The sequence below is a fragment of the Siphateles boraxobius genome, unplaced genomic scaffold (genome assembly GCF_051911475.1).
Source record: "Siphateles boraxobius isolate OS27281-9 unplaced genomic scaffold, OSU_SipBor_1 130, whole genome shotgun sequence".
In the NCBI taxonomy this organism is placed as follows: Eukaryota; Metazoa; Chordata; class Actinopteri; order Cypriniformes; family Leuciscidae; genus Siphateles; species Siphateles boraxobius.
This window is the reverse complement of record NW_027508734.1, coordinates 47,982,449-48,054,537: the sequence shown is the minus strand read 5'-3', so window position 1 is coordinate 48,054,537 and position 72,089 is coordinate 47,982,449. Positions and strand designations below refer to the sequence as shown.

Here is a 72,089-nt window from a genome sequence, read left to right as displayed (position 1 = left end):
TCATTTCAGAAGCAAAAATAAACTAATCAATCACTAAAACCCATGAATCAAAGTCCTTTGAGTCCGAAAAACAAAAGAAAATTGTAAACATCTTACCAGTTGATAGGCCTAGTTTCAAAACAGGATACTTGCGGATCACGTTCACATAACGTTAGGAAAAAACTGAGAACAAGGAAACACAGCGTTGCAAAACACAAGACAAACGTACAATAATTAAGTATTCGCATCTCAAATGACACATTAATCTAACTTCTCGACATTTATAGAACAGATCAACACTCATAAATCACTCATTGACATTGTCAACTCATGATACAATAAGCATCGTTACACGTGGTAGCTTTAGCTAACTAGCTCAGCTCGCGCTGTGAGTGCGGCCTACTCATATCAAATCAATTCTGAAATTGACATATCTATATCTTTCATGTCTTTTTATATTCAGATTTAATAATTTAAAAAAATCACTCACCAAAACCAAATTCAATACAGATTTCCACTTCCCTTTTCTCTCTACGACAACACACCAGCCTGACGCATCCAAAGTTTCCAAGTGCACTCACTCACAGTTCCCGTTCGATTATGATTTTGTGAAAGAAGTTTGTGGAGAAATACTCCGTGTGCCGCTGCCTGTATGACCTGTTCTCATCTGATTCCGTCTGTTGAATGCTGACTGACGACGGCGCCGACGCGAACTGTGGGCGGGCCTAATGAATATGCCGCTATTGTTGGTTCTCAGGCATAGACTAGAGGATGACACGGGAGTGGATTTTCACTCCTGTTCCGTCCCACTCCCATAGAAAGAAATCTTGTCCCGTCCCACAAAGTTTAAAAAATAATCCCATCCCATCCCGCTCCTGGTAAATTGACTCCCAATCCCATCCCGCTCCTGTTTAAACTGACTCCCGCTCCTGTACCGCTCCCATATACGGCAATTTTCGCTTGATGAACGAAGCGATGCTTGCCTGATTCTTTCCCGCATTTGCCTTGCAAGTGTGCTTCTTCAAACCGCTCGTCCCTGAATCACTTGCGTACTTGACTAAGACTAAGCATGTCTTACAAGCAGCGTACATTGTGCTATCTCGTCACATTCTACTCTCATAAACTTAATTAATATTTCAGACTTTCCGACCAGTTCTGTGAACTTAATAGACATGTCATTACTTCTGACTTTGCGCTGTAAATCATTTTTTGCCACATCGACTTCTCCGCGGCTGTTAGCTCCCTCCATCACTGCTCTTTGAATTTCGGCGGTAAGCCGTGACAAAAAGCACTGATGGCTTCTGGGACGGCTGGGTCGTGTAGTTATTTTTTAATTGCGTTACATTGAAGGCGTATTAAAAGGAAACTACAAAATGATGCATTTACTTTTTTCTTTTTTTGTCGTCTTTGCTATTGGTTGATTCCCGCTCCCGTCTGCTCCCGTTAACCATTTATCCTGTACCGTCCAAATCCCGTGATTGATAGCAAAGATGACTCCCATCCTGCAGGAATCCCACGGGAATCCCGTGACCCGTGGGATTCCCGAAAAAATTTCAGCCTCTAGCATAGACATCATATAGGTAGACGCCCTATCGACCGCTACTGCCTATTGGCAAGGACGAGAATTGGAGCCGCCATCTTAAACCGGTCACCCGCTCCGCTCAGTGTAATCTGAATGGCAGGTGAAATGAGCTGTCAGCGCATTAAATTAATCATATCTCACTGAATACTGAACTGATTTTCACGCGTTTTTTTTTTGCTGCAAAGGTCATTCATGTAGCTATGATACAGGACACATGGTTCGGTGTATTTTAATATCCATAGTAGGCTTAACAGTAATATAATATTCTGATATAAGATATAAAGTGACCAGACACATTATGTGTGATGAAGGATATAATGTATTTTATAAATCACACACTATAAATATAATAAAGAAGCAGAAACAGATAGTTGCAGTAAAGTAAGATATTTTAATAAGTTGAAGAAACAATTTATGATTTGTGACACGCACATATACACACGAACAGACACACAAACAAACACGAACAGACACACACACACACTCTCTCTCTCTCTTTCTCTCTCTCTCTCTCTCTCTCTCTCTCTCTCTCTCTCTCTCTCTCTCTCTCTCTCACACACACACACACACCGACACACAGAACGCAGCCACCGAATCCACAGAACGCAGCCACCTGTAATAAAAATTGAGAAGAAGATTTTCAACGTGTTTGCATCAGAAATTTGTAAAAATTAAATTCGGACAACATTAAGCCTATACCTTTTTTATTGTATGTGGATGTGGGAGGGGAAAATGTCGAGACTAAAGCCCTATTCGGGTAAACTTTACAAGGGTAGATGGAGTAAGTTAATAATGTAATTTTACCACAGGACTTCTGTAATATCAATAGCCAAATCGCGTGTGATAAGATATAGGTTATCAATAACACTAGAAGTTGGAGGGCTAACTCAATTTGCGCATCGCTGTCATGCGTGTATTACATTGCTTCCTGATATCTTGTGCGCAAACACAAATAACCTATACAACAGGGCAGTTGAATGCTTATCTGATAACCTAGAAGCTCTTGCAATTATTACTTTAACAGTTAACGTTACCCCACCTCTCCATGCCGGGTGAACACCGTCTGATGCAGTAAGTTAAACAGCATTTCGCAACGATTTCAGTACAGTAATAGCAAATATCCTTGCTCCTTCTCGATTATCTGGTAATATTCTATTCACAAAATACAACCAATAGTACAGTAATGTTAAGACTTACTTGTGAAAAGCCCTATTTTCGATGGTCCGGCGATTAGAACAGGAAAATGCTCCACAATGCTCTGGCATCTTATCTGCTGCCACGCAACGAAACTAGGAGTATGACCGGTTCAAGATGGCGGCCGCATTTCTCGGTGCTCAGCGGCCAATAGGGCATCTAGTCTCTATATGATATCTATGTTCTCAGGGCTGTCAGTCACTGCAGCACAATCAGTGATTGGATGAATCGCGTTTCTTTGTAGAACACTTTAATTCTTGATATTTCTTAACTTTTTCCAACTCTCAAGTCATTTACTGATGGCCTGGGTTACCCGGGTTACAACTGTATTTCTAAAACAATGGTTCTAGCTTAGATTATTGCAGTTGTTTGGTCGAGTGCATATAGACAAAAAATGTAAAGGGTGAAAGATTGTCTCTGCTTTGTTTTATAAGAAATATTTCTGTGTCTAGAATTTCCTGTACTCTCAATTTTTGTATAGTAGTGCTAGTCATGATTTTAACAGCAGGCATGCATAAAAGGCTTTTTTTTTTTTTCGAAAACCACTGCAAAACATCGGACTGTATCAATCATCTAGGGAGGCAAGATGGCGCCTTTGTTTGGCCTGGCCGTTGCTGCCTCTCATTTATGTCGTTTTTATTTGTTTGTGTATGTCTCTTTTATGGTCACATTAACCCTGCCTTTAAACCACTGTGTCACCGTTGTTCTGACATACGATCGTGTCACCCTGATGAACATTGGAGTGTATATGGAAGGACTCAGTAACAGCTTGGAGAGTTACAGTCAAACTTTTCCACCCCCGCTGGTGTGCGTACCCAGCCTATTTTATTACCGATTTTTGTTTCGGGGTCGTGGAAATCCAAAGAAGAGACGAAGGAAAAGGGGTTGCAGAGCTGGCGTTCGGGTCGCGATGAGGCTGTCTTCGGCGATGGGGGTGCCCGGGCTCCTCTGCGGGCGGCGGCCGCGGTGGCTGTTGCCGGTTTTTCCTCGGGATGTAGGTGCCGGGGGCGCTCTGTCGCAGGGTCGCCTTCGGCGCGTCCTGCCCGTTGGACAGGATCCCCTTTGGTTACCACCGGCCGGCGGTGGACTTGCAGTTGGGAAACTGCAGTTTGTGTCCGACCTGCCTGACCAGCGATTGGCCCGACGACACCGCTGGAAATCACGTGACTGTACTAGGTGTTTACGGCCACTACAACCTGCTATTAAGGACACTGGTCTGCCATCATCGCTCCGTTTAGCGCTGCTAAATGCTCGTTCCATCACAAACAAGGCGCATGCCATCAACGATCTTATCTTCACGGAAAAGATGGATTTTATGTTCCTCACAGAAACATGGCAAAAGGAAAAGGAAGCCATACACTTAAATGAGCTCTGCCCTGCAGGTTGCTCAGTGATTGGGACGCCTCGAACGGCTCGCCGAGGTGGCGGCCTTGCTGTCGTGTATCGAGACAGTTTTTTATGCAGAGGAATCCACTGTGAATCATTTTCCTCGTTTGAGTCACAGATGATTAAGGTCGGTTCTGTTAACATATTTTATTGTGTGTTAATTTACCGTCCTCCTGGCCCTGCAGGTATCTTCCTCACTGATTTTACTGATTTATTAACCTCTATAATCAAGCTGGAGAAAGTTTTAATTATTGGAGATTTTAATCTTCATATTGATGATATGTCATGTATTGCAGCTACAGATCTCCTATCTATTACTGACTCTTTTAACTTTACGCAATATGTCTCTGGCCCTACTCACTTAAAGGGGCACACCCTGGACCTTGTTTTTTCATTTGGTCTTGAGATAGTAAATGTGAGTGTGGAGGATGTCCATGTGAGTGACCATAGTTGTGTTTTCTTTAACTTAAACTTACCACGGGACCCCCCGCCTCTGAGAATTAAGGCTCAGAGGAGAGTTTTTAACCAGGATGTTGCTGGGAAGTTTTCGACTTTGTTTGATCCATGCCAGCTAAGAGGTTGTAGTGATGTAAATGTGTATGTGGAGACTTTTAACAGCCAATGTTCAACAATTCTGGATGAAGTGGCGCCTATGAAATCAAACATTGTGTCTGTTAAAAAGCCCTGCCCGTGGATAAATTCATCTATTCAGAGTCTTAGAAGTAAACGTCGGAAAATAGAGCGCTTATGGAAAACAACTAAACTTGAAGTTCACAGGCTCTATCTTAGGGTATTAACCGCATCTCTAAATGAACTTCTGAAGAATGCTAGAACTAACTACTTCTCTCAGCTAATATCCTCTAACAAGAAAAATCCCAAATTCTTATTTGATTCTATTAACTCTATTGTTTCTCCATCTGTTTCTCCAATTGCGTTGCTCACTCTGTCAAATAGTAATGTATTCCTTGACTTCTTTGTTGAGAAAATTAAGGATATCAGAGCTAGCATTTTACCTCCTCCTGCATACAAGGCCTGTACTTTGGCTCTTTCCTATCCGTGTTTCTCTTTTAAACTTGTGTCACTATTCGATGTTACTACTCTACTAGATAAGCTAAAGCCCTCTTATGGCCAGAGTCATGTTCTCCCAACTATGCTGTTTAAGCAGGTTTTTGATAGTATTGGGCCCTGTGTTGTTGAAACGATCAATACTTCTCTTTCAACTGGGGTGGTTCCTGACTTTTTTAAACATGCTATTGTTGAACCAGTTCTTAAAAAGCCCAATTTAGACCCACTGCAACCCTCGAATTATAGGCCTATATCTAAACTCCCTTTCATGGCAAAGATTCTAGAGAAAGTGGTAGCTGAGCAGCTTACTATTTTCTTAGAGATACATGATATTTTTGATATATATCAGTCAGGTTTTCGTAAAAAACAATCTACGGAAACTGCACTGGCGAAAGTTTCAAGTGATATTTTAATGTCTGCTGATTCTGGGAAGCATACAGTATTAGTTTTGTTGGACCTTACATCTGCTTTTGACACTATTGATCACAATATTATGCTTAATAAACTCCAGCCTCTATTAGGGATATCCGGATCAGCTCTGAAATGGTTTTCATCATACCTTACTGGTAGAAGTTTTAGTGTTTACATAAATCAGAAAATGTCCAATACTGCAGGTTTATCGAGTGGTGTTCCTCAGGGTTCTGTCCTGGGACAGATTCTTTTCCTTTTGTATATACTCCCTCTAGGACAGATTATAAGCCAGTTTCAGGATGTCTCATATCACTTGTATGCAGATGACATTCAGTTATACTGTTCCTTCAAGCCTACAGAGTTATTTAAACTATCATCTTTAATGAATTGTCTGAGTAGGATCAAGCAGTGGCTAAATGACAACTTTTTAATGTTGAATTCAGCCAAGACTGAAACTTTAATTATTGCCCCTGAGCAGAGCATCCCACAGATAAAGCAACTCATTGGTGCCCTAGGTTCGTCAGTTCAGCCCAGTCTCAGGAGCTTAGGTGTTGTTTTTGATGCGGCCATGTCTCTGGAGAAACATTCGAAACTTCTTATTAAAAACTGTTTCTTTCAATTAAGGAACATTGCTAAGATAAGAGCCTTGGTGTCAAAAGCTGAGTTGGAAATGATCATCCATGCTTTTGTCTCGTCTCGCTTAGACTATTGTAACAGTCTTTTTATTTGTCTTAATAAGAAGGATTTGTCTCGTCTCCAGACTGTTCAAAATTCTGCTGCTAGGCTTTTAACCCACACGAGTAAAAGGGCACATATTACTCCAGTTTTATCTTCACTTCATTGGCTACCAGTGAAATTTAGAATACACTTTAAAATTTTGGTCTTAACTTTTAGAGCCCTACAAGGACAGGCACCCCCATACATCTCCGACCTGATACAGCTGCGTACATCCTCACGTAGTCTGAGATCAACAGGCCAGAGACTATTAGTTGTCCCCCTTACACATTTTAAAACAAGGGGGGACCGTTCATTCCAAGTTGTTGCACCCAGGTTGTGGAACGCTTTGCCTCTTTCCATACGCGTTTTGGATTGTGTGGAAAAATGTAAAAGTCAGCTGAAAACTCTGCTTTTTAAAGAGGCTTTTAACTAGTTTGTAGGGTGGTTAGGCTGGTCTAATGTGTACGTTTTTTTTTTTTTTTGTGATTCAATGTATTTATGAGAGTTGTTAAGGTTTTCTTTTGTTGTGAAGCACTTTGTGATCTTCATCTGAGAAAAGTGCTATACAAATAAATTTTACTTACTTACTTATAATGTAAAGAAGAATGAAACTAGGGAAGGATTTACCATTGATATTACACATTTTGGCAAGAGGCACTCTACACAAGGAAAATGAGTTTTAAAAAATATTTTAAGGAACATTTAATGGCACTATAAAGTAAATTGTTGATTTTGATATTTGGAATGAATGTTATAGGTTCATTGACTTAACTTTTGATTAAATGTAGTATTTGTATTTAATTGTTGGGACCTCAGGAAGAGAAGCCTCTGCCTCTGTACTGGCTAATGGGGATCCAAATAAATAAATAAATAAATAATCTTAGATCATAGGAAAGACCATTTACAGCCAATACAGGCAATTTATAAAGGAACAATATATTTTTTAAGTTTTTTTTGACAGCTATAGCAGCTTGACCTGCCTGATCTCCACCACTTTTATTAGTAGTCCTCAAAGTGTGTCCATATACATGTCTCAAATTTGTTGTAAATATCTAATTTTGTTTTGAAGTTGAGACACTTATATTTATGAGAGCATTAAAATGATGCATGGCTGATATAGATTGGATTTTTCTTCAGTTCCTATCATAATTTTGACAATTGGGCATTATTGTTTATCTATTTACTTATGTTTTCAAATTGCCTGTTTTTTTTTTTTGTCTCAATCGGACTAATGGTCTTCGAAGATAACAGTAATTTTTTTTAAGCTCTAAATGACACGTTACAAAACCAAAAGGCATAACCTGGCATGTTTGGTATTGTTGGACTCGGCAAGGATTCAGGAGTATAAGGAGGTCACTCCCGTGAAAGAACGTTGGCTTGAAAAGTCTCAGGCTCCTTCAGGGCATTATGCTGATGACGTATACTGAGTTTTTTGAGATACACCAATGTTCTCATAGACTATCAAGGTACCCTGGACAAAGACACTGCGGCCATCTTTCATTAGACTAACGTTTGGATGCGGTTATAACCATTGTCATGATTTTTTTCCTTGTTATAGCGCCACCAAGTGGCCAATCGTCGAAATTTTTTCATGTGACCTCAAATTGAGCTCATGAACATGTGGCCCAAGTTTAGTGAAAATATCTCTTTCCGTTCACAAGATATAGCCGTTTTAGTAAAAGTGGCTCTGGTCCCATCAAACATTTTGGTTCCCCTTAGTGACCGACAATTGAAATTTAGAATTTTTTTATTGATTATTGACCGTCAGATTCCAGAGAATATTTCTGCAGTGGTTTGGTTCTGATCAGGCCAAAAACCTAAGAGTTGTGCGCAAAAGTAGGTTTTACACAAAAACGCGATTTACTCAAAATTGGAGCATGAAGGGCAAGCCAATCCGAGGCATGCGTCTTGTCCGGCTTGAGCCAAGGATTCCAACGATGTAAGACACTTGAGCCTACGCCTAACGGTTGAGGAGTTATGAGCCGTTTCGTACTTTTGGCCGCTGTAGCGCCACCTATGGGCCAATCGGGGCGTGCCTTGGTGACGTTGTAGGCGGTGTGAGTACTACCAGCCCCCAAAGTTTCAAAGCTCTACGACTTACGGTTCGTTCTGCCCGATCAGTTTTATATCTGAATGTTGCATCATGGGAAAATTAACAATAACAATAGGGTTTCAGCACTGAAGTGCTTGAACCCCTAATAAGGGCCTAAAAAAGGGCCACAAAAAGGCCTCTAAAAAAAAAACATAGGTTCTAGGCACTTGCCGCTTGCGCTGCCTTGCTCCAAAAACTTTATCAAGCCTTTTAACATGTGCCTCGGAGAGGAAAAAGTAAGTTTTTTGCCCTTTTAGCTCATTTATCATGGAAATGTGTTGAATTTTTTTTTTACCTTTTAAACTGTGACACCTCCACTGATGGCCCGATCTCCATAAAAGTTTTGCCTGCTTCTTTAGAATAATATGGCGCACGTGCTCAGCTCATTTGGTGAAGTTCTGAGCAGAGCAGACCATTTTTCAGTCATTTAAATGTCATTTTGCATAGGATATTATAGAGCATTTTTCACCTTTATAGCAGTTAAAGCGCCACCGATGGCCCGATGTCCATAAAAGTTTCCAAGCCTCTTTAGGATCAGGTGACGGATGTGCTCGCCCGGTTTTGTGAGGTTGTATGCAAATCAGGCAGGAAGAGGGCCGCTTTTAGCCATTTCATGGGATTTGCTATAGAAAAACATCATTTTGACACCTTTTTAACAGTTATAGCGCCACCAAGTGGCCAGTCGCCGCGTCCTTTTTCAGGCGACCACAGAATGAGCTCCTACACAGGTGCGCTGAGTTTGGTGAAAATATCTCGTTCCGTTCACGAGTTATAGCCAATTTAGTAAAAGGGGCTCCTCCCACTTGGAACGTTTTGGCGGCCCTTAGGCACCGTGAACTCAAATGTCCACTTTTTTTGGATAATTATTGACATTCAGACTCCATAGAATCTTGCTGCACTGGTTTGGTTCTGGCCGGGTCAAAAACCTAGGACTAGTTCGCAAAAGTAGGTTTTTGGAAAAACCCAAAATACCTGAAAATGTACCCAGGGTGACGAGCCAATCCGAGGCATGCATCTTGTCCGGCTTGAGCCAAGGATTCCAACGATGTAAGACACTTGAGCCTACGCCTAACGGTTGAGGAGTTATGAACCGTTTCGTACTTTTGGCCGCTGTAGCGCCACCTATGGGCCAATCGGGGTGTGCCTTGGTGACGTTGTAGGCGGTGTGAGTACTACCAGCCCCCAAAGTTTCAAAGCTCTACGACTTACGGTTCGTTCTGCCCGATCAGTTTTATGTCTGAATGTTGCATCATGGGAAAATTAACAATAACAATAGGGTTTCAGCACTGAAGTGCTTGAACCCCTAATAATAATAAAAATCAGCACAAATACAATAGGTTTTCAGCACTTCGTGCTTGAACACCTAATTATTAAGTCTTACTTACAGGTTGTGGCCCAGCAACTGCTGCCTCTGGTTTTAAAGTTGGAACTGCTTCATGTTTTAGTATCAGTTTCTTGTTGAATCCGGCATTGAATTTGTGGAGATTCTGGAAGCTGTCTTCCGTAAAATGTGCAGCACATAGAGCTAAATTAATAAAATAAATTTTAGCCATTGTTGACGAACTACAGCGGCCGTAGGAAGCCCGAACACAGAAGACCTGACAGCTGGGTGAAAATAACACACTTTCGACGGCATGGCTACTGCTCTCCACTATTACTCTTTCTCTTCGACAAATCCGCATAAATATGGCCATGCCCCCTTTTTTTGCATATTCCGGAGGGAGGGTTGATGTAAATGTATGGGTTAGTTACGTATAAAACCCGGGAAGTATCTTGTTGTAGTCCCATTCGAGTCGTTTTTGTAGGCATTAAACTTCCTGATTTTTAAAAGACGATATCTCTGCTTACGTTGAACTTTCAGCACAGCAACTTTGCAGATACTGTTCATGCACCAACAGCAACATTACACACTATTTAAAATGAAAAAAGTGAAATCGCAATCAACCACCCCTTTAAAAAATGGTGCCGTATGTATAATTGTGTTACCTTTGACCACACATAGATGTCTTTGGCTGTGGAATGATTTCTCAGCTTGTCCAAAACTCTGTCCACAAACACTGTGGTTACTGTGCTTTAACTACAAATACCACAGTAAATCTACAGTTAGTAGGTGTTGTTGTGGTAACCATTGTTTAACTACATATCAAATGGTGGAGCGACAGTTACTGGTATGGTAATGGTAAAAACATTGTAAATGTGTGGAATTTTTACATGATCTCTTTCCCACCTGTAAGGAACCTAGCTTTTTGGAAATATTAATAATCAATAATATCTTGTTATTATTAATTATAAATATTTGGGTCAGTTAATTGGATTAACTTGATGTGGCTGAATTAATATTACAATCAATTAATCAGTTCTTCCAACGAACTCTTTTGATTATTAATTTATTCTAAGAAAAGGGTATCTTCCATGGCCACCGAAGAATAATTATTTCTTCGCCTGTACAGTACTTTGAGCCAGTAGCAAAAACCGTGATCGTAAAGTGACTTGTATTGCAAACAAAACAGAACCAAATACATATTATGTACAAGTTTTATTAACTAAATATAGATATTTATATGAATATAAATAAACTAAACAACATACACAAATGAATACATAAATAGGTTCGTGATAGGATGAAATTGGAAACCGGAAGAGGGTCTATGAGAAGAACCATCAGAATTTCATTTTCACATTTCATTGAATTGAATACTTGCATTTGTAATGGGAACAATTCTTGAAGTTGTTGAAAATTGAAGTCGTTGATGGTTCCGGCAGTGTCAAGTGGAAGTTGGTTGAGCGTTCTCTTTCTCCAGGAACGCATGGCTGGTTTGGGCAAGGCCTGGGACTCTGTTGAGGCCACGCCGAGCACCCAGGAGAAGTGAGGAAGTCGGAAGGATGGGTGATTGGAGTCGTTGTTGGTTGGAGTCTTTGTTCCAAAACTCTTGAGATTGTCCTTGGTTCTTTGTGAGAGAGTCATCTCTCTCCTGCCTGAGCCCATATCTGGTTGGAATCGAGGCCTGCTGGGCCCTGGGGCCCCCGTGGAGGGGGAGGGGGCTCCCCAGTATCACCAGAACAGTGTTGCGGCTGGATGAAAGAACTAAGAGAGGGAGGTCACATGTGGACTGTCTCTAATAAGGCCTGGAGAAGATCCTCCCCTAAGGGTTGAACTCGACCAATCAGAAAGGGGACATGTCTGAGAGGGAAAGTGGCTCTTAGTTGATTTACGGATCTTTGTCCCATAATATGATTGTACCTTCATTAATGCTAAAATAGCTATAACACATCCACACCGCATTCTAGAAGAAGGTGATGTACATCGAAGTGTGAGTCATTAAATGAGGATTAATTAGTTAGGAGGCATGATACAGGTGAGGTTACATTGATCGTTAGTTGGTTGTATACCAGGATACATACCATATATACCTAATAGTACACGAGACAGTAAACCATTTACACTGTTTCTTTCAAAGTTTTATGCATGTTCATTTATAGATCAGTTAGTCTATGATTAATGCAGCAAAGTCTGTTTTAAAGAGGGTTTCTGTTTCATAGTCTCTCTCTTGAGTATGTGGCCACATTCCTCGGAGGTCGTAAAATCTCCTTATCATGCCCTGTAACCTGACACTGTTTCTGCCCTTGTGTTTGTTCATTTGGGCTGTGTGAGGAGTTTCATAAACCTTTGTATATAATGAATAATTAGTATCTGATTGGTCCATACCCTACACACCATAGGCACATTTTAAATGAATACCACAATACAAAAGTCATTCAGTCAAAGGCAGTGAGTAATTTTCAGGAGGGCAGGGGCGGATATACAGGGGGGCAAGGGGGGCAGGTGCCCCCCCACTCTAGAGCCTTGCCCCCCCAGCTGCCCCCCTAACTTTGATGATCCAAAAACTGTACTTTTAATAACAACTCGCAAGCTTTCTCAAAACAGTGAACTAAACAATACATTTACCAAAATTGAACAATTTAATTTTTATTAAAGCCCCTCCCCCCTACCCCTCAAATACTTAGTACGTCCCTGATTCAAACGTGCAGAGCGGCCTTCGCTCAGTCTGGCTCACACACACACACACAAACAGCGAGTCTGCTGCGGTGCGGTGGCCCTGCAACCCGACTGGAGAGACTGAGCTGCCCCAGAGCCTCTGAAGGTGAAGTGAGTTTCCCCAGGTGTAGTTAAACACACGTTTAACTTAGTTGCATTTTTAATGAATGCAGTGTATGCTAAAGACGATCCAGCATCAGCAAAAACAGCGAGTCTATTACGTCAGCCAAAATCAGCGGTCAAATCGCTCCCTCGTGATTTGTAAGAGCACTCTTCCCTTTGATTAGCCTATTTTAGATTTTTGTAAAGACATACAGCTTAATAAAAAATATAAATTGTTTGTATCAATAACGTTTACTGATGGTCGCCGTTACGTTACAACACACAATACAGTGCCACTTAGGAGATCGATCATTTGATTAGCTAAGCAAATCCAATTCCTCTCAGATATCACAGCAATGAAACCAGGTTACAACTGGGGAAATAACAAATACAATTAGGATTATTATATTAAGTAGTCTAAACATAACTGGTGTGTGTGCATGTGATAAATCTTTCTGATTTTATATTTGTTATATAGGCTATTATTGGCTACATGGACCTACAGTGTAATGTAATACAAGGTAGGGGTGGAACCATAGATATCATATAGAGACTAGATGCCCTATTGGCCGCTGTGGCGCAAGAAATGCGGCCGCCATATTAAGCAGGTCATACTCCTATTTGCGTTGCATAGCAGCAGTAGATTTCAGAGCACTGTGCAGTATATTCCTGCTCAAATCGGCGGACCATCACTCGGGGATTACTTTACACAAGTAAGATTTAACATTTAACATTACCGTACTATTATTTGTATTTTGTGAACAAAATATTCAATGTGTCCTGTATCGTAGCTACGTGTATGACCTTTGCAGCAAAAAAAAACGCGTGAAAATCAGTTCGGTATTCAGTGAGATATGATTAATTAAATGCGCTGGCAGCTCATTGCACCTGCCAAACAGATTACACTGAGCGGAGCGGGTGACCGGTTTAAGATGGCGGCCCGACGGCTCGTCCGCGCCAATAGGCAGTAGCGGTCGATAGGGCGTCTATCTATATGATGTCTATGGGTGGAACGGTACATGTAGCCTATTCGTATTGAACCGAATGGGTATACAGGCGTCACGGTTCGGTGCACGAATTTAATAAATAAAACTCTAAATAGCGATAAAATTAGCATTTGGTCTGAACGCAGCATATTGAACAGACTGCGATGTCAATATTGCAATGCTGAACTGTGTGTGTACGCGCGCGAGAGAACGAGAGGCGCGGGCGCGATCGAACTGTGTGTGTGCGTGTGCGTGTGTGTGTGAGAGAGAGAGAGAGAGAGAGAGAGAGAGAGAGAGAGAGAGAGAGAGAGAGAGAGAGAGAGAGAGAGAGAGAGAGAGAGAGAGCGGGCGCGATCGAACTGTGTGTGTGTGTGTGTGTGTGTGTGAGTGAGAGAGAGAGAGAGAGAGAGAGAGAGAGAGAGAGAGAGAGAGAGAGAGGCGCGGGCGTGATCGAACAGTGGAAACAAAAACATACTCCGTAAACATAATTCAAACTGAAAAGTGTTCACATATATTTGTGTACACTCGCAATAAAACACAACATTGTGCTTTTGTCACACTCTCCTGTCAAACTGTAACCTACAACTGTCACCCAACCAAAATCGCACGCACACACACACACACACACACACACACACACACACACACACACACACACACACACACACACACACAGTTTTATTTTTAAATTACACATTCTACATTGATTAAAAAAAGAAAATCAAATGTGGTTTTTAATGGTAGCCTAGTATTATTTTATACAGAAATCAATTATTTATAATTCAGATGAGAATAAAGTTAGGGTTAATTAAAATTAAGAAAAACAAATATATTGATCTGAAATATGGCAAATTAATTTTAAATTCATTCAAACATACCAAACATATCGCAAGGTCTTTGTCTTTTTATTAATTTAATTAATAAACTAATTAAATTATATAAAACTATTGTCGGTGCACTACAAATAAACTGGTTCTATGCCTTTATTAATAAAACTTATTTAAAAAATACAAGGCTTAAGACATTTATAAAAATGCCTGCTGCATTTTTGTTTTGCTTTTCACTCCATTGTACCGAAATCGTACCGAACCGTGATGTCTGAACCGAGGTATGAACCGAACAGTGACTTCTTTGTACCGTTCCACCCCTAATACAAGGATAACCAGAGGTTTTCACATATTGACTTTTGCAGGCAAGAGTAGTTGAAGAAAGTAGCTGGACCCTAACCATTAAGGCTAAAAGACCTCTTGCCACCCCTTTGCCCCCCCATGTAAAATTTTCTAAATCCGCCACTGCAGGGGGGGGGGGTTAACGTTAATGAAAATTTCATTTCATTTCATTTAAAAACTAACGGATCTAATAAACTAATACACATCCAATTCGCTCCAAACTGTTTAAGTTCACGTAGGACATAACAGACTGGGTTATGTGAATACTCCAAAAGACGTGCATGATTGAAATAATTATATTTGTGTATTTGACATAATGTGTACTTGAACATTCAAGCACAATGTTCAAGCCTCTGGCTAGCTTAGTTGGGGACACTTAATATTCAACAATATTATTGATCTTGAATGCACTGACTATATTTGATGATAACTGAACTGAGCTGGACGATGATGTCACTGTTTTCCGCAGAGCTGCTTTATAGTCGAATTCTTCACAACGGAACTGAATCAACACTTGAACAGTAATGCATTTAGGGGTAAACTAAATCAACCAGGCTCCATAAGAAGGAATAACTGTACGTTCACACCGCCGCCGACTTGAGCGTCAAAGAAGCTCTGGCCGCTCTGTCAAGGACGCTTGTCAAAAAGCACGGGGAAGCTCGTTGACGCTTTGGACGCTCTGACGTAGCAGGGAGAAGAGAAGTGTCACAACATGAAATGTAATAAACAGAAAAAACAAGCAATACATTGAAAAAACCTTTTATAATGACAGCATTTGTATAACTGTTTTGGTCACATTTGGTCGGGGAAAAAAATAATAATTACCTATTATTATTATTATTATTATTATTTGCATTAGGCTATTATTTGCATTAGTGCAATTGGTCAAATCGTTGTCACCGTGAGCAAATGAATTGCATTCCCATGCCTTGTTCTTTTGTAACTGGTCCCTGTAAGCAAACAACGTCATATCATATATGATAGAAAAACCCAGCAACAGCGATTATCAGCTTCTCCTCCATTTTCTCGGAACTAATGTTTTGGTAGGAACGAAAGTTCACATCGTATGTTTCTCCGGAATCAGCCAGAGTGGAGGACGTCTTTATTCTGATTGGTTTCTGGCGTTTTGCCGCTGCTTGCCGCTGAACCGCGTCATAGCTCATTACCATAAAGTTGAGCTTCTTTCAACTTTCTGATTGACGCTCAAAACGCGACGCCGAGGGATTTGACGCTCCTTGCAGCTGAGAGAAGCCAGCTTCCATTGAAAATGAATGACTTCCGGCCGCTTTGGAAGCTCAAGTCGGCGGCGGTGTGAACGCACCTTAACTGTACGTTCACACCGCTGCCGACTTGAGCTTCCAAAGTGGCCGGAAGTCATTCATTTTCAATGGAAGCTGGCTTCTTCTCTCAGCTGCAAGGAGCGTCAAATCCCTCGGCGTCGCGTTTTGAGCGTCAATCAGAAAGTTGAAAGAAGCTCAACTTTATGGTAATGAGCTATGACGCGGTTCAGCGGCAAAACGCCAGAAACCAATCAGAATAAAGACGTCCTTCACTTTGGCTGATTCCGGAGAAACATGTGAACTTTCGTTCCTACCAAAACATTAGTTCCGAGAAAATGGAGGAGAAGCTGATAAATCCAAATCGCTGTTGCTGGGTTTCCTATCATATATGATATGACGTTGTTTGCTTACAGGGACCAGTTAAAAAAGAACGATCGGAGGCATGGGATAAAATAGCAGCACCAAACACAACAACTTCGCGATTTTCCATAATGATCCAGTGATACACATTTTAGAAAGAGCGCAACTTTTATCTGAAATATTTACGAACGCTCGTTTTAAGCGGGAATGCAATTCATTTGCTCGTCCTTGACTGAGCGGCCAGAGCTTCTTTGACCCTCAAGACTTTGGCGGTGTGAACGTATAGTAAGAAAGCACAATTACGGTGGCATATGATTTGTGTGTGATTTTCATTTGATTTGGGGTATTTTCATATGAATAAAACGGAGTCGTATCCTCAAAAAAACTTGATGAGAAAATAATCCATATTTCAAAAAAATAAAACAATGAAAATATTACAACAACAAAAAAACATACAAATTTGTGATTTATACAACACTGCCAAACAGGGACAACCACAGTCCCCCTTGACTAACATCAACTAATGGCTTGTGTCATGACTTCACATGCGAGTGGGCACATATGTAATTCACTGTTATCTACTTACCAAATTCAGTTCATGATTTATCATAAACTTACTGTCAAATACACATGTACTAGTACAACTAGTATTCAGCCCAGTTAAGGAATGTTGTGTGGCTTTTCAAGACACAGAATGTAGGTATCATCACGGCCTGTCTTGTAAGTAATCCCAGCAAACGTTCCCCTGACTTTATAGTTCATGTATCCTATTTAATATCCAGGGAAATTATATTAAGAACACTTAATATTTTTGATCTGCCTGCTTTGACAACATGGTATAAGAATTGAACTGAGCTGGACTTTTTTTATCCAGATAATTAATGATTTTTACAACGGAAATTAATCAATGCTGAACTTACTTAAACTGGACAATGACTTTCTTCCAGAGCTGCTGTATAGCCAAAACAATCTTTGTTGCATTAATTTCCTGTTATCACGCAAAGCTGCTTTAGAACAATCTGTATTGTAAAAAGCGCTATATAAATAGAGGTGACTTGACTTTAGTTAATTTTTGGGAACCGATTCCTTAGGAACTGTTATAAGTCAAATAGATTTAGTTTGATGGGAAAGAAAATGTTTCAATCCGTTTTGTGATATTCTAAGATAAATTATTAGTGGATTTAGTATTTTCTATGTTTGATAAGGAGGATCAGTGAAAATAATGACAACTAATCCTGTGCCTTTCAGTAATGTTTATGGAGAAGCTGCTGACGTCAATAGTTTAAATTGACAATTATAAATTGTTTACATTTATTTGAAAGTCAAAATATTTATTTTTCCTTCTTACGAAATTTACCCCTACATGATAATGAAAGTATTAATTATCAAACAAATTTATGCGTGAAGGTCACAAGGTTTTACTTAAACTTTTGTTAGACCAAATGGCCAAGTTTCTAGAACAAAAGAGGGTCTTCTCTGTCGTATCTGTCCTCGAACAATGCAGCTTTTGTCAGTTTTCCAAACCCGTTGAGATTAAGCAGGTATGGAACTCAGCCGATCAGGTGCCATTGATTAGTTTTACAACTTCTTAAAGGGATAGTTCACCCAAAACTTCTGAAGTGAAGCAATGCGTTCGTATAATAAAAATATCCATATATAAAACTTTATCAACTAAAATAACTAGCTTCCGGCAGACGGCTGTACGCATCGATTTAAGCCAAAAGAGTAACCCTATGAACTTGACGCACGACGTAATGACGGCAGTTGACGCCTAAAGTTTTAAATATGGATAATTTTCTTACACGAACGCATGGAATGTGGTGCTCTGCTGATTTTGTGGGGCTATGTTTATTGCTATTCCTATATTTTCCCCCTCTCACATTGGTTTTGTCCCTGTCCCAGAAAGCCAAGTTCTTGCACCAGAGCACAGCTAGTAATGGAGGTGTTGTTTTGTGTTTGCATGTGACTAGCTGTGCTCTGGTGCAAGAATTTGGCTTTCTGGGACAGGGACAAAACGAATTATGGGGGTAACTGGTTGGGGATTTTGGTTTTGATCATCTTGCGTCTTGGTTGCTTTTAATTGACAGGGATTTGACACACTAGTAAGTAAATAATCTGTGTAGCTGAATCGAGCATAGTTTGAGACAGTACAAGTGAGGAGGCTCCTTGATGTGGTGGGTCGCGGCTATCTGGAGGGTGATAAAGATGGCCGTAAGTTCTGCATATTGTGATAAGGGAGGGCCCATTAGGAACTGGATCAATGACAACCCCTGCCCACCATAACAGAGTCCAGACTCCTGGCTTCCTGAGTCCCGAGATTCTTCCAAAACACCAATGCTTTCAGAAATACATTTTATTTATTTTTAAAAAAGCCAATATGCAAACATTATATTGATTGATTTTGAGATGTATGTTACCCTGCTTGTTTCATTCAGAAAGGATGCCACACTACATTTGCATACATACATTCTTTACACTAGACTCCAAACCAGCTATGTAAACAACTTAAAATGTCTCATGCAAATAACAAAAAAGTATGTCAAGCATATAAAAATGTCTCATGCAAACAAAACAAAAAAGTCTGTCAAGCATATAAAAATAATAATGGCGGATATGACAGACATGTTCATTATGAAATGAAATTCCAACACGAAACTCATTCATTAACATTCTAATAATAACATAATAGGTCTGAACAACACCAAACATAACAGAAACATTTTACAATTCATTGACAAAGTCATTTAAAATAGCTTTTCACTTTTTTATTGTTGTTGTTTTATTATTGCTCATACTGTTAGTCATCAAAGCGGATGTGCTTGCTAGCTTCCTTGGTCCGAGCAATGATGATTTTCTCAGCTTTAGAAATGAGCTATGAAATACAACAAATATTATGTGATGCTGATGAAATAAGACAGTAATTTAATTTTCACTTAAAATCTAATTTAGCTCAGTGACAGTGCCTTTATTTTTACTGTAAAAGGCTGTAGTAGTAGTAGTTTGTTACCTTTTCTGTTCCACGCTTTTTTTCTCTAGGACTGTTCAGCTTTGCTTGTCGGTCCACCAAAATCTTCTGCCAGTACCTCTGCTCATGATCACCTTTTTATCCATCAATAGAGAATTTATTTTTACCTCATCTTGGAAAATGATGGTTTTCACGCAAGCACTGTTCACACACAAAACATCAAGCTTTCAAGCATCAAGCTTGAAGAAAATAATCCTTCTAACCTGAGAGTAGTTCAAGGTTCCAGTTGTATTTCTTCTGAAATTCTGATTGGGCTGTGATGACTGTCAGTGCATCTTCAGGGCTCTTGAAGCGAACATGACCCTCCGCATCTCCATCAAGAATGTCAACATAAGCCACAGCAGACAGCTCAGACAGCAAATCCTGCACATATGAAAAGAAACAACTCTTAAAAATGACATTACTTGTTCCCTGTCGAGTTTGATTCTCCTTTCTCAGAGAAATACTTAAGTCCTATTGAATAGCGCAAATAGCCAAAATGGCGTTCAAGACCGTGAACTGGAGGCAGTTCTTCCCGCTATATAAGGAGACACTGAAAAGTCATTGCCTAAGAAACTTTCTCCTTCAGACAGCTGTCTTTAAGAAGCCATTTTCCCATCCCGCATGAGGTAGTGGTGTAAGACTTAAGAAATTAGATAAATGCCAGGCAGTCTACTTGAGGAACGACCACTCCCTGATGAGACAAATTACCTTTCTGGAAATTAACATTTGACCTCTCTCTTGTGAAACTAGCGACATCATTCGAGACACAATATCATCTAAGCCACCTATTCTTAATAGGTGCCCCCTGGAGGGCCGCAAAAAAAATTACGTTTTTCACCTGTGGGCCGCGGGACCAAAATAGTTATCAATTGAAGACACCAGAATGACCACTGTTATCCATGAGACAGTTACGGCCGCTTCACACCGCAAGTGTCAGCGGCACGTGAGCAGCGCGTATTTTTTTCGGCTTGCATGTTAATCAATGAGTGCATTCACACTGCGAGCAGGAGCAGCGCGTGAGCGTCAAGCAGGAGCGTCACGTGAGCAGCAGTGAAACGGGGGATTCGGCGCCGAGTCTATTTTTGCTGCGCTGCTCACGCCAGGGGCGGATCTACTGGGGGGCAAGGGGGGGCAGGTGCCCCCCCACTCTAGAGCCTTGCCCCCCCAGCTGCCCCCCTAACTTTGATGATCCAAATAATGTACTTGTAAAATCAACTCGCAAGCTTCTCAAAACAGTGAACTAAACGATACATTTACCAAAATTAAACAATTAAATTTTTATTAAAGCCCCTCCCCCTCAAATACTTAGTACGTCCCTGATTCAAACGTGCAGAGCGGCGTTCGCTCATTCTGGCTCTCACACACACACACACAGCGAGTCTGCTGCGGTGCGGTGGCCCTGCAACCCGACTGGAGAGACTGAGCTGCCCCAGAGCCTCTGAAGGTGAAGTGAGTTTCCCCAGGTGTAGTTTAACACACGTTTAACAGTTACATTTTTAATGAATGCAGTGTATGCTAAAGACGACCCAGCATCAGCAAAAACAGCGAGTCTATTACGTTAGCCAAAATCAGCGGTCAAATCGCTCCCTCGTGATTTGTAAGAGCACTCTTCCCTTTGATTAGCCTAATTTTGATTTTTGTAAAGACAAGAACAGCTTACTAAAAAATATAAATTGTTTGTATCAAAAACATACGTTTACTGATGGTCGCCGTTATGTTACAACACACAATACAGTGCCAGTTAGGAGATCGATCATTTGATTAGCTAGGCAAATCCAATTCCTCTCAGATATCACAGCAATGAAACCAGGTTACAACTGGGGAAATAACAAATAGCCTACAATTAGGATTATTATATTAAGTAGTCTAAACATAACTGGTGTGTGTGCATGTGATACATCTTTCTGATTTTATATTTGTTATAGGCTATTATTAGCTACATGGACCTACAGTGTAATGTAATACAAGGTAGGGGTGGAACGGTACATGTACTCGTATTGAACCGAATCGGTTCGGTGCACGAATTTACACGTAGAATACACGGTATAAAAATAAATAAAACTCTAAATAGCGATAAAATTCGCCCAATTGGCGTTTGGTCTGAACGCAGCATATTGAACAGACTGCGGGGTCAATATTGCAATGCTGAACTGTGTGTGTACGCGCGCGAGAGAGAGGGAGAGGCGCGGGCGCGATCGAACTGTGTGTGTGCGTGTGTGGGCGCGATCGAACTGTGTGTGTGCGTGAGAGAGAGAGAGAGAGAGAGAGAGAGAGAGAGAGAGAGAGAGAGAGAGAGAGAGAGAGAGAGAGAGAGAGAGAGAGAGAGAGAGAGAGAGAGAGAGAGAGAGAGAGCGCGGGCGCGATGAACAGTGGAAACAAAAACATACTCCGTAAACATATAATTCAAACTGCAAAGTGTTTGCATATATTTGTGTACACTCGCAATAAAACACAACATTGTGATTTTCTCACACTCTCTTGTCAAACTGTAACATTCACCCAACCAAAATAGCACGCAGCAGAACACACACACACACACACACACACACACACACACAGTAGTACTTTTAAATTACACATTCTACATTGATTAAAAAAAGAAAATCAAATGTGGTTTTTAATGGTAGCCTAGTATTATTTTATACGGAAATCAATTATTTATAATTTAGATGAGAATAAAGATAGGGTTAATTAAAATTAAGGAAAACAAATATATTGATCTGAAATATGGCAAATTAATTTTAAATTCATTCAAACATACCAAACATATCGCAAGGTCTTTGTCTTTTTATTAAGCTGGAGCCTAACCATTAAGGCTAAAAGTCCTTGGAACCAATTATTGTACTTTGTTTTTTTATATTTTCATTTTGCTTGTTATAATTTTACTTTTTAAAAGATGCACGGTTTTGTTTTGTTTGAACATTGCACTGGGCTTATTCCTGTTGTGAATTAAAAACCTTTGTAGTGTGTAAGGGCATGATTAAACAATAATACTTTGTTTTTGTGTTTGTTTTGTTAAAGCAATTCACATATAGGGATTCCCACCGTCTGCCCCTGCCACCCTGCCAAGACCTCTTGCCACCCCTTTGCCCACCCATGTAAAATTTTCTAGATCCGCCACTGGCTCACGCTCCATTAAAGTGAAAGCACACTTTTGATGGACAAAATAAATTTGATTTCACACAAAAAGTGCCCAAAATGCACAGAATAAGCATGTCTAGTGAGTTTTAACAAGAACTAGAGTAGGCAAAAAAGGCAAGGAATATAGGCAAATTCAGTTTGGGTGAAAGTATGGTGTGTTATAAAAAACTAAAAAACCTAAAGTAAAATAGCCAGAAAATATTATATAAAAACTTTCTTTTAGTTTATGAAATACACAGACAGCTACATAGGCTAGCACAACCCAAATCAAACCCGAGTGTGCGGTTTTGTGTGTGTGTGTGTGTGTGCTTTATCTGCGGAGTTTGCATTCTTGTAAACCTATTGAAAATATGCTATGACTGAAACGACAAGATTGGAGCTGTTTTCTTGGTTGTTTTGTTGTTTACTGACATTTATATGGTTTACCAACTTCTAAAATCAAATGTATAGTTGTCTTTGTAAATAATTGTTCGCTTATATGTAGCTTTGGAGCCGCTACTGTGACACTGTACAAACACTTCCAGTGTGAATACTCTCGCGTGTCTGCAGCTGCAGTGACGATGTAGTTACGCTGACGCGCTGCTCAAGCGCCGCTCACGCTTGCGGTGTGAAACAGCCGTTACAATGCACCATCCCACCACTAGTGGCAGTAATGCCAACACTGGAGGCTACTCTGAGAGTGAGCCTTTCCCCCATTCCACCCAGGCTGGATCTGATAATATCTGTGAAGCAGGCCCAAGTGTCTCATTAAGAGGGGAACATAAATAGGGAGTTGTAGCTTGTTCAAATTGGACTGTTGTGATTGTTATTGTTCATTTATAACAGATATGAAGAGCAACTTTAGGTTCTACCATGCAAAAATGTAGACTGCTGAAACAATTATCAAATTATTTTGCAGATTATAAAGCTATATTTTTTCATTTATTTCATTTCATTATTTAAATTTTAATTTACAACTTATTTAAAATTAAAAATTTTGTACTATTTTTGCTAAACATTACAAAAGCAGAATAATTTGGCCAGGGAAAGAGGGAAGATATTTTAAAGTGCTCAAAGAAAAGAAATTTGTTCAAAAGTAAAATGTGAAATTGTGGGGTTTGACCTAATAATTGATGTGGAGATTCATTTACTCTGAATCATACTCGTATGCTTACGCTGTGGGATTCATTGGCACAAGGGTGTATTTATCCCAAAGGAATACTACCTCAGGGATGACAAGATTCAAGGGATATTATGTAAGAGTATGGCAATCGGAAGATGAGAATGAATATTGTGAGACTAAACTAGGAACGGGAAATTGTGTGGTGTATTTATTTTTCTGCAGAAAAGACAAACAAAGAAATTAATATTAATATCCGCTACAGAGTTAATAGTTACACTTGAGCGCTGGATGATTCATTTGTTTGGCCGTCAAATAAATTGATTCTTTCAAAATTTCCATAAAAATGAATTAATATTTCCTTTTGAGCTAAATCGACCTGTTTCCAGAAATGTTCGATGTATGCAAGATAACAAGTTAAAATAATTTATCACTATACCTTGATGCACCTCTTGCTTGGCAGGGGCTGGTTATAGCTAATCTTGACAATGACTCCACTCACAAACTTGGGGCCAGAAGAGGGCTCTTTCTTAGTTGTATCCTTACAAGCTTTGGGAAGAAAATAAATGGGTAAATAAATGGCAAGATTTATTCACAGAAAAGATGTACCAACAAAATTAACTTACAAACATTGTTTTTATCTTTAGTCCGTGCGGTGTCACATTCCACTGACTTCAGGTTCATCTGAGAGACTGACTGCTTCAGATGGGCCATGCAGTGCTTCTGCAGTGTCAGGTACTCCTGCTTCAGATCCAACCACTCTTTCCTGACAGTTGAACAGGGGGCACAGATCCCTCATGAGCATGCAGATAACAGTTTGACTAAATCCACTTTGTCGTCTCACTCAATAGACAATTTTTTAATGAATCTTGATGAGAATCAAAAAAAAAAAAAGGAAGACACATTGTTGCTTACTTTGAGAGGACTCTAAGCGGGATGACCTCTTCCCCTATTTTCAATCTATCCTTGAGCTTCTTCTTTCTCTTCCTCTTGGCTTTCAAAACAGAATCATCTTTCTTCTCATAGTCGAACTGTTCTTCGTTCTTGCTCTCAGATGATAAATCTATGCAGCAAAAGAACATGAATTACTATAAGTAACAAGAGTGAGCGATGTGAGCGAAGTGAGTGGTGTGACGCTTCGCTAAATATTACGCTCTATGCCAACACGCTCCGCTCAATTGCTCATGTCCCAAGCAAGCACTCCACTCATGTATCGCTCATTCTCACCAGTAAAATGAATTTCGCTCAAATCCCGCTCCAACATAAAAAGACGTACAGTACAGAGAAATTTAGTTTAATGAATATCTAGAATAAATGTCTTAAAGTAGGCCTATAGATGGTTATGCTGTGTGGCTTTAATGCAATATATTGTAAAAAGTGGTATAAACAAACATGATTCTACCGGGGTGCCAAATTGCAGAGCTTGTGCAAATATATCCACATATGAACAGATCTTTATGAACAGTTTGAAAAGTTTCTTAACTGCTGTTTTCTCACCACTGTTATTTTTGTAGTGCGTTTATTTTGTTATTGAGAGTAAAGCGCGCACCACATATTAATCCAAATGTCGCTCTCAGCCCTGTAAGCGGTGTCGGGATGTTCATCAAAACTTATTTTTACCCCCAAGCAAAGAACGAAAAATACCGAAAATATACCCGAATATAAGACGACCCTGAATATAAGACGACCCCCCCCCCCATTTTCCAGACTTATTTTTGGGGGGGAAAAAGACATTTTTGTGGAAAAAAATCTGGTTTTCAACAGAAAATAATTTTATTTGAAAATTCTAATGATGATTCATTGGAAAAAACATTTTAATACGATTCATTAAATATTTGGATTAATTTGTCACAAAATAAAGTGCACTCTATCAATGAGTTGAATGAATGACTGACAAAAATGAATAACCTTTTCACAAAACTGCAATAATTACGTAGGCCTATGTATGTATGTACCAGTAATTGTGGTACTGTGATTAAAAACAGATGGTTATTTTCTATCAATCTTCAAACACTTATGACATTAAAGTCTTGAAACAAACCAAACTGTGGGGTTGCAATAAGAACAGCAGTGCAAATGGGCCTTTATGCTGCACATTAAATTAGGCCTATTCCTCACACAGATACCCTGCCTCGCTATGCTCACTCTTGCTGTCATCACTATCATGATGCTCCACGAGCCCCTCCCACAGAATGTCATCCTAGCTCCCATCAAGGGCATTTGATATGCAAAATTTCATGAATGATGCTCTCCTGGCTTATGGCATCCCATGCATAGAGGATCCAAGTACAGAGCAGATGCACGGCTGGCTTCTTAAGTTTTCCAGTAGGCGTCAGGGAGTGATCGCCTGACAGGAGCCACTCAGTGTACCTCTTGCGCAGATTATCCTTGAATGGCTTGTTGACGACTACATCCAATACCTGTAGCTGGCTTGTCATCCCCCCCGGTATGATCACTAGATCGCCGTTCATTTTCCGCAAAAGAGTTTTGACGGGCTACGTCAAGTGTCCGCAGAATGCATCCAAAACGAGCATATTTCTCTTCTTATGAAGCGCACCGCAGCGCCTGCCCCAAACTACCTTGAGCCAGTACACTACCAGGTCAGTGTCCATCCAGCCCTTTTCCTGGGCACGTACGATAATGCCAGCTGGCATTGTCTCCTTTGGCATAGTCTTGCATTTCAAAATCACATATGGGGGGAGTTTGGTCCCATCAGTGAGACACGCCAACATTACAGTGATTAGTTTTTTTTCATTTCCAGTAGATCGCACAATAACTGATTTTTCCCCTTTCTTGGCAACAGTGACAGATGTTGGCATTAGGGGTGGCACGATCCGCTTTTTTTGCCTCCGATACCGATTCCGATACCTGGGACTCAGTATTGGCCGATACCGATCCGATCCAATACTAAAATAATAATTAAAAAAACAGTGCCAAATTACCTAATAAACTGTATCTGTATGCCTCACTGTGGGGAAGAGACTGGGATTATTCTTTTGTTAAAGGCATCAAAGCTTGACTTAAACATTATTTTCCTTACTTTGTAAAACAATAGAGACAAAATATATACTATATAATTAAAATACATTTATTTTAAAATTTTAAGCGCAACTTTTTAATGAATCAGCAACATATGATACATAGATTGGACAGAACAACTAAGGCTATCAATAAACTGCCATTGCGCAAAAGTATTGTAATATGAAAGGCTCCAATTCAGAGCGTCACGAAACCTTATGCGCATCCCGTGTGCAGAATGATGCGCTCGAAGCAACATGGAGTCAAAGCGCGCAGCGCATCGCATTGAAAAGTTCAAAGCACAAAAGTAAGATATACATATATTTCTTTATTTATTCATTAGTTTGAGCCTTTTAACAGTTTTAAATTTCAGTTAATGTGCGTGTGAAGAGCAATTATATCGCTCTCTACTCCAGTGTTGTGATCACTGAGGAGTTCTGTTGTGATCTAACAGACACCCGGTTGAAAGTAACATGTGAAACTCCAACACGTTAAAGTCCTTTTATGCAAACCATAGACCTTTATCTACAGATCTACAGTATAATAATAGGAACATTGACTCATCTTGGAGAGAGTTTCATCGTGTTGACTGTTTTACCCGAGCACGACGCGCTGTTTGAGTGCTGAGAATGACTGACAGCCGCAGCGGAGGGAAGCACTTAGGTGAAGCTTAATTTAACGATTTAAATCTGTACCTCACATTAAACTATATGTAATGGCTTCAGAAATCTTGGAATACAGTACACGAAAACATTATAGTGCTTTATAATGTTTTTGTGCCTTTTGTGTTGTATAACAATAACATACGTAGGCTATACAATATCGGATTTGGATGGTCTCGTCTGGCGATACCCGATCCGGCAAATATTGCTAGTATCGGAGCAATACCGATACTGAGAATCGGATCGGCGCACCCCTAGTTGGCATGTCAAAAAACACTGGTGTTTGGTCAGCATTCCCTATCTGATCCAAGGGGTATGAGTGAGTTTTCCTAAGTTTAAGTACATATCGCTGAAAAGACAGCAACTTCTCCTCGAAGTCTGAGGGTAGGCGCTGGGCCAAACTTGTTCTACAACAGTGTCAGCCCTTTGCACCGCATCTTGTGTACACCACCCACTGCTAGCTTTGAATTCATTTGTCGGTATGTTCAGCTCCTTGGCTATCTCCAGAGCCCTCAGCCGAACGATTTCTCTTGTGATTGGCATCGCATCCAAACGTTTTTCTATCACATATTCATAGATTCTATCATCAAGTTCTGCAAATTTGCCACTTTGAGGTCCACGGAAAGCTTTCCTTTGGCTGTTGGTATTATTTAATCGTTCTTTTTGTGCTCGCCACCTTCGAACGTTGCATTCTGTGACTCCAAACTTTTTGCCAGCTTTGCAATTATTAGATGATTCCACCTCATTCACGACCATAAGTTTAAAGTTGGTAGTTTAAAGTCATAGCCGTTTCGAACGTGTTGGTTAATTTGACCAACTTTTGAAGCGCTTTTCTCAAGATGATCTCTTAACCACTCCATGGCGGCACTTTACTGTTTATTTAATTCATAACACTGTCACTAAGTAGCCTATCGTGTTGGCGGCCTCTACTGTTTCTCCCTGCTTTCTCCCTTTCCCCCCGTGATTTTGTCTATATCGCGAATATAAGACGACCCCCCATTTTTCAGCCTATTTTTAGGACAAAAACCTCGTCTTATATTCGGGTATATACGGTAACTTTGTTGAATAGGGTTGGGCGGTAATACGGTAATAATGTATACCATGGGGTCTTAAAATAGCAATGGTATCAGTTTCGATACGGTCAACAACAAAAAAATTATTTAAAAAATGCAATGCACTTATATAGGAGACATGGATTAAATATAATTTATTTAATGCCTAAAAAAGCTTATGTGTGGTGACAGTGTGGAGGAGAAAGAGAGGGAGGGTGAAAAATGGCAAGTCGCTCACCGAGTGACCTGGTCTCGAAGAAGAACACGACTTCTGCAGTTTGGCAGTATTTCGGGTTGCGACCTAATGAGAAGGGACGGTGTAGGCACTAGGGATGGGCATTTCAAGCAAAAATAATATTCGAAGATCGCCTGGTATTATTTGATTATTATTCGAAAATCGCACCCCTCCACCACATGCACGCACACATGCATGTATAGGAGGCTACACACTTAAATATAAGTTTTAAAAAAACATACGCTTCAAATTTATTTTTAATAATATTATATTAATTATGTAGGCTAATTCGTATGAAGTGTGCATTTCTCTATAGGCGCGTTCACTGCGAAGATGGCGTCAACATCGGCAACTGTATCTTTGCAGCCAGAAAACACTAGTTTATTATAGGGGCTATGTGTAGGTTTTTACTTTAAAAAATCTTTAAGATAGAGTTTTCATTTGTACATTTATGAGCCAACCGTATTGTAATAGAAATAATGACACCACGGTTGTGACTGTCCACCACGGTTGTCTCTATCAGCCTGTAGGCTCAATTGTGTGTGGAGGAGTCGGGTCCGAATTGGTGCTAAAATTCACAAAATGTGACGTCATGCGCGTTCTCGTCTACTTGGGCTTACATCCGTACGACAGCGGCAATCGCTAGCAGTAGTGTTTCAAATGTACTCTGCGGACGGAAAGAGACCAGCCTCCAGCACAATCCAGACACCCACAGAAACTCCTTGTAAGTAAAAAAAAGAAAAAAAGAAAAAAGAGCCTTATCTAGTGCGGCCAACGAGCGTGCGCACTGAGAACGAGCATGAGACTGGCTGCAGTTTCTCTAACGGCCACTGTTGTCAGTAACGGTTAGAAATTTCAGAACTTCCGCCATGCTCCTTTAATAAACAATTAAAATGTATCATGCTGCATAAACATTACTTTTGCCAGTTCTTTGTGGCAAGCTTTATGCAAGCGCTTGATATGCGGAATACAGGCATTACGATATACGTTATTACGATAACGCTCATTATGGTTTAGTATTTTCTCCCATATTTAAGTAATTTAATTAATGTAAATATGTGATTAGACTAATGGCTTAAATGAACAACTACTAGTCAACTAGAAAAAAAAACTTTAGTCGTGCACGGGCAGCCCAATTTATTTCACATATTTCCTAACCAGCGCGTCACTGCGGGCGTGCTGAGCGAGCGGCGCTGTGTGGACTGAGCGAGAGAAGCACACTCTTCAGAAAGGCGATCTCTCTGCAGGACAATGCTCCTCCACATGAGATTCCTTTGAAACATACATGGCAAATAGCTCAATTCTCGACTTTCACGTTTTCTGGGGACAGTCCCTGTTATTGGTGCAGTGTTAATTTTCACAGACGAAAACGAGACGATAACTAAATAAAAACTAGTTTTGAATGACAAAAACTACAACGAAAATCTATTGACATTTTTGTCAAAGAATAAAAACTAGACAAAAATGTTAGAGAGTGACGATTTGGGAATCGATCCAGTCAGAACTGATGTCGCGTTTTTTTATATTGTAATGTGCTGATCTAACCAGCGGCACACGGGTTGGTATGCGCTGCATGTCTCATAAAACGTTAAAAAATGTAAACGTCTGGGAGAACGAGTAGAGCAGACATATAGATCTGAATAAGAGTGACGACGAAAAAAAGAGCTCTATTCAGTACGATTTTCTGTGCGCACACACCCGACCCGAAGCGTGCTCACATATGCTCACATATGTGAGCTTTGAGCTCTCTTCAGTGTCTGAATGGACAAACACACACAACATTATGTCAAAATGTCAGTTTTGGAGAGTATTCACGTAAACTATGTTGGTTATGTCTTAAACAGTTTTAAGTGTATCGGATGTGCATCAGTGCAATTGGATCCGCATGTCATTGGACATGACCCAATGTCTTAGTGACAGTGGGTAATAAACCTAATGCGGTCTGTGTCCTTAATATTGATCAAGCAACAAAAGAAAAAGAGAAAAGTATTCACTGCTCATTAATAGCTTTAATAAGGATTCATTATATTTTATTCATACAAATAAATGTCTGCTGCTTGAAAGAATAAAGAATGATGTATGCAAGTAGTTATAAAGAATGCATATATCATCAATTGAAAAGAAGACTGTTCTACTTTAGGAACAGTGGTTTTATTTAATTTTAAGATATTTTTTAAGTCACAGTAGTTAAATTTGTATCTATATTGCATGTTCAAACTTTAAAATCATTCATATTAACAGGTTAATAGATGTTTTCTCCGGAAGTATGTGGGTTTGGAAATTTTAGAGAAATTCTAAATTAATGCATTACAATTGAACTAAACCCATTATATTTTAGTCATCTGAATTGTTTTAGCTTTAGTCTAGTTTTAGTCGACGAAATACAATAAGATTTTAGTAGACTAAATCTACAGTAGATTTAGTCAACTAAAATCTTATTGTATTTTCGTTAGGGGGGCTGAGGCAAATCAATTAATTTTCTTCTTCTCTACAGAAACAAGGAAGCTCTGGCTATGCAACAAAACAGAAAAGAAAATTTCTTCCTGAATGGAAAAAGAGCTATTCGTTCATGGAATATGATGAACCTGCACAACTGATGTACTGCAAAACATGCATGGGTAACACCCTGTTCCATGGGGTAACTGGACAGAAAGTCAGAGTGAGGAGCATCAAAGAGCATGCAGCCATGATTGCACACAAATCAGCTGATGATGCCCTACAAGCAAGAGCTCACCCAGAAAGAGGAGCACTGGTGGAAGCTTCTGACAGAATGGATGCAGCAATACAGGAAAAGATGGTGAAACTCTTCAACATAGCCTACTTCATTGCCAAAGAGGAGGCGGACTTCACCATGTTCCCCAAGCTGGTGGCTCTTCATCACACCAACGGCCTGGACCTCAGCAATACATATAGCAATGACCAGGCATGCTGCATGTTCATCACAGCCATCGGTATGACTTTCATTGAGGAGCTTCAGGAAAAGTTGCGGTCAGCCAGGTTCTTTTCTATAATGTCTGACTCTTCAGTTGACCGATCAGTGAAGGACTAGGAGCTAATCTATTGCGTCTACCTCCAGAATGGAAAACCAGTGAACCAGCTTATCCAGATTGTTGCCCTGGACCATGCCCATAGCCAGGGCATTTTGGATGCCATTCTGGCTGGACTGTTGAAGGTCGGAGTGGGTGAGGAGGACCTGAAAAAACATCTGGTTGGCTTTGGGTGTGATAGTGCTGCTGTTATGCTGGGTGTGAACAATGGAGTGACCGCCAGACTTCAGCATTTGTACCTGTCCCTTGTCTCAATTTGGTGTGTGGCTCATGGTCTAGAGCTAGCTGCTCTAGACTGTGTCAAACAGGTTCCTCAGCTGCAAGACATTTAGCAAACACTACGTGCCATCCACAAGCACTACACCTGCTCTGCGAAGGCCTCACGGGAGCTTCAGGAGAGCAGCAAGGCGATGGAGATCTCCATTGTGAGGCCAGGCAACGCTGAAGGTACTCGCTGGCTACCACACGTCACATGCATTGGAGGCATTGATGAGGAACTACAGGCCCATCTTGGTACACTTTGAGAACCATGCCAGTGACCCTAATGTCAGGGAAGCAAGTGCAGCCATGAAGGGGAGAGCAAAGCTTGTGCAGCACACCCTGAAATAGTACAATATGCTGCTATTCATCCACCTCATGCTGGATGTCTTGAAGAACTGAAGCACCTCAGCCTCCTGTTCCAGCAAGAAGGCCTCACGTTGCAGATGGTCTTGGATGGACTGCAGACAACATCCCTGGCTCTCGTGGCCATGTAGGTGAGAATTTATTTTAGATTTGGCATTATTAGGTGCTAAATGTCGGGTGGAAAACCTTATTTGTCATTTTATACAAATTTTATAATTACATAATTCTATTTAATATTGTCACAGCTCAACATTTGTATGTTTCCTTTAAGTAATTAAAATGTTCTTTACCTCTTTTCTTCTTTTTAAACTGTAGACAAACCCAGGCCCAAGGCTATACCAGTTCATGGATGAGGTTGGGGCTGGAAGTACCTTGCAGGGTGTCCAGATCAGCAGGACCAATGCTGATGACGACAACTTCAAAAACCTCAAGCTTCGCCTCACCAACAGCGTTTCAAAAGTCTGGAGACCAGCATTCTGAAGGCAACCTCCACACTCTTTGACCTGTCCAACTGGCCAGAAGACACTACTGATCTGGCAACATTTGGCACAGCTGAGATGAATGCCTTCATGGAGCATTTCCATCCCATACTTGAGACAAGTGAGGACTTTGAATCCGTGGCGGCAGCTAGGAGAGAGTGGCTTGACCTTAAGATTCTTGTTTGAATCGGCTGATTCAGGGTGCCATTGGAAGGGATGGCCAGTTTCAGCACATGCAGGTGGTAGCAGAGATCAGCATTGTCCTCCTCATGAGCTCCTCTTGCTGTGAGCGTAGCTTCTCCAGCATGAAGAGGGTCAAGTCAGACTGGAGGTCCTGCCTGTCCAATGAGATGCTCAACAGCCTCCTTCAAATATCTGTTCATGGCCCTCCTGCACAACACAATGACTCTGTGAAAGCAGTGACCAAGTGGTGGAGTAGTGGCTTCAGGGCACGAAGACCTCAGTACAAAGACTGAGACGGAGACACAGAATTTCCCCCAAATTGTTCTAGAGAAGTCATATTACACTTTTTAAAGCCCTTTCTCTTAACACGTTTTCAGATGATCAGCTATGACACATTACCACTTTGGGATATGTAGATTTAACTCCTGTTATTTTTTATTAAATCTGTTGTTTACCTGTTTAACTATTTTGAATGCAGCTAAATAAATATAATAATATAAATCAAAACATTCATCAATAATATAAATTGACATGCACTTTAGGACGGTTCAAATTGTTTTCAGGACGGTTCCAGGACGGAGGTGAAAAAAGTTAGTCTGGAGCCCTGATATATATGTATATAGAAAGCTTGAAATGTCTACTTTTAAACAAAACAATTAAAAATGACAAGAAATGGGCTACTCTCTGCTTATGTAGGGTAATTCGTATGAAGTGTGCATTTCTCTCTATAGGCGCGTTCACTACTGCGAAGATGGCGAGTCAGCATCGTCAACTTTATCTTTGCAGCCGACACTGACAGAAAACACTAGTTTATTAATAAATAATTCAAATGTTTCTTGCATAATAATTACTTTTGCTGGTTCTTTGTGGCAAGCTTTATGAGTGCGTTGAGATGCGGAATAGGCAATACATTACAAAAACGCTCATTATGTGATTGGAAATCAGGGTTATTCCACCAAATATTGATTTCTGAACAGAGTTAAAACGTTAGTATTGTGTTGTTTTAAAAATGTACATAAACTAGGAAGAAATGTTGTCAGTAGTTTGTAGAATAAATAAAAATGTTTAATTTTACTCAAAAGGATACATATAAATAATAAATCCAAATATCAGGACCGGAGACATGCATAGTCCAGTAGCATATCATTTTAGACAAGTTGGTCATAATGTCAGTGCTTTACAATACATCGGTATAGAGAAGGTACCGTAATTCCTCAAATAAAAACCGGTATTCAAATAAACGCCGGGGGCGTTGTCAACATGGACAAATAAAGGCCGGTCTCAAATTAAGGCCTGGGGAAAAATAATGTGGATAGGGACCGTACGTGCCTTTCATATAATGTGCGTTCAAGTTCATCGTTATATACAGGTGCCGATAGATGGCAGTGGCTACATTGGATGTAACACGGGTCTCATTTAGTGCTGGTGACGAACTTTTCAACAACGTTATTAAAAACGAACTTGAGGATCATGACACCCAGACGAAAATTTGATTTAAAATTTAAAGAAACAGTTTTAAATTATGCGGAGGAAAACTCGGGTGAAAAAGCTGCAAAACATTTCGGCATTGACCCCAGGAGAATCCGACACTGGAAGAAACAGAAGGATGAGCTGACAAGATTAGCCGATAAGAGCAGAGCACGGCTGGCTGGAGGTGGGAGGAAAAAAGTTAGCCTGGAGCTAGAAACAAAACTGCCAGAATGGATCTACTCCATGCGGGACAAACACAACCGAGTATTGAGAAAAATGATACAAAAAGCATTGGAGATCTACAATTCTGTGAGTGATGGAGGAGATTTGTTTGGGGCTGGCAGGGGTTGGCTACAAAGATTTCTACAGCCCAATGGTTTCGCACTTCGACGTCGCACCACCATGGCCCAGAAAGACCCAGATCTATTAACTGAGAAACTGGTTTCATATGTTGACTACGTTAGCAAGGCTGTCAGTTCTAAAAAGATTTTAGTGAAGGACATCATTGCCATAGACGAGACTGCAGTTTGGTTTGACATGGTGTCTCCCACTACTGTTGACACACGAGGAGCAAAGAGTGTGGCCCTAAAATCCACAGGACACGAGAAAAGCCATCTTACCGTTGTCCTCGCTGGCAAGGCCGACGGAACCAAACTGAAGCCTTATATCGTTTTTAAAGGGGCTATTCGTGAAGTGAAGGCGATGCAGCAGCAGATCTCCAGCGCAGTAATCGCCACTTCTGTGAATGGCTGGATGAATGACACCCTCACAGCGGATTGGCTGAAGTCTGTGGTAGGAAAATTCAACTTCACCTCACGGCTGCTGGCGTGGGACTCATACCGCTACCACATCAGTGGCACACCAAAGAGGAACTAAAATGTGGCTACAATATCACAACAGCGGTGATCCCGGGAGGCTGCACTAAATATATCCAAGCCCCCGATGTGATGTGGAACCAACCCTTCAAGGCGAGCCTGCACGATGCCTACGATCAGTGGATGGCAGGGGATGCAGATAAGGAGTACACAGCCGGAGGTAACTTAAAAGCCCCCGCCCGACGCCTGCTTGTGGCCTGGGTGGTCGCCGCCTGGGACAAACTGGACGTGGATATGATAAAAAAGTCTTTCAAAGTGTGTGGACTGTCTGTGAAAACTGACGGGAGCGAAGATGACCTCATCCTCTGCTTCAGGGAGGGACAGCCTTGCGCCGCTGGACGGGATGTGCTCAGTCAGATCCGACAGCAGGGCCAGGAGAACCGGCGCAAAGCACCTCAGGAGGATGAATATGAAGATGAACTTTTTAACAATGAACTTGTAGTTCTTGATGATGTTGAGGATGGTGATTTTGAGGAGGAGGACTGACCACCAAATAATATTACATGTAATTAAACCGTTTCATTTATCAAGGTAAGCTGCGACGATGTTATTTAAGCAATTTTGTTCAGATTTTGCTTGCAGCTGAATGTTCTTAGATACCGGCAGTTAACTGTGCTGTCAGGAATGTATTTTAATGTTATGGTATCCGAAGTAGCATTACTTCAGATTTGTTCTTTTTATGTTTTGACACTGGATGCCATGATGTGACAAATGCTTACTACACACACTTGTAATTTAGCATACCTTTATGTGTAGCTCTGAGGAAACATAGATCATGCTGGTTATAGCTACCGTCTATAACGTTAATCAGATAGGCTACTGGTGTTCTGCAAACCAGCAATGTGTTTTACATAGGTACCGTATGCTCTTATTGTAATCTACCAGCAATACTGTCGTAAGTTACCTGTATTTGAAATAAACACCCGGTACATTTACAGGGTTCAAACTGAAATAATGGTGGTGGTGTTTGATTACCGTAATTCTGACCCAAATTGCTTTGTCGCCCTCCTGGCTGTATATGGTGATATTTTTTGCAAACGTTTCTTTAAAAAAAATACACTGGACAGAGATCATTCATCGCTTTTAATTTAAAACGGTTTATTTAAAACAATTATTTATCAAACAGATGGAATTAGAAATAAAGGCCTGCCTCTAATAAAAGCCTGCTTCAAATAAAAGCCTGGTACCATTTGCAGTTCGGGTAAATAAAGGCCCCGGCTTTTATTTGAGGAATTACGGTAAAAAAGAAAGAGGTGGTGATAATGAGAAGAAATTTTTACAATGGCAATGTTTTTGGATTTATACCTTATATACTTTGTCAATATCAGGACTGAATTTTTTTTGTATGTCTATCTCTACTATTGTTATTTTGTTGTCCTACACCTGAGCCCAGTTAGGATGTTTGTGATGTGTACAACCTTTTTGTATGTTTAATATTTTTTTGGAACCTGTGATATTTTTTTCAGGATTCATTGATGAATAAAAAGTTAGAAAGAACAGCATTTATTCAAAATAAAATACACATTCAAAATTTTTACTAACAATTTAAATCTTTACTATTTTTTTAGATTATTAACTTAATACATCCTTTCTGAATAACAGTATTAATTTTTCAAAAAAAGAAAGAAAAAAAATTACTGACTCCAAACTGAACAGTAGTGTATATTGTTACAAAAGATTTATATTTCAAATAAATGCTGTTCTTTTTTAACCTTTTATTCATCAAAGAATCCTGACAAAAATTATCACAGGTTATAAAAAAAAATATTAAGCAGCACAACTCTTTCCAACATTGATAATAAATCAGCATATTAGAATGATTTCTGAAGGATCATTTAACACTGAAGAAATGGCTGATGAAAATACAGCTTTGCATCACAGAAATGAATTATATTTTAAAAGTATATTAAAATAGAAAACCAATATTTTAAATTGTAATATTTCACAATATTACTGTTTTTTTCTGTATTTTTGATCCAATAAATGCAGGCATGGTGAGCATAAGAGACTTCTTTCAAAAACATTAAAAATAGTAATGTTTCCAAATGTTTGACTGCAACTGTGTGTGTGTGTGTATATGTATATGCAGTGGTTAAATTGGGCCAGGGCTCTCCGGGGCTCAGCCTCAGCACATAAGCCTGCTCGTTTGTGTCCTGATGATGTGCCTGTTTGCAGTCAGTTGCCTATACTGGAAATTATGTCACATAAAATTTGATGAAAGTGATGCTTTTGAAAACATATTTCTGACAATAAATGAAAGATTTTTGAAATGGCATGTCTATTTTGTCTCGGTGGAGCTGAGATGAGAACAATCGGAACACGGCCGTATTCTTGTTCAGCTGTTTAATCTCGTTGTCAGTCGACCATGATCGCGAACCGCTCACGCATGCGCATCTAGGTGACACGGATAAATGTACGCAGCAATGTTCCTGGGAGATCTGTAGTTGCGCGGGATGTGGAAGCGCGCAAAAGTTCCAGAAATGTACAAAAAGTGCCCTGGCCTTGAATGAGTAAGGAAAATAAGACTAAATCAATAATAAATAATCAAGACTAGGTTGACCGTGTGATGATTTTTCTCAGGAGATCTTTTGAGCATTTTACTTCAGACACCGGATTATCAGCAAACTGCGAAGAGAACTGCTAGCTGGCTACTCAAAATAAACTAGCAATCTATTCAGTCAGCATATTTGTATTTGATCTGTGTGAATTACAGAAATATAAGACTTGCTAGACCTACTTTTAGCTACCAAGCAACCTTTCCACAAGAATAGATTGATTTTATTTTTGTGACTTGTGCATACCTTGATGTGAAATGATGCTGTGTGTGTGTGTGTGTGTGTGTGTGTGTGTGTGTGTGTGTGTGTGTGTGTGTGTGTGTGTGTGTGTGTGTGTGTGTGTGTGTGTGTGTGTGTGTGTGTGTGTGTGTGTGTTGTAGTAGTAGTAGTAGTAACGAGAGAGAATGGGAGAAGGACGTGTGTGTGAGGTGGACCTGTTCACCACAGACCCAAATCTTCTCAGCTGTTGCTACTGTCATACTGTATGCTGCACTGTCTCTTCATGTGCACATTATGTTTAGCACATTGTATGGGTCACTATACATCATAACAAGGTAATACAATGTTTAATCAAGTGATGACTGATTAACAGTAATGTAAATGCTAAATGTCCTAATACCTGTTGATACTACAACAATGCAAAGTATATGCTCTTAAAGGGTAACTAAACCCTAAACCAACTTTTTTTAGTTAATGATCTGTAAGACTGGGGCTTTATTATTGCTGTTCATTGATTCAAGTAATTTTTTTTGACATTTGGGTTAAGTGTTTTAATCCTACAATATATGGTGTAAAAACGTCTGAGTGCTGCCCTCTTCAAGTTGAACGGTGACTACTGCAGTTGAATTTTCCTATTGGATGTTGCGGTGGTTCGTGACGTAAGCAACCACCAGTTAACCACACCCTTGCCTAAAGAAAGACATGTCTCAGGTGCACGCCCCCCCCCCCCCCCCCCTCCGCTGGGCTCTGCCCACTTTTCCAGCATTTTTCAAATATTGCCAGTGGGTGGAGTCAGACTCTGACCAGGGGTTTAGTTACCCTTTAACCTTGCAGTTTTTCACATATCATGTAATACTCAATTTCTCCATTTCTTTGCACAAAACTCTCCAGAAAGTGCCACTTAATGGGTTTTTTTTTTATTCCCAAGGGGGGCATACCCCCGGACCCCCCTAGGGAGAGCCCCCCCACATAATAACCCCTGTGTATATGTATCTATCTATCTATCTATCTATCTATAAATAAAAGGAATAAATACGCAAAATATATTTTACTTAAATAATTAACAGATTAAAGGAGAACTCCGGGCAATTTTTAAGTTAATCTTGATCGTTAGACCTTTGTGAGTACTGACTATAGAAAAAAAAAACGAACCGGATTGGTGCTTGCTACGCGGAGCTGCGACCGCGAATGCCCAGAGCTCCCACTCAGCTAAAACGGCAGCTATGGGGGCATGGACATAAAGAGCGTTTTTGAGCCTCTTAACAGACACAAAATGCAATTAAAATGTCTGTCCAACATGAACAGGGACCCTACATGTGAACAAGATGCGTTTAGCAACTTAGCCATTGTTTCAACTCACCTAAATAGTCTTTTAGACGGCAAGCTGTAGTCTCGTACTGAAGTCCCGTGCTGTAGCCGGAAAAGGTAAACAATATCCAGGTGGGAGGAGCGTTGATCATGTGCGACGAGTTATGATCAGAGTTGCTTACAAGTGAAGAAGAAATGGTTCGTGTTTGTGCCTTTCCGAATTGTGGCAACCGAATGCGAAAATATAAGAGCTTAAATTTTCATCGTCTTCCTTTCCATGACCTCGAGATTCTGCAGTTGTGGCTAGTTGTACTTCAACTTGATATGCAAACTCCCGTAGAAGTACTACGCGCTAAAGATTACCGCATTTGCAGTGAACACTTTGACAAGGATGACTACACACACTCAACACAGCGGGGCCGTTTGAAGAAAAATGCCATTCCATGTACGAAGACTCGTCGCACATGATCAACGCTCCTCCCACCTGGACATTGTTGACCTTTTCCGGCTACAGCACGGGACTGCAGCGCGAGACTACAGCTTGCAGTCTAAAATACTATTTAGGTGAGTTGAAACAATGGCTAAGTTGCTAAACGCATCTTGTTCACATGTAAGGTCCCTGTTCATGTTGGACAGACATTTTAATTGCATTTTGTGTCTGTTAATAGGCTCAAAAACGCTCTTTATGTCCATGCCCCCATAGCTGCCGTTTTAGCTGGGTGGGAGCTCTGGGCATTCGCGGTCGCAGCTCCGCGTAGCAATCACCAATCCGGTTCGTTTTTTTTTCTATAGTCAGTACTCACATTGCTCTAACGATCAAGATTAACTTAAAAATTGCCCGGAGTTCTCCTTTAACTAAATTAAAGGAAAAACAGTGCAACAAGTTGCATATGCTGGGTTTCGGTTCATTTTTGTGGTGTGCTGCAAAAACAAGCCCACGGAAAGGAAACATGAAAGAATGCCTAGCGCACATTAACATATCAGTTATAGCATTGCTAACTTAACATCACAGCCTGTTTATAATCAAAATAAACTAGTCAACCAAACATTTAAAAAGTTACACTACTCAATTTAAATAGTCTGTTAGCTATACGTATAGCGTTTAAAATGTTTGTAAACATTTCTCTTTATTTACTGTTGTACATTCTTTCTGAATGTAATAAAATGCGACTTGTCTGTCCTCTCAAAAACTTAGTTTCAGATATGTGTAGCATATTTTCCACAATGCAATAAAAAATCTAAATATCTTGAAAACAGTTTAACCGATAGTTTTAGTTGCTCAAAAGTTGTACTTTCAGTTAACGGTTAAACGGTTAATTATGAGAATCCCTATGGGCTAGTCAAATGTGAATAATATATTCCATATGCAAAAAGAGTCCAATAACATGGAGAACACAGGGAGATAAAGCAACTATTATTGGTATAACTGGTCATGTTATATCACCATAACCCCATGAGGTGACCCCCTCCAAAAAAATAAAACCGCTTTTTATAAGCTATTGATATGACTAAAGCTTTTCAAAAGTACTTCAATTTTTTTGTGGAAAAAAAAATTATTAACAGAAAAAAGTTACTGAGTGCATATGTAATTCTCTCAAATAAACCAAAACATCTACCTTTCATCTCTCCCTCCTTGTTTTCCTCTTCTACTTTTCTCATTTTGGACGGCATCTGTCCTTCTCCAGTTGATGCCTCAAAACTAGAGGATCTTCGTCTTTTCTTCTCAGTTTTCTTACTTGCTGTGCTCGTCAGTATTACAGGGTTTTCCGTTTTAGATTCATCTGCTGATTGTTTCTTCGGGTCGTTTGTATTCGCAGTCTCCAACGCTCCTCTCTCCATCTTATTTACTGCTATTTTTTGAACAGCACTGTTTTTAAACTCACTTCGAGACCTTTTTTTTCTCTTCTTTATCTTGCCATCCTCTTCATCATCTAAAAGTAAAAAATAATGTGTGTTGCTAATATCTGGATCACTTAGATTGTGATGGCAGAAAGACACCAACTGTTCTCTTTCATTTTATGCTGTAATCTTGAGGATTACATATTCACAGTACATAAGGCATAGCAATGTGCTACCTTGTGTGTCCTGGGCAGCATCAAAGGGGATAGTCTTTTTCTTACAAGTCTTAGGGAAAATTCCTGGCTTCCTTGGAGCATCTTCTGGAGGATTGTTCAGCATCTGTCATTTCAAGTGGAACACACCATTAATTGGAATTGTACTGCATTGTATTGCTGTATACTGTATAATTTTAAAAAATTCTGTTTGTATAATCCCTACAGTACAGTCCAACATGTTTTTAAGTCTTCACTAGCAGCCCAGTGTCTAAATTTAGTTGGTTCCTTTATGTATGTCTAAAACTAAATAGCCACTTTCGGGAATATCAAAGTCATATCATACTTTATGTATTATGAATACTAACAACTTACTTAGTACAATTATAAATAGCATCAGTTACCTCAACAGCTTTCTGCGCTTGTTCTTCTGTCTCAAACTCCACAAATCCAAACCCTTTGGGATGTCCTGTGGATTTGTACCTGGGGATACTAACATAAACCACATTTCCACACTTGCTAAACACTCGCTCCAGCCAAACATGAGTGACTATCTTTGGCAACAGCTCCTGAAACACAACAATTACAGATTAAGGAATACATTGAAATAAAAAAAGCATACAAGAAAAACTATTAAATTAAATTGCAGTCAATTACCACATAAACTGTACGGCTGTCCACATCTTTTGGGCTTTCACCAAGTGGATTCTTTCGTCGTACATGTGTTCCTTCAAGATTTACCTAAGGACACAACAGTTACTGTGATCATTTGTGCAAAAATCTGAACTTAAATCCCTCTGATAAAGGGAAAGAAAATACATGTTATGCAAATGCAAACAATACCTCTACTATTGTTGAATTTTTAAGAGCTCTGGCTATCAATTTTACATCAGTAGTAAATTTTTTCATTCGGTTGAATGACGTCAACACAGATATATCAATATCTGTAACAAAACGAAACAAAGAGTTAAGTGAATATACACACACACATTATATATATAGTGCATCATGAGGTATGAGCATAAAACTTATACATACATCCATCTCGTGAATGTTCAATTATATTTTTCATGAATTTGTCCTTGTGAAGATTCACATCACTAAACCAGAATTCCACCTGCTTCTTCACATCAGCCAGTAGCTGTTTCACGCGAGATCTCTTCTTTTTCTCGTTCTCTTTCTTCTCGCTGAGGTTTGCACAGGCGGCATTGCCTCCTGAGGGAATCTTCTCCGTGTCTATCATATTGCTATAACGCTGTTAGTTAAAAGTCATAACAAGAGATCTGTCAAGTTTCAGAACCAATTAAGTTATGTAGAGCTGAGTGGCTAAGTCATAGTTACACATTCTTACCTTACATTTAACTTATCGCGTCCTTGGTTTACTGAAATAAATAAAAAATAATCGCTTTACACTACCACGAAGATGCTCTCGGACAGTGATTCCCTTAATAAGACACTTCTAATAATGATAACTATTAGACTCTTCCGAATTCTAAACTGTTTTTACTTACACAAACGTAAAATGAAGACGGCCACGAACAAATCTACAGCGTTGAACCTTTGTTGCATATCTGATGCTTCATTGTTAAAAATCGGTTCAAACGCACAAAGTTCCGACTTCTTGTCGCATAAAGATGACGTCGATGCGCCCGCCTCTTCCTCTTCCTCTTCTTCTTCTTCTTCTTCTTCTTCTTCTTCTTTTCAATTTTACGGCGGTTGGCATCCAGCTTTTTGGTGCATTACCGCCCCCTCTACTCCGGAGTGTGGATCAGATACAATAATTACAAAACATCATTGTCCATTCTCTTTCCTACTCTTACATAACCTTAATTCTCTTCATATAAACACTCACATACACAACAAACTTTATTTATCAATTAAATCCTATTGAAAACTCCCGCCTCCCTTAAAAAAGACATCAATATTCTATTCTGCGTCCCATTTACTGCTCTTAATAACCCTTTTAATGTAATCTCTTGCACCCCAATCTGCCTCGACTTATTCTTCATCACCTGCCTCTGCATTTCATATCTCCTACACCTCATAATTATGTGCTCCACTGTCTCATCTTCTTGACATCCCTCACACAACCCTGTCGGGTGCTTCCCTATCATCTTTAGTGTTTTATTCAGCGAACAGTGTCCCAACCTTAACCTCGTCATCACAGCCTCTTCTCTCCTATTCCCACTTCCCACCCTATCCTCTTTAACATTTCTCTGAATTTGGTATAAGTGCCTCCCTTTCTTCTCTCTGTCCCACCTCTCTTGCCACCTTTTATTTATTTTCTCCCAAATTATGCTTTTAACCTCTGCTTTACTAATATTAACCTGCATTTCTACATTCCCTTTTGTTAGCGCCCTTTTAGCCAGCCTATCTGCTATCTCATTACCTGTAATACCAACATGTGCTGGAACCCACATAAATTTAACCTGACATCCCATATGACTTAATCTTGTATTTAATTGAAGTACTTCATACAGGATATCTTGCCGAGCTTTTGAATGGAATGACCTTAAACTTGCCAAGACTGATAAAGAATCAGAGCATATTAAAACCTTTCCCTGTCTTACCTTTTCCACCCATTGCAAAGCACTTAAAATTGCCAACATCTCTACAGAATATACCCCTAAATTATTAGATGTTTTTATACTCATTTCTACTTCTTTCCCTGGAATTGCCACCCCAAACCCTGTTTCTTCCGTCTCTGGTTTTTTAGCACCATCCGTATAAATCTGCATAAATTCACTATAGTTTCCACCTACTCTGTTATTAAATATACTTTTCAGATTAACTTCTTCCTTTCCCTTCCTTTTTTCCTCAAGCACATACCAGTCTACTTCAGGCCATGTCATCTTCCAAGGGGCAATCTCTGGAAAAACTACCGTAGGGCTTATTCTAAGATTAAATACTTCTAACTCTTTTGCTACATTATTTCCAATCCGACCAAAGTTTTCCTTTAACTTTCTTCCATTTTCCCAGCAATCCTGCAATACTGCTTTCGTGGGATGCGAGTCATTATGGCCCTGCAATCCAGCCCAGTAATTAGCCATCAATTGAATCCTTCTTAATTCCAGTGGCAGTTCTCCCATTTCCACTTGTATGGCAGGTACTGAAGACGTTTTAAAAGCACCACAGCAAATTCTTAAAGCTTGATTCTGAATAACCTCCAGCCTCATTAAAAGAGACTTAGCTGCAGACCCAACCACTATACTACCATAATCCAACACTGATCTTATTAGAGCCACATATATACTCTTAAGCGATGACCGACTGGCTCCCCACTCTCTTCCTGTCAAACATCTCATCACATTAATTACTTTTTTGCACTTGTCTTCCATTTTCTTTATATGTTCTGCAAACGTCAACCTTGCATCTAAAATCACTCCCAAAAACTTAATGGAACTTACCCTCTCCAACTCTCTCCCATACATCATTAGCTTAACTTCTTCCTGAATTCTTTTCCTGGTAAAAAAGACTGTCTGAGTCTTTTCTATTGAGAACCTAAATCCCCAGTCATAAGCCCACTCTACCACTTTATCAATTGCTTTCTGTACCTTCCTAATTGTGTACTGTATGTTCCTTCCTCTTTTCCACATTGCCCCATCATCTGCAAACAATGATGTTCCAATATCTTCTGAAACATTTGCAAAGACATCATTTATCATTATAATAAATAACAAAGGACTTATCACACTTCCTTGAGGTGTCCCATTCCCAACCTCATATTGACTTGACACTTCTGCCCCTATTCTAACTTGAATTTTCCTACCAAACAGAAAATCTTTTATCCAGTTAAACAAATTCCCACCTATCCCTATTTTATCCAACCTGATTAATAGCCCCTCCTTCCACAACATATCATAAGCCTTTTCAATATCAAAAAATACTGCAACTACAGTCTCTTTAATTGCTTGTGCCCTTCTTATTTCAGTCTCTAATCTCACTACTGAATCCATTGTATTCCTTCCCTTCCTAAAACCACTCTGACAACTTACCAGTAATCCTCTTTTCTCCATTTCATACGACAATCTCTCTGTTATCATCCTCTCCATTATCTTACACAAGTTAGATGTTAAAGCAATTGGTCTATAACTTATGGGTTTACTTGGATCTTTGCCAGGTTTCCTAATTGGAACCACTACTGCTTCTTTCCATGCAACTGGCAGTTTTCCCTCCTTCCATATCTTGTTAAAAAGTTCCAGTAACTTAAATAGTGATCTTTCCCCAAGGTGTTTTAACATTACATAACATACCTGATCCTTTCCTGGAGAGGTAGGCTTTGCTCTTTTAATCGCTCTAACCAATTCCGCCAGAGAAAAAGGCTCATCAATGTCACTACCAGTCTCTTCCTTCCTATTTAACGCATGCATATTTTGATTTAAAGTTACTGACCTTCTCCTTCTCTCTTCTTCTGATAAATTTTCTGAACTGTGTATCTTTGTAAACGACTTTGCCAATATTTCTGCCTTTTCTAGATTGGTGACACCTATCTCCTCCTCTAATGTCAATACTGGGTACTCCCACTGTCTCCTATCTCCACCCATCCTCTTTATCATAGACCATACCTTACCCACCGGTGTTGACCTTCCAATTTCACCACAAAATTTACTCCAACTTGCCCTCTTTGCCTGCCGAATAGTTCTTCTCACTTCTGCCTGTGCTTTTTTATACTGAATTAATGACTGCATGTTGTGATCCCTCTTTACTAGTTTAAACGCTTTATTTCTTTTCCTCACTGCCTTTTGACACTCTTCATTCCACCAAGGCACCAATTTCCGATTACCTCTGTTTTTCCCTTTAGGAATAGCTTCTTCCGCTGCCATTATGATTGCTGACGTAACTTGGTTACTTATCTCCTCTATACTTCCTGCTGTTTCAATCCTAGTCATTATTTCTTCACTCACCCTCTTGAATTGATCCCAGTCTGCTTTTCCAAATATCCACTTTGGGATCCTTTCTTCTACCCTTATTTCTTGCCTCCCACCTACTCTGCATAAAACTGGGTAGTGATCACTACCCAGTGTAGTTGTTAGCCATACCTCCCATCTAGTATTTCCAGCCAAAGTGTTAGACACTAATGTTAAGTCTAATGCAGATTCCATTCCTGTTACTAAATTTACCCTAGTTCCCCTTCCATCATTCAGACTAACCAATTCTCTTTCATCCATCAATTCTTCAATTATCTTACCATTTGCATCTGTTTGTTCTCCCCCCCACACAGGGCTATGAGCATTAAAGTCTGCACACCAAATTACTTTTTGTCTATCCTGACCTTGAATACTTAATAAATTATCAATCATCAGCCTTTTACACGGGTTATAGTAGTTAATAACACTTATCCCCTCCCCTCTTTCCCACACCTCCACCGCTATATATTCCTGCTCATCTCCCATTTCTATTAACCTATAAGTCAATCCAAGCTTTATAAATGTTGCACACCCACCTCCTCCTCCATCAATCCTATCTTTCCTTAACACAGTGTATCCATGAATTACAAAATCAAGACTTGGTTTCAGCCAAGTTTCCTGTATACACATCACATCTGGTTTCTCTTCCAATTCATTTATGAAATGCTTAAATTCTTGACCATTCGCCATTAAGCTTCTAGCATTCCATTGTAAAAGAATTACCATTAAAATGATTAACCAACCCATGACGCTTCTTGACTTGACTGAATAGTAAGGTTCTCTCTTACTTCTTCCCACGTCAGTCCTACCAGTCCTAAATGATTAACTGCAGCTTTAACTATCAACTGGATTTTTTCATTTTTTGATTTAACTTCTGCAGTGCTATTAATCACCCCTGCTATGAATGTAACTAGATCTCTTTTTTCCACATACATTCTTTCATTGGTTCTTTGATGTTGTACTTGTTCTTCCACAACTTCTGGTTCTCTCATTACATATACCCTCTCTTTTGACACTCTTACAGCTTCAGCATAGGATATCCTTTTCTCCACTATTATCTTTTGAATATTAGTCTCCCGTCTCATAATTTCACAACCTCCATATGCTACATTGTGGGCACCTCCACAACTGCAACATTTTGGTGGAATCCCTGTACCACACTTCCCATATTCATGATCTCCTCCACATCTAGCACACCTTCTCTCCCTATTACAATTCTTTGCTGTGTGCCCAAATCTCTGGCAGTTAAAGCACCTCATCGGTTTTGGTACAAACATCCTGACTGGATAACTCATAAAACCCAAGAATACTTTCTTTGGAACATGTTCTCCTTCAAATTCTACTGACACCGATTCACTATCTCTCATCACTCCTTCCTTTGCTGATTTCAATCTTTGTACATTAAGTACTTTCCCTCCTTTAATATTCCTTTTTAATTCTTCCATGCTAACACTTATTGGCACCCCCGTTATCACTCCTATGTTTCCACCTCCCATCCGAGCTCCTACCCTTCCCGTATTTTCCACCTTGCATTTTCCTATCTCTTTAACTTTTAGCGCTTTTTCCATTTGCACTGCATCAGCACATCTCACCAATAAATTGCCATCATTTAGAACCTTTGCATATTCGATATCCCCTATCTTGTTTGCCAGAGTTGTTGTTAGCACTAGTGGGCTAACTTTCTTCATGCTCCCCTGGTTCTTTTCATTAAATCTTATTATGACTACATAATTTTCCTCTCTTCCTTTTTGAACCATACCTTGCCCCTCTTCTTCACTTTCTGTATCATTATCTTTCTCATTTCTGACTCTTTTATTCCCTTTGGTTCTCTTGTCACTCATCCGTCCCCTACTTTCTTCCCTTTCTTCATCTTCTCCTTCATCATAATCCATATTATTCCAGCCACCTACCTCTGATCCATTCACGGAGCAGTCGTGCTCAACCGCCTTTTCAAAAAAAAAAAAACAAACAAAAAAAAAAAACACTGTAATGTCAGATTTACACACAGCAGGTGTATCTCCTTTCAAATGTTTAACCAAACACTCAGTCTTCTTCGTGGCCACCCCTCATAGACCTCTATGCTTGTCCTGCTAAAGTACCACTGGAATCCCTTCCTTCTTCTTCTTCTTCTTCTTCTTTGTTGTTTTATGGCGGGTGGCACCCAGCGTTATGGTGCATTACCGCCACCTACTATGTTGAAGTGTGGACCAGAGTTTTCTATCCCTTGATAAATAAATAAATAAATAAATAAATAAATAAATAACAAAGCAAAACAAAACACTAAAAAACAAAACAAAAAAAATATATATATATTTTTTTTTTCCTGCTCCCTAAACTCTATTGATCAATCCAGTTTCTTTCAAATAATGGAATAGTTTCCCTACATACATTTCATATACATTTTTTAGACTTAATTCTTCCTGTCCACGCTTTCTTATTTCCCTCCTTAATATTTCTCGCTCTGGAGATAATTTTTGACAGTGAAGAATTACATGTTCTACTGATTCCTCTATTTGACAGTATTCACATAATCCTGAAGGGTGCTTATTTATCAAGTGCAATGTTTTATTAAGTCTAGTATGCCCTACCCTCATCCTTGTCAAGGTGTTCTCCTCAAGGTGTTTCTTCTAGCTTTCCTTCCTGTGCCCACAACCATGCTGTATTATATAGAGATGTCGCCCTGTATTTCCTGTATCCCAATTGTTCTGCCACAACGTAATAGATGTTTCCTTTGATTATTCCTTTGGCTTCAGATTTACTGAGTGGCACACACAGCATATCCTCATGTTTCAGAGCCTGTTTTGCTAATGCATCCACACCTTCATTTCCCTTAATCCCTCTGTGAGCTAGGGTCCACATAAATGTTATCAGCATGTTCATATTTTTAATTCTGTAGCTACAACATTTCATAAATCTCATTAACAAAAGCTTGCCTACTGTGAGATGTAAATGACTGCAGTGACATTAATGCAGAGCATGAGTCTGTACAAAGAATCACTTTTTTTAATTTGTAAATCTTCTATCCGCTGTAATGCCGTTACAATTGCCAACATCTCAACTGTATATACGGATAAATGAAGTCCTACTTTTAACAGAAACATGTAAGGCAGGAATACAGAAAGCAAAACCTGTTATCCCTGTATTAGGATCCTTGGATCCATCTGTATACTTGAACAAATGTTTGATATAGTGTTGTAATCTATCATCAATCAATACTGCAATATTTCCACAACTTTTTTGACCCTGCATTTTTCCCAGGAAATATAAGTCAACTCAACTGACACTGAAGGAAACATGCAAGTTGGTGTTACTGATAATGTCACTGTAGGGATATATATTCCTTGACTTAATGTCATGTCTCCAGCTATTTCCTCACATTTCCATGCAAATGTCACGGGTGACAAAAACGCGTAGCGAGCGGAACTCTCTTGATGAGTCATGAGTTTCCCGAGGGAACGATTTGTGTGCAACACATCCCACTCCGGTTCCGGGTGTGGCAGAAACATTGTCGGGCCTGATTAGCGCTAATGCACTGCAGGTGCGAGAGAGAGAGGAGCGGCGTTCACACAGGCTTCCGGCTTCACAAGCCCAAGATAAAAGGGCTATTCAGAGAGGTTTCGGGGTGCTGGTTCTTTTTCGGAGCAGTTTCGGGCACAAGCGTACTCGGGGAAGTTGTCTGGGTGTGGAAGCCGCCCATTGAAGTCTGCTGGATCAGAGTTTTTCTGTGGGAGTCTGCCGGACTGATTTATCTATTGAATCTGCGCTGTGAAGAGAGAGTGAAAGATAAGTGAATTGATTTCATCTAGCGAACATTCGAAAAGCTCGAAGAGGATGCAGTGAATGTAAATCTGACTGTAGGGGAAGCTATGTGTTTCAGAGTGTGCTGAGGAGGGACTGAGGATTAAATATCCCCCACGGGAGTGTAATGAATGGATTGAGGCCTCTGATACGCCCTATCGTGTGAGTGAATTGCAGTGCTTTTGCCTTATTTATATATATTGATTCATGGCTGTGGATTTGAAGTGAACACGAGTCTGGTGTGCTTTTGCTGAGAAGCGGCCCCAACCCCTGCTTAAAGGTTTGTGAAAAGTTATTATATCTGCTCTCCATCAGAAGCCCAGAGTGATACAGCTGAGTCTGGAAGTATGCAGCATCGCTGGTGAAGTAGGCTTTTAAATCACTGTCTCACTACTGTGCACTGACGAAAGTATTCTATAATGAGAAGAGTCCTTACCTTCCTACTTACCGTCTGAGTCTGGAAGTATGCAGCATCGCTGGTGAAGTAAGCCCTTGAATCATTGTCTCACTACTGTGCACAGACGAAAGTATCCTGTACTGAGAAAAATCCTTATCTTCCTACGTACCGTCTGAGTCTAGGAGTATGCAGCATCGCTGGTGAAGAAAGCTTTTAAATCACTGTTTCACTACTTTGCACTGACGAAAGTATCCCTGACTGAGAAGAATTCTTACCTTCGTACTTACCGTCCGAGTCCTGAAGTGAGCCGTATCATTGGTGAAGTCGCCGTCAGGGCGAAACTGTGACAATCGATCAGTACCTACTCCTAGCCGAAGAAGACCTTGAGGACACTGAAGTCTATCACGTTTGTGCTCGTTGATATATTGTGTTCAATAAAGATTGTTATTCCATTTAACTTATCTCTGGTCTGCGTTGTCCATCTGTTGCGGACCCGTGGTGTCGGCTCCTCACGGTGGTGACTAAGTCAGGGGTGGCTGGTCATCCGAGTCCGCCCCGACCCACACCGGTGACAGAAAGCACCCCCATTTGGCCCTTTCACTCACCCAACATGGGAGAAGTATCTTTGTTGTAGGATGTCGATCCTCAGAATGCCCTTGTAGATTTACCCAGTAGAGCATCATTAACTGTTTACATATAATATGCAGCAGTATTTCCACCACCTCACCCTTAAGAGCAGACACAGGAGTTGTTTTTACAACCCCACAGCAGAGTCTTTAATAGCAGCCCTACTTGCCCCCCATTCTGACACTGTTAAGCATCTCATCACATTCAGTATATTTTTGAACTTGGTATTTATCTTACTGATATGTTCATTCCATGTGAACTTATCATCAAACCACATACCCAAAAACCTAAAGACTTTTACTTGCTCTATCTTTTGTCCATACATCTTTACCTGAGCATCGACCCCTCTCTTTTTAGTGAAGACTACTGTCTTAGTTTTTTCAATTGCAAACTTGAACCCCCATGCAAATGAACATCTTTCCACCACATGAATAGCCTCTCGTATTTTACCCTTAATATGATTAATGTTCTTTCCCCTTTTCCACAAGGCTCCGTCATCAGCAAACAGTGACTATCTGATATCCCCCTAAACTTGAGAAAAAACATCCTTAATCATAATGGAAAAGAGTATAGGGCATAAAGGAAAAGAGCATATTAATGACACTGCCCTGAGGAGTACCATTCTCTACCATATGTCTTCCTGATACAGCTGTCCCAATTATCCCCTGACTTATATGTGTAATTCTCTTAAACAAGAATTCCTTAATCCAATTATATACCCTACCTCCTATTCCGATCGTTTTAAATTTTATCATTAATCCCTCCTTCCAAACCTCATATGCAATTATCATATGCCTTTTCTACATAAAAGAACACTGTCATTACAGATTATTTATTACCTTGCGCTCTCCTTATCTGTGTTTCTAAACATAACAGGATCCATAGTTCCTCTACCCCTCCTAAATCCACTCTGATAAGGTGTTAAAATTCCTCTGCTTTCCATGTAAAAAGATAATTTTTCTGTAATGATCCTTTCCATTATCTTTCCTACATGTGACGTAAGTGCTATTGGCCTATAGTTCATTGGACTTGACAAATCTTTCCCTGGTTTCCTGATAGGAATAATTACTGCTTCTTTCCACCCAGCTGGCAATTTCCCTAATTCCCATACTTTATTATAAAAACCTAGCAACTTGGTAGAAGCTAAAAAACCTAAATGCTCTATCATTAAATTGCAAATATCATCCTTGCCCGGAGATGTTAATCCAGATCTATAATAAATAACGACTACGCCACCCCAGCATTGAACCAGCTGGGGAAATACCCATAAAAGGGCACACAAGTTCGTTCTCCTTCTCCCAATCACAAAACACTGAGGCGTGAATACGTACAGAAAATAACGGTTCTTTATTTAATGATCATAAATAGTTTTTTAAAAAAACACTAGGGTCAGTAAAACAGTTGTGATGAAAAACAAGGCCACTGATTTGTATATGAGCCACTAGGTTCACAAGGTAAGAGAATGCAGGCTCTCGTCACGGAGCTTGGGTGCACCATTAGCTGGGCAGGCTGAGTACACCGTGCCCAAAACTTCCAAGCATAAACACACACTCCAGTGAAATCCACTGCAAGAAAACCTACACCGCACACTTAAAAGGAGAGTTTCCATTCACCATGCACAGGATGGCTAGCCTGCCCACCTTTGAGTCACCCCTGCTCCGAAAGAAAGAAAGAAAGAAAGAAAGAAAAACTTTTCTTTCTTCTCAAGTCACCATGCGCTGATCTTGTCATTGCACTTCCTCTCTTGCCCTCCCCCGTTAAGTTATCAGAACTATGGATAAGAGTAAGTGCCTTCGCTATCATCTCTGCCTTCTCTTCGTCAGACACTGCTGCTTCCTCCCCCATCTTCAATACTGGATACTGCATTTCCCTTCTGATTCCTTGCATATTCTTAATCATGTTCCACATGTCTCCTACAGGTGTTGCTCTACCAAACAGAAAGCCTGACAGCTTTGCTTTTTTGCTTTTCGTATAATTTTCCTAACCTTTGCTTGTGTTTCTTTATACTTAATTAAATTATGAAAATTATGGGTTCTTCTTAATAATCTGAGGGATTTATTCAATTCAATTCAAATTTAGTTGTATAGCGCTTTTCACAATACATATTGTTTCAAAGCAGCTTTACAGAAAGTGCATTGAAGAAATGTACATAGAAAAATACACTTAGTTAATCAAGGAATGTTCAGTTTAAGTGACTCTTTAGCCATTTTCCTAGATTTTTCATTTCCTGGTATATCAACATGTGCTGGTACCCAAACAAAATGAACTATTATTTCAGCTTGTCGTAATCTATACAACATTCAGTATGTCTAGGAAAATATAATATCTAACTGTTTGAAATATTTGAAGGCTGGTAAGTGATGCCTTTGAATCTGAACAGATCACAGACTTATTTTGCATCACTTTTACTACCCAACGAAGTGCCATCAGAATTGCCATCATTTCTGCAATGTATACTGAAGTCAGATCCATTAACCTCCCATATTTTCCTATTTTAAATTCTGGAACAGAATGCAGATCCAGTACGACCTATCACTGGGTTTCTTGATCCATCTGTGTATATTGGCAGAAATGCATAATAAACGGTTCTGATATATTCCATTGTATAGCTCTTGATATTAATGCCATTCTGTCCTTTTTGAATACCCTCATGAATTTGTAAACTTGTAAAAAGTTGACTGAAAAACCAAGGAGGAATTGGGGAAATTGTAACTGTTAATGAAAATGCTATATAATTTACTGACATTTCCGTAGCCCATTCCTTTGCTTTCCATGCAAAACCTGTTCCTGTTAAGTTTATTGTCTCCAAACAGACTTACATTAATACCTGGTCACTTTATCACTTTAACACTGGACTCAACACTGACACTTTTTAAAATAATTTATGGTCTTTTTTTGTTGATATTCTGACTAATGTTATTATTTTTATTATTCTTATTATTTTTCTTTTTTGTACTGTCTTTTTTTTAATCTATTATTCTCCTTCCTCCTTGCAAAAACTGCTGCTGGAATTTTCAATTTCCTTGCGGGAGTCATCCCAAAGGATTAATAAAGAGAAGTCTAAGTCTAAGTCTAAACTCCCCTCTATTATTGATTTTGTTGGATGATCTGATTTATGCCCTTGTGTATTGATCCAGTAAGCAACAGATAATTTGACGGATATCTGCATCAATCAGTATGCTCAAGAGGTTAGATTTTATTTAAGCACATATTGGTGCGATTAAAACAACTCCAATATCAGCAATGCAAGTTGAATCAGGAGAGTCCTGATTATGGATATAATACATCCATAGTCTAAGACAGATCGTAGAAGTGCACAGTATATGGTGATTATTGATTGTTTATCTGTCCCACATTCTTGACTTACCATACAATTCATTAGATTTAGTACTTTACTGCATTTCTCTTCAATGTAGTTGACATGAATTTTCCATGTTAATTTAGAGTCAAACCATAGACCTAAATATTTAAATTTGGCTTTTCTATTGGCTGTTTATATAAATACATTTTAATATTTTCTGCAATCATTACTTATTTATTTTTAAACTGACAACATGGTTTTGAAGAGAATCTGAATCCCCATTCCACATCCCATATAATGCTGTTCTCTTACAAGAGTATCTCTCGTACTGCGTAATATCTTACGCTACAGGGAAAACCTCTTTTCCACGAGATATTGAAGCCAAAAATGATCCTTAATTTTGAAACAATGTAAAACGCGTTGCGGAAGCATGCAGACATAGGCAAGACGGCTCGCGTGCCTATTGGCTGACCTGCGGCAACAGCAACAGCCTATCGAGAGAGGCACTGTGACGCCATATCCAATGGGGGCGCTTTGCGCCCATTACGTCACGTACCGCCAGGATAGGCGTGGCCTTGGCCTATAAATATAGCTCCGTAGGCTGATACAAACTGATTTTCATCTCTTCAGCGAAGCTCACGCATCGCTGGATCCAGAGTGAGAAGCCACGCCGTCGAGAACAAGCCTTCTGCTGGACGAGCCTTGAACCTGAACCTTCACCTCACCGCCTTCAGTCGCCATACCTGCTACGCTTTGCGGCTTTTTATACTTTATATACTTTTACTCTGCTGAGAGTGTGTATTCGCCGTCGCGTCTCACACTCTCTCTCTCTTTATCTAAAAGAGCAACGTCTTTTTAAAGATGCTTCGTTCCTGTGGCTCGTGCCGAGCCGCACTCAGCGACGGGGACCGCCATTTCATCTAAGTTTCCCGCCTGGGTAAGGATCATGCAGCTCTCGCGCTCGCTGACGGCGGCTGCCATCATTGCAAGCTATTGCCATGGTGACTCTGAGGACTCGCCTGGCATTTTTTCTCAGAGTCTGCACTCCCGCCCGCTGTAGTGCCGCGCCGTAAAAGCACCGTACCCAAGCCCCCAAGCCTTCTCAAGCCCGTGAAAGCTCGCCGGTTCGCCCGCCAGCTTCACCAGCACATCGACTCATGTCAAATGAGCATTAAATGTAGTGAATGTGCCCACAACCCAGTGCCCACAAACATTACACACTGCATGTACCACGGTTTCTGTAAAACGAACACACATACAGTCAGCTCAGAGTCTTCCTAGCCTCCTAGGAAACGACGGTGTTTAAGTCTCGCCGCGGCCAGACTCCACCGAAACTTCTCGCTCGTTCAGTTCCAAACAATGTGACTGTTCCAGTGTATTTCGCAGTAAAAAAGCCGGTACCACATTTACAAAGTGCATGGACGCGGTTCTCGCACCGCTGAGACTTCTGGCATGAGTGTTTTGAACAACTTGGACGATTGGCTGATTCTAGCTCCTTTGGCAATAATTCATTACTCGAGCATCTCGAAAATCTGGGTCTCGAGTCAATTGGGCGAAGTGTTCACTGTCTCCCAGTCAGAAAATTTATTTTCTGGGAACAGTGCTGGACTCGCTGTCCATGACAGCACGTCTGTCGCCGTAGCGCGGACTGGACATTCAGCGCGCTGCGGAATCCTTCCGCCGCGGCTCTATAGTCCCGCTCAAAAGGTTTCAGAAAATGCTGGGCTTCATGGCCTCAGCATATTCGGTACTCCGGCTGTTCACATGCACCCACAGCAGTTGTGGCTGAGATTGTGAGTTCCACCCCGGGCATGGACCTCTGGTCTGTTTCGCCTCAAGGTCGATCTAAAATGCATCTCAGCTCTGGAACCTTGGAAAGTAACCGACTGGTATCAGTCAGGTGTTAGTCTGGGGACTTCCTCGAGTGTGAAGGTGGTGTCCACGGACGCCTCCACCTCGGGATGGGGAGCGCTGCTCGAGGGCAGACCGTTCTTTGGCCAGTGTTCAGAACGGGAAAAGCTTCTACACATAAACTGTCTGGAAATGATGGCAGTCGACAACGCGCTACGACGCTTCTGTCCCCAGATAAAAGGTCACCATGTCTTAGCCGCATGTCAGTCGGACAACATGTCAGTGGTGGCATACATAATTCACCAGGGCGGCATCAGGTCCCGAAACCTTTACAGGCTGACGGAACGCCTCCTGGTCTGGGCTCAGCACAACCTGCTTTCACTGAAAGGTGCGCATGTGCCTGGTCACCTGAATCTGGGACCAGACAGACTGTCCAGAAACAATGTTCCAGCAGGAGAGGGGCCGCTGCACCCGCAGACGATCCGGCTGCTGTGGGAGACATTCAGCAGAGCGCAGGTGGACCTGTTCGCGTCCCAAGAAAGCGCTCACTGTCTGAACTTTTTCTCTAAGAGCAGGGATGCGCTGGCCCACGTCTTGCCCCGCTGCCCCCTCTATGCTTTCCCCCCCGTCTCGCTCCTGCCTCAGGTGTTGGAACGAATCAGGGAAAACGGATGCCCAGTGCTGCTCGTGGCTCGCTCTGGAAAAACCAGACTTGGTTCCCATTCCTGATGCAGCTGACCAGCACTGCCCCGTGGCCTATACCGTAGACGGCTCTATTCCTCGAAATGGTCTTGTTCTCTGCCTAGTGTCAAGCTCAGGGCTTTTCACCTGTAGACTGCGGGGTTACGGAAGTACTCTCCTTTCTTCAAGAGCTGCTGGATAAGGGCAGAACCCCATCCACGTTCAAAGTATATGTGGCGGCCATAGCGGCGTTTACAAAACCGACGTCTGGCCAGTCACTGGGGAAAAACGACCTGGTCGTGTGATTCTTCAGGGGTGCTCGGAGGCTGAACCCTCCCAGACCCCCTTCAGTCCCTGTGTGGGACCTTTCTACGGTTTTGGAAGCCATGAAAGGGGCCCCATTCGAGCCAATCCATTTGTCAGACATGAAACATCTGTCTTTCAAAACAGTGTTTCTTATGGCTCTCGCTTCAGTGAAGCGACTAGGGGACTTACAAGCGCTTTCGGTAAGCGCGTCGTGTATGGAGTTTGGACCTAAAGACTCAAAAGTCATACTCAAACCAAGGCACGGGTACGTGCCTAAATCCCTCAACACACCGTTCAGGGGACAGGTTATTTCCCTGTCCGCCCTTCCGGTTCACAATGAGGAGAAGGACGCGAGTCTCCTTTGCCCCGTCAGGGCACTAAGAGCTTATGTGTCGCGCTCGTCTGTTTTCAGACAGACTGAGCAGCTCTTCGTTTTGTTTGCCGGATGTTCTAAGGGACTGGCCGCATCAAAACAGAGCCTATCCAGATGGATAGTCGATGCCATAGCGCTGGCTTACACTTCTAAGGGCCTGCAGTGTTCTTGGGTGTCAGAGCGCACTCCACGAGAGGCGTGGCCTCGTCGTGGGCGTGGTCTAGCGGGATTACCTTGCAAGGTATCTGTACGGCGGCAGGCTGGGCCTCGCCGTCTACATTTATAAGGTTTTATGACCTAGAGGTTCCCGCCTTACAGGCCAAGCTTCTGTCGGTCTAGAATTCAGTACTATCTGCCCCGCTGCGCCGGCTCAGAATGCTGAGTTTTGCTTGTGCATCGCTCACTGATCGATAGAACAGCTCCATGGGTATTAAAAACCCGTACTGCCACCCAGTAGGGTGCCACTTTTCGGGTGATAGTTTAGTTTAACATGGCTGTGTGATTTGGCCTGCATTAAAAAGGAAAATAAATTTCTTAAGACTTGAATTTTTAAAATAAGTTTTATTACAGTTTTTTTCAATCGCTAACAAGCGCTTACCCATACTTCAGATACTTTTTCTTAACTCTTAACACAGACTCACAGCTACAAAACACAATTGGCCAAATGGATAATTTTCTTCTCAAAAACACATTTTGTTAAATATATACTAACTCTTCATTTCAAAATAGAACACATCTTTCTCTGCACACACTTACTTTACCAAAACACTGGAAATCTGACTCAGAATGAAATTATTCTGTCAAAGAATAACACTTGTTTTCACTTCACAAGATACATGCAGTCAATCAAAGTACACCAGGTTTCAAAATACTGGCTATTGTTGACATTACAAAAACTTCATAGACTTTTGTGTTTCAGCTTTACAGGTATTTGCATGCAAAACATGCAATCCACCATTTTTACACTAAATTTCTTGGTTGGGAACTGTATGTCCACATGTACAGTAATGTTCAAATTCAAAACCATTCCAGTAAAAAGCAAATCAGTTTTTTTCCCCCTTTACTGTTTACCAGCCTCTCTTAGTGAAAGACCGTGGTTGATTATTGACACCTTGGAAAAAACCTTTTGGCGTGACGAATCAATGCTTGACATTGTTCTAAACTGATGTCATCCCATGCATCATCCATGGCCTGAAGGAGGGTGGCACGCTCAAGGGTTTGGCGATCATAGACCTTCCAACTCCATGCTGAAAAAAATTCCTCAATAGGGTTGAGGAAAGGAGAGTATGGAGGCAGGTAGAGGGTCATGAATCGGGGATGGGCCTGAAACCACCATCTTCAGAGATAGCTGCGCACATGGAGATGTTTCCTCCACGTTGTCCTGGCACTTGGACAGTGGCCCGTTGGCCAATGATGGCCCGGATTTCATTAGAGACAACCTTTCTCTCTCTGATGACCAACCACCTCTCTGACGGATCCCTTGTCCACGAGCTCTTCCTATTCCTTGCTGTCTATCCTGCTCCATGCTGTAAGAAATTGCCCGTGTTTACATCCCCACTTTTATATATAGTGACCAATTGTGGTTACCACTATGTGAAATCAATTAGCAATAGCAATAACGAGTATTCGTTCCATATCAAAAGGATCGTGAGCATTGCATTGTGAAAGACAATTACTTCATATGAAAGGTATTTCTTTGATGACACACTGATTAGGTGTGGTGTGTAAAGACTCTGGGGCGGATCTAATCCGTGGGGAATTTGCATATCATAATTAATAATTGGTAATTAATAATTATTCATACATGTTTGGGTTAGATCAGTCTTACATGTTAATAAAACTCCCGATAAGGGATGATATGTCATTTTACCTGCATGCATGTCTGTGTATCCTTGCACTTAACCACAAGTTGATTGCAATTAACTACACGGACCACGTCTTACAAAACAGGCTAAATTAATTAGCTCAATTGTCAGACTAATATTTGTGGGAATCCACAATATCATCTTACTTTATAGGATTTCAGGAAAAGCAATTCTGTGGCCACAAGAATTGGGTTTCCTGACCTATAAACACATACTCTTTAAAGTATCTTTAATTTGTAAGCTTGTTGCTATAAGATCTTTTGACACTTAAGGGACTTGAAAATGAGCAAAAAGGCAGTACATCAATCAAATGAATATAATGAATTTAATAAGGCAGAACTACTTGTGTATTTACTACAGTTACATGGGATATATGTATTTACAAACATAATAAACAACAAAACACGATAAGGCATCGATGAACGAGAAATGCATAGAGTGTGGACAATGGAAACACGTGTGAGAGAGAGAGAGGGGGAGAGGGAGAGAGAGAGAGAGAGCATTGGCAACATTCACCCTGACAGTCACCTGTCTGTAACAACACGAAAACATCATCTTAATGCTACTTAGAAGCTCTATAAAGAGATATACTTGCAGGTTTCTGAGTCTCTCTGTGTCGTGGCATTCCTGCGCGGCCGCAGTGCGTGAGCGGAGTCCTTTAGGAAGCGTCACGTGGTGCTGCTTGGGGCGCGTGTTGAACGGAGGTTCAAAGTCTTTGGGGTAACATTACCAAAGGAAAATAGTTCGGCTAAGTTCGTTTCACTTCGTGGAAGTGAACAGAGTCGACTACGGAAAACAAAACTTTGACTAACAAAGAAAAGAAATAAAGATCTCTACGGGGAAATCACGCGGAGTTAACGTTACATCTTTGCATGGCTGGTGAAGAAACGCGTGTGCATCTCTCGGTCCATTGCGTCGCGTGGTCACGTGCGCGTGTTCCTCCTTCAAAACGAGCGCGCGCTCGTTTAAAGGTCCCTTGTAGTTGGATTTGCTGAAGAGATATGTCACGCGGTGTTCTTTTCATTCGTCGATTGGAATTAAACACGGAGACTTATCTAAGACTGAAAAACACAAACTAAACTAGAAACAAATAAAAGAAAGGCGAAGAGCTCGCCCGGAGGCGAGACGTTACATTATAACACGAGGACAAGAGAAGTAAGAGCGGGATAAACTGGTATTCAGTCTTTTTGAAGACCTGACGTTTCCGCCTTCTTTTGGAAGAGGGTCCAATCAGGAGCTGTCCCTTTGGAGGGAGATTTTATGACCCTTTGTGTTATAACCAGGCATTTAACTCTCTAGTTTCATTGGGTGTTTAAGAGAAGAATCTTCACAATTCTTATAATACTAATGTGTCACAAAGTTTAGCAAAATGTAATGTCAATTAACAAATGGGGAATGAAGATTGGAGTTTATCGAGACCAAACTTGCCACAAATGGATTTGGTTAAACATTAGTTGGCAAAGTTTAGAACATTATCGCATTAGAGTTGTCGAGAAACATAGACCAAACCACAAAAAGGCAACTCATGAAATAGGGAACTTAGATACATTGTTCATACAATTCTCAAGTGGATATATAATAGCATATATATATATGAATACAGGATTCATTTCTCCTCCTTGGTTAGAATTCAGAGAGAGCCACAGTTCTGTGAACATTCCTTTGGGTCGTAAACGCTGTTATCTAAGAACACCAGTGATGTTTGTTTTGGTCTCTTTTCACTCCAAAGATGGAAAACATAGTAAACTATATTTTACTGGATATTACTGTACGTATTCTGATTGATCACACCGAAAGCATTCTGGAGGTGTCCAGAACTATGTGTACAAGTTATGGGAATAGACAGTTATATTTGAAATGCATAATGAAGGTATTTATAATTCACTTTAAGCTACGATAAAATCATAGTCATTCCAATGTGACATGGGCAAATGGACACACATAAAAACACATCGAATATATCTGGTTAAATGTCTAAAAAGAGAAGTTTCTTTCTCTTTAGAATCACCTTCTTTGGGACATTCCAGTCAGTCATAAAAATGTCTCGTAACTGGACACCACGCTCTGTCCTGAGCGGGCTTCACTTGTGGGGGATGCGTGTGTGGTTGTGTGTGTGTGTGTGTGTGTGTGTGTGTGTATGTTAATTTACATCCAGGCTTTTTGGGCCTGAAGGCAATGGGATGTTAGCTAGGATGTATTTAGTTATTCAGATTCACCCCTCGCCCAGTCCTTACAGTGAGGATATTGGAGAAAGGTTCTTGTGTGTGTGTTTGAATGTGCTCTGGTCTCCATTCTGGCTTGGCTCTGAGGAGATAACATCTTTGAGGCCTGAACCCTCCCCCCTCCCCCCCCCACCCCCCACCCCCCCATGGCTGTGTGTCGTACACAAGTTCCTTCTCGTTGGAAAGGGGAGGCTTGGTTTTTACTCAGTTCGCCATGAAAGTGTCAATGAACGCCATTAGGGGCAGACTCTGTGGTGCCCAACCTGAGTTATGAACCAGAGTCAGAGAGGTTAAAAGCATTCTTACATGTATAAGTGCATGAGTCGTCCTGACACAGTCCAGATACCCTACAGGTGAAAAAGTGAATGTGTAATTTTGTGCGTTGTACTTAGTCAATTGAACGTAAGGGGCCCTATCTTGCACCCGGTGCAATTGACTTTGTACACTGACGCATGTATCATTCCTATTTTGCACCCGCGCAAAGCGGACTTTTCCCTCCACAGACACACGTCGGTTAACTAAGAAATACACTTGCGCTCCCCGGGGCGGTTCAGCGCAAAGAGGAGGCGTGTTCCGGCGCAAACTTTCCCTCATGCTATTTTGCTGTTCTATAAAAGAATTGCGCCACTGACCAGAAAAAACCTAGTCTAAAGTCAATGGCGCGTTGCGCGTACATTCAGATGCTATTTTAAGCGCGCATGCTTGGCCATAATACAGAGGGTGAACAACGCGCATACACTGTAGATGATTCTCTCATCTACACAGATGCATTTAACTTTTTGCAAATGATACATTATTATAAGGAAAAATATTAAAACACGAGGGAAATCATTGATGTGTCCATGACGATGGGGAAAATAGGCATTTAAACCTTACACATTTACCCAAATTATTATATGCATGTTTAACCGAAGCTAATTTGGGTGGGTTTGTCCCATCCCCAATGTCACTTCTCTTTCTTTTACGGCCCTAACGAGAACATCGATCTCCTCGGCTGAGAACCGATTCTGAACTGCGCCTGGTAAATGCGCCGTTATAATAGTATTGCGCCATGGAACAAGCGCACCTCGTTCATCTTGCTCTTAAAGGGAATGTGATATAAAGCTCTTATTGGTTTGTTTCCCGTTACCCCAAACCACACCTATGAATAATGAAGCTACTTCAGACCAACCCCTTTTAGATTTGCGCCAGGCGCAAGAGTTATTTATCCCGCCGGGAAAATAGCAACAGCGCCGGGATCCGCCCACAAGACATCCCTGACACTTGCGTTTCAGATCGTTAAAATAGGGCCCAAGATGTTTGAAAAAACAGACTTTTTGATGATCTGCTTTGAGTTTTGTTCTTACAGTTGTGAGGTTTTACCACATATGAAGTGAACTTCATATGTGGTTTTGAAGGTTTTACTTCCATGTGTGATAATAGTACCAAAGCGAATTAAAAAAAACTGTAATAACTGGAGGAAATAGCTGTAAAATAACACTGTTTTCTGTAAAACATTTAAGGAAAATTTCTGTAAAAGCTTTTTGCACTTTATTTAAATTAGGATATTTAGGGCCCAAGCCCTGAAAGGGCGAAGGCCCTATTGTTTTCCTTAGGATTATTTATTAGTGCCCAAGCCTTGAAAAGGCGAAGACCCTATTGTTTTCCTTAGGATTATTTATTATTATTAGGGCCCTTGAAAAGGCGAAGGCCCTATTGTTTTCCTAAGGATTATATATTATTAGGGCCCAAGCCTTGAAAAGGCGAAGGCCCTATTGTTTTCCTAAGGATTATTTATTATTAGTAGAAGTAGAAGTAGAAGTAGAAAGTTTTTTATTGTCATTGCCCAAGAAATGAACAACAAAAATTTAGCAGCAATTCATCTAGTACACATAAAGATATATTTAAAAGGCAAAGCAAGAATGTACTTCATAAAAATAAAATTAAAAATAAAGATAATAACACACAAAACAAAAACTAGTTTTCCTAGGGCCCAAGCCTTGAAAAGGCGAAGACACTATTGTTTTCCTGAGGATTATTATTAGGGCCCAAGTCTTGAAAAGGCGAAGGCCCTATTGTTTTCCTTAGGATTATTTATTATTAGGGCACAAGCCTTGAAAAGGCGAAGGCCCTATTGTTTTCCTAAGGATTATTTATTTGGGCCCAAGCCTTGAAAAGGCGAAGGCCCTATTGTTTTCCTAAGGATTAATTATTATTAGGGCCCAAGCCTTGAAAAGGCGAAGACCCTATTGTTTTCCTAAGGATTATTAGGGCCCAAGCCTTGAAAAGGCAAAGGCCCTATTGTTTTCCTAAGGATTATTTATTAGGGCCCAAGCCTTGAAAAGGCGAAGGTCCTATTGTTTTCCTAAGGATTTTTTTTTTTTTTAGGGCCCAAGCCTTGAAAAGGCGAAGGCCCTATTGATTTCCTTACGAATATTAGGGCCCAAGCCTTGAAAAGGCGAGTGCCCTATTGTTTTCCTAAGGATTATTAGAGCCCAAGCCTTGAAAGGCGAGGGCCCTATCGTTTTCCTTAGGATTTTTTTTTAAGGGCCCAAGCCTTGAAAAGGCGAAGGCCCTATTGTTTTCCTTAGGATTATTTTTTTTTCTATTATTATTATTAGGGCCCAAGCCCTGAAAGGGCGAAGGTCCTATTGTTTTCGTAAGGATTATTCATTAGGGCCCAAGCCTTGAAAAGGCGAAGGCCCTATTGTTTTCCTAAGGATTATTATCAAAATAGTACATAAAACTCAGGTAGGCCTATTGTATTTATATATAAATATATTCCCCCCGAATCCCGATTAATCAACGTGTGACACCAGCGATCGCTAATATAAAAGTGAAAGTATAATTCGGACGTCCGCACGGACATTGATCATGGTGGCGCTCGAATTAATGCCTATGGAAGTAGGAATGAATTAAAAAACGTTCGGTCTGTTCTGCTTGCTCCTCACCGTGGACACGCACCGTTATGAATGCCCGTGCAGCCGTTAACTTTTTTGTTTCATTTTAAAATTAGCGCCATTTCGGGGGCCAATTGGTTGAATTGTGAGTTCAATAGCCAATTATTCTTCATGGAAAACTCAACAGCAAAAGCGTATAATGACAGATTTGCTTAAATTGGCACTTTTACACAAAAAATTCTTCCTTCATCTTTTCAGTCAGCTCTTAACTCTCATGATTAATGAAATTTGATTTATCAAATTGACAGTGGGGGGCAATGATATATTTAAATCTGCATATTGTAATATTGGCAGGGCACCCCTAGTCCGGTCTTATTAAATATATGCTTCATCTTTCATTTTTAATTTCTAAATTTGATCAATAGATTCAATTATTTAGAATAATAAGACACTATAGGGCTGTTACCCTAGGTAGGGCTGATCAAATTAAATATTTTACACTGACAGATAACAATATATTAAATAATGTTATGAGATTGTCGAGCAGCGATGATGGGCCCAGGCCGGTGGCACCGCAACCCTAAAGATACCTTAAAAAAAAGAAAAAAAAATTCTGGTCAAAAGGTCCTGGAAAAAAAAGGTTTAAAAACTATATATGATGTCCTTATAGACTCTTTCTTATGTTAGGTCAAGTCCGCCACACAGTATTCAATATCGGACCTCTTGAACTTTTTTTCTGGTCAAAGGGTCCTGGAAAAAAAAAAAAGGTTTAAAAACTATATATGATGTCCTTATAGACTCTTTCTTATGTTAAGTCAAGTCCGCCACACAGTATTCAATATCGGACCTCTTGAACTTTTTTTCTGGTCAAAGGGTCCTGGAAAAAAAAAAGGTTTAAAAACTGTATATATGATGTCCTTATAGACTCTTTCTTATGTTGTCAAATCCGCCAGACAGTAGTCCATATCGGACCTCTTGAACTTGTTTTATGGTCAAAGCGTCCTGAAAAAAAAAAAGGTTTAAAAAATATATATGATGTCCTTATAGACTCTTTCTTTATGTTAAGTCAAGTCCGCCTGACAGTAGTCCATATCGGACCTCTTGTACTTTTTTTCTGGTCAGTCAAAGGGTCCTGGAAAAAAAAAAAGGTTTAAAAAATATATATGATGTCCTTTTAGACTCTTTCTTTATGTTAAGTCAAGTCCGCCAGACAGTAGTCCATATCGGACCTCTTGAACTTTTTTCTGGTCAGTCAAAGGGTCCTGGAAAAAAAAAGGTTTAAAAACTATATATGATCTCCTCATAGACTCTATCTTATGTTAAGTCAAGTCCTCCAGACAGTAGTCCATGGCCCTGTCCCAAATGGCACACTCCGGACTTGTGGACTTCCTCAGAGTCCACACTTCAGTGACGTCATGTAGTGCAGACCTATAGGGCCCTTAGCGCGAGTCCGCGAGGGCGCATTGAGAGGTATTTTTGGGACAGACTCGATCGTCACGCCGGACACAGGAAGAAGGTCTCAGCTCAGACGTCGAATCTGAATAAACTTAAAGGTCATCTCATCAGTCCCTTTATTAGAAAAATATCACAAATATCATTAGAAAAATTACAGTCTTTAGCATCGAGAACAGGATTTATTTTATTTTCCCAAATCTTATGTCCATGTGAACTACACAGCCTGCTTTTACAGTTCTATAATTGTATAAGCCACCTGGGCATTAGAATAGATGTCATGGTTATGTAAATGATCAATACAGTTGTACATAATAATACATAATGTTCAATTTTAACACAAAATTAAAATGTAAATGAGTTTAAGAAAAATGTATAGGTTTCAATATTCATACTACGTTTATATGACTGAGTAAAGCCATGACATTCGGTTCTATTTATGTAATGACCCATAATGCAATCGTATTATTTAACACGCTATTATTATGTTCGAGATATCAACCACTGGTCGATAATGTTTTTATAAACTGTAAGTAACAACTGGTAAAATGTACGCCTATATCATAAAGCCATGTTAACAGTCCGTGAGCGAAATCTCCTCCCATCCGTTTTCTGATTGGCATTTCGCAGGGATTCCTGGGTAGTTAAAGTGCGTAGCATTTCAGAGCGTTAAAATGCTAAATGGGACGGCCTACGGAATCGTAGACTCGGCGAGCACGCGCAATTTAAGTCCACGAGTCCGAAAGTCAGCATGAAGTGCGCCATTTGGGACAGGGCCAATATAGATCTTAAAACGGAAAAACGGAAAAAGTAATAAAAAATTTTTTTAAAAAATCGGACCGTTATTTGATTTTGGATTTTTCGTTTTTGGATTCAGCACCAAAAACGGGAGAACGGCTCTTTTTTTACCGTTTCTTTGTTTTTGGTTTAGATCCCCTGACCTTTCTCGTTATTTTGTTTTGTGGTTCAAACAAAAAAACAAACTATCAAAACGTACACGGACCGATTTTTACCGTTTAATGTAGATCTTCAAACGGAGAAATGAAAAAAGGAATTTCAAAAAAACAAAATCGGACCATGATTTTAATTTGGTTTAGTCGATTTTCGTTTTTGGATTCAGAAACCAAAAACGGGAAAGCGGCTCTTTTTTATCGTTTCTTTGTTTTTGGTTTGAAACTACAAATGTAAAAAAGGTGGGTTCTCGTTATTTTGTTTTGCGGTTCAAACGAAAAAACAAACTATCAAAACGTACACGGACCCTAAACAGCGCAGAGCGGGTGAAGCTCAGACCAACGTTCTGTCAAGTGTAAATACGCAGCAGTCATGACTCTTCTTTTAGACAATACGCTCAGTTTTGGACAAGGGGTGGTCATTGCAAATACTGTAATACAAAACTGCTGATGGTGGTTGTATCGATGATGGTAAATTAAAATGTAGGCTAACTACTCATAGCCGCGAGAGTGAGACAGCGAGATGATTGACAGGACAATAGCGGAGGAAAAAGATCAAGATAGCCTAACATGTGTTAGTAAAAAATATTTCTTTGTTTAATATAAGTGAGTCTGTATTGAAAACAACAACAACAAAGAAACAATCAAATAACAGCGTGAACCACAAACTGAGCGTTCATTTTAAAGATAAATTTCCAAATATCTTTTATTTATTTTTTATAATGCTGTTGTTTTATGTATTCCGTCTTAATCGTTTTGTTAAAAGAAGTTTAATACTATGCGGGAGGTTTTTTTTACTACTATTTTATTGTATATTTACCGAGGCATTTCATAAACCCAATTAGAAAGCTAAACAGTTCTAAGCATGAACAGCAAGATCAATTAAGATTTTCATTTGGGTTTATGAAGTGCCTTGGTAAATATAGCATAGGCTACACATTACATTATTTATGGGTATGTTCATGGTAGCCTACTAATTGCATAAGCTCCTGTGGTTTTGATGCAATACATTTTATTGACGCATGCATGTTTCTCATTTTTATTATTGATTATACAGCCAAGACTGGAGTTGTCTGGACCATTGGGCTAGACTGGGCACCATTTGGGTCCCACCCAGTATGATCCTGAATCAACAGATTGATTGAACGCATGTTCGCTTGATTTGTTCCGTTTATCTCAGTCAGAAATTATGATGGGCCGACAGTAATGCCACCAAATTGAAAGAAATTGAGACCAATGCAACTGAGTTAATGTATCATATTTTCATGATATAATTATGTAATTTGCTTATGGCTGACTTGGCGCCACCTACTGGCGGTCTTGAAAGTATTAAGTATTGTTACATGTAACTTCATAATTTTCACTGTGGCGTTTAATAGTCTCTTAGTATGCAATTGAAATTTATATGTAAATGCACTTACTGTGCCACATTTGAGCTGCATAAAACTGTGTAAATACATCTAAATTCCATGTCAGATACAGATGTCATCAGACAGCCTACAGTATGGCTACTGCAATTTGTGTTGATTAAATATTTAGAAAGTGATGACATTTAAAGAAAACAATTCTACACTAGCCCGAACATTGTTCTTACAAAAACATAATTTCGCTGGACAATGTCAATGTACAGTATACAACATAATAGAGTGATACAACACTCTTTAAGAAAAGTTTGTTCATCACAATGTAAAGTGATTTAGAGGAAAATAAATTAAAAAGTTCAAATTCCAAAGATTTAAATATAAACTCTGTATGAAACCCATCTGTACATTAGTTGGTACCGCGGGAAGTAGGGGTGCTGAGGGTGACCCCTGCCGTAGAGTCCAGGGAAAATATGCTGCCAATAAAGCACCTAAAAGCTGTCACAAAGAACCGGCAAAAGTAATGAATATAAATATGTCAAATACAGCAAGGAGACATTTTAATTGTTTATTAATAAACATATGTTTTTTGTGTGTCAGTGTCGGCTGCAAATATGAAGTTGAAGATGCTGACTCTTGATCTTCGCAGTAGTGAACGCGCCAGAGAGAAAGGCACATTTCATACGGATAACATAAGCAGAGATCAGTCTGTTTTTTTCTTTCGTTTTGAATTGTTCTGTTTAAAAGCTTTCTATAGATACATTTCTCAGGTCTGTGAGGCAAGTAGGCTACCTTATACGCGGAGTTTCGGTTCATTTATGAGACGAGTTCCAGTTCACGCGCCGGCGCCTCCGTGTCGTTATTATCTATTGTCTGCTACATATTTACTTCTTATTTATTAAATCCAGGCAATTGGTTGATGAAACAATGATTCAAATTAAGATACAATTAATACAAAACGAAATTCACTTTAAAGAAAGGCTTTGTGCTTTCTGTTTCAGGTCTCTGAAGTTTTAAAGTCTTTTAGTGCCGCTTTCAGAGCGGTCACGTCCGTAACATTGTTTTTTCCTCATAATTGCGAACACGAAACATTTAATAATATGAATATTTTATGTTCTGTGGAGAACCAACTCTTCTTCATCCGCTGGGTATTACTTTTTGTTTGCGCAAATTGTAAATCACAGAATTACTACAAAATATTTTGCCACCTAAAAGTTAAAGATTTTTTGTGTCACGTCCGCAACGCATATGTATTTCCCTCACATTAAATATAAAACGCATGTGTATTTCCCTCATATTAAATATACAACGCATGTGTAGAATGATATTTTTCTAATGTCTGAACTCCTTTATTAAGGAGTAATAAACAGTTTTTGAGTTGTTTTATTTGCACTATACAAAGAGTATAGGCCTATTTGTTATTTCTTTTTGGTATAGTGCTTAACAAGCATAATTTAATTGTGCCCAGTTGTGGCCTATTGAGGGGCAATAAATATCAAAAGTTCCTAAACATATATTGTGTTATTTGTATCGATCCAATATAAACATAATATCTACATGGCATTTGATTGGAGGCTGTCTCACTTTGTCCCAGGGCAACATTAAAATAGTTTAGATTGTGTACATTGTTTCTGTTAATAATGTATTGTATTAAGTGTCCATTTCATTATAATATTCAGGTTTATCATTAATAATTGAACATGCACATGTATTTTAAGTTCCGTTAAAGAGGGGTGGAGGTGGGGTCACATTTGATTTTAAAAAGTTACTAGTTACTTTTATCATTTGTAACTGCTAACTTAGTTACTTTTTGGAAGTAGTAACTAGTAACTGTAAGTAATTACGTTTTTAAAGTAACTTGCCCAACACTGATCATAACAAATAAATAAAAGATATTTGGAAATTTCTCTTTAAAATGAACGCTCAGTTTGTGGGTTCACACTGTTATTTGATTGTTTCTTTGTTGTTGTTTTTAAATACAAACTCACTTATAGGTTATTAAACAAAGAAATATTTTTTAACTAACACATGTTAGGCTATCTTGATCTTTTTCCTCCGCTATCGTCCTGTCAATAATCTCGCTGTCTCACTCTCGCGGCTATGATGAGTTACATTTTAATTTACCATCATCGGTACCCACCACCATCAGCAGTTTTGCATTACAGTATTTGCAATGACCACCCCTTGTCCAAAACTGAGCGTATTGTCTAAAAGAAGAGTTATGACTGCTGCGTATTTACACTTGACAGAACATTGGTCTGAGCTTCACCCGCTCTGCGCTGTCTAGTGCAGCACTACACAGATTTAACTCTGCACAGCTAATTAAAACCGTCTGGGTGCAGATTAATATTTAATATTTCTGAAATAAATATTTCTGTGAAACGCGTTAAGTTGCACAGCCCTGTACAGTTTAAGAAGCGGTACGCAGAGCCATATGACTATTATTTTGTTGAAAAGACCTGGGGCCTCATGTATCAATATTGCGTACGCACAAAACTTTGCTTACGCCAGCTTTCACGCTCACGGTCGGATGTACTAACAGTGAAATTAACGTGAGAATGTGCGTTCCTCCACGCCAATTTCATGTCTGGCGTACGTACATTTCTCATAGTTTTAGTCCGTTGGCGACTCTTACAGGCAATGAAGTTAAGTTGCAGACATTACACAGCGAATTGTTCTACAAGTCTATCGCACTACCACCCGTGGGAAGCATTGCTATTAATTTGCAATTTGTAAAATAATTTACATATATTGTCACACAAGCCTTATGGGAGTATTCTATCAATTATGCAATTAAGTAAGAACATATAAAAGCATATGCAAATTGATACAACCCTTAGTCTATGGCAATGGCAGCTTTGGCCTTATTAGAGGACATTGCTAATGGCAGAATCCAAAGAGAACGAGTTTTTAGGGACCACAATGATTTTCTGGCCCAGGATGATGATTGGCTTATCAGCCGTTTCAGATTTCCAAGGGCTATCCTCTTGGAGCTCTGTGCGGAGTTGGGTACGAATCTAAAGAGAGAGACAGCGAGGAGCCACGCAATATCCGTTCCCTTGCAGGTGCTGACAACACTTGGTTTCCTGGCAACTGGTTCTTTCCAAAGGGAACTGAGAGACCGCTCAGGAATAAGCCAGTCGTCTTTGAGCCGCGCAATGCCAGCGGTATGGGTCGGGTTCATCCGCATGTCTACCAGGTATAAGGTTCCCATATGATGCAGTTACCAGCCAAACATTAAAATGCAATTGCAGCGATAGCCAGTTTTCCTAATGTAATCGGAGCGATCGACTGCACACACATTCCTATTCATGAATGTCAGTCATGTGACCTCATACGTCATCTTGAGTACCTGACACACATTAGCTATCTAGCTTGCTACGATTTACAGCTTCATATGCATACAGTAAATGGCTACGAAAGACAACATTTCGCACCTAGATTACCACAAAAAGAAACCCTACTCTAAAAAAATATCGTTAGGGTGTGATCCTTACACGATACCTAATGCGTAGTAGCTACTTCCAGCCTATGACATTTGACTAGCAGATTTTCTCTCAATTCTCTCTGTTTGTTTCACTTTATACATAACCAATTTTGTTTATGTAAACCTTGTGTGTATTTGACAGTATTAGCGCAATGAGACTAGAAAGATAACTTGGTTCAGTAACCAGGCGCTGTTGTCAGACAGGCTTTGTGCATGTGCGCTTCGGGTAAAAGCGCACGTTAGAGCGG

The 72,089-nt window shown here is 40.1% G+C and overlaps 1 protein-coding gene across 3 annotated transcripts; it reads right to left on the bottom strand.

Annotated features, from left to right (window-relative positions):
• Positions 1–18,694: 18,694 nt before the first annotated feature.
• On the bottom strand, positions 18,695–48,402 carry larp7 (La ribonucleoprotein 7, transcriptional regulator). Of its 3 annotated transcripts, XM_077229669.1 has the most exons (15): positions 48,202–48,402; positions 42,896–43,135; positions 42,736–42,766; positions 42,423–42,639; positions 42,228–42,328; positions 42,042–42,125; positions 41,789–41,953; positions 41,409–41,511; positions 40,950–41,264; positions 24,522–24,669; positions 24,233–24,372; positions 24,046–24,155; positions 19,588–19,747; positions 19,367–19,458; positions 18,695–19,231 (listed from the first exon to the last, which is right to left on the bottom strand). In XM_077229669.1, exons 4-15 carry the CDS (start codon positions 42,625–42,627, stop codon positions 19,157–19,159), a joined length of 1,698 nt encoding a protein of 565 aa, XP_077085784.1. In that variant the 5' UTR covers positions 42,628–42,639; positions 42,736–42,766; positions 42,896–43,135; positions 48,202–48,402; the 3' UTR covers positions 18,695–19,156. The 3 variants fall into 3 exon arrangements, with proteins under 3 accessions (XP_077085784.1, XP_077085783.1, XP_077085785.1); XM_077229668.1 differs by lacking the exon at positions 48,202–48,402 and having other exon boundaries at positions 42,741–42,766; positions 42,896–43,053; XM_077229670.1 differs by lacking the exons at positions 42,736–42,766; positions 48,202–48,402 and having other exon boundaries at positions 42,896–43,064.
• Positions 48,403–72,089: the final 23,687 nt, after the last annotated feature.

Bases quoted from the DNA above. Each gene is read 5' to 3' on its own strand.
- larp7 (XM_077229668.1), bottom strand. From the start codon at position 42,953: ATGCAACAAAGGTTCAACGCTGTAGATTTGTTCGTGGCCGTCTTCATT. The intron at 24,156-24,232 runs GTAAGTTAATTT...TTCTTCCCAAAG, and splicing joins TAAAGATAAAAACAATGTTT to CTTGTAAGGATACAACTAAG. The intron at 19,459-19,587 runs GTTAGAAGGATT...ATGGATAAAAAG, and splicing joins GAACCTTGAACTACTCTCAG to GTGATCATGAGCAGAGGTAC.